This window comes from Marmota flaviventris (assembly GCF_047511675.1).
Source record: "Marmota flaviventris isolate mMarFla1 chromosome 5 unlocalized genomic scaffold, mMarFla1.hap1 SUPER_5_unloc_1, whole genome shotgun sequence".
NCBI classification, from domain to species: Eukaryota; Metazoa; Chordata; class Mammalia; order Rodentia; family Sciuridae; genus Marmota; species Marmota flaviventris.
The window spans coordinates 1,304,714-1,376,802 of NW_027287679.1; the positions used below are offsets into that span (position 1 = coordinate 1,304,714).

At 37.8% G+C, this 72,089-nt stretch overlaps 2 protein-coding genes and 1 pseudogene across 2 annotated transcripts; 2 read left to right on the plus strand and 1 right to left on the minus strand.

Annotated features, from left to right (window-relative positions):
- Window positions 1-19,614: 19,614 nt before the first annotated feature.
- On the minus strand, window positions 19,615-27,536 carry LOC139703646 (zinc finger protein 120-like). Its single transcript, XM_071607123.1, is given in 4 exon segments — window positions 19,615-20,721; window positions 21,687-21,715; window positions 21,882-22,008; window positions 27,249-27,536. Coding segments are annotated over 4 exon segments (1,551 nt in total).
- Window positions 27,537-33,193: 5,657 nt separating this feature from the next.
- Window positions 33,194-34,137, plus strand: LOC114078763 (olfactory receptor 2L13-like; annotated as a pseudogene).
- Window positions 34,138-37,143: 3,006 nt separating this feature from the next.
- LOC139703647 (serine protease inhibitor Kazal-type 5-like) lies at window positions 37,144-67,559 on the plus strand. The gene is given in 18 exon segments (XM_071607124.1): window positions 37,144-37,159; window positions 40,466-40,494; window positions 41,293-41,365; window positions 41,368-41,419; window positions 43,214-43,277; window positions 44,139-44,266; window positions 45,736-45,802; window positions 48,775-48,902; window positions 50,298-50,385; window positions 52,056-52,183; window positions 53,428-53,509; window positions 54,582-54,709; window positions 55,421-55,493; window positions 55,830-55,957; window positions 58,609-58,657; window positions 65,736-65,863; window positions 67,023-67,095; window positions 67,428-67,559. Coding segments are annotated over 18 exon segments (1,566 nt in total).
- The last annotated feature ends 4,530 nt before the right edge of the window (window positions 67,560-72,089 follow it).

Genomic DNA, 72,089 nt, shown 5'->3' on the forward strand with positions numbered 1-72,089 from the left:
GGAGAGTAAAAGGAGGCGTGAGGACCACAGAGCCACACAAGACGACTCACCCAGGAACAAGGAGCACGGCAGCTTCGGCAGCTTCGAGGCCTGGAAAGCAGAGCGGCACTGGCAGCCTGGCTCCTGAGCCTCTCAGGCCTGAGTGTTCTCAGGCGTGCTTCTCTGCTAGGGGTGTGCTTTGCAATTGCAGATAAGGGCTGGCTGGGGTGCCTGAAAGCCTGAAAGCTGTGAGTCTTTCTCATGGGAACTGGAATCATTGGAAGTCTCAGCTTCAGCCAAGACCCCCCACTGAGGCAGAGAGAGAAGGAAATGAGGATCTGTTTGACTGTTGCTTTGCAGATCTTCCAACCCATCACTGGGGCCAGCACCGGGATGTCATAAGGACAGACAACTGTCACGTGGTCATGGGTATCACATATCATCTGTCACCTGCTAGAAAGCACATCTGGAGGGGAGCAGTGGGCCCATCTGAAAACAGACGGACATGTGGACAGCTGGCAGACTGATAAGATAATTTAATATCTGGCAACGTGTGTGCTTTACAGTGCATTCTGCTTCATACATCTGAGGCTACGCAGTTAGCCACTGAGCTAGTGCCTGTGTGATGAGCCCATCTTACCTTTAATGTCCTGCGTCTGCATCCCCAATGGTTGTCTTTCTAAGTCCAGGCCCTTTGCTTTTCCTTGGGTCCTGGGGTGTGCTTACAGTCTCTGGAAGGAATGAAACCTGGCATGTCTGCTGTCTGCCCCTCTGGGCTTGGTGTACTCTGATTGCCTTCCTTCTCCACGGCCCCTCCATCTCCTTTCTTCCTCTGTTCACTGGCTGCTTCCCATATTTTCTGTTCCTTTCCACCACTTTAGACAATGTGCTTTCTCTGTCTGTATCTGAGACCTTTTCAACATTTGCTTTCTTTATCCAATACTAATTGTAATACAATCCTAGAATTCTCTCAATGAAAGAGATGCTATATAATTTTCTCAGAATATCTTCATTTGTGCTGCTTTGTAACAACCACCCTCCCCCTGTAGGTCTACGACAGTGATATGACCTTATTGTCTCCTTGAGGCTGCAGTCTTGCTGCGCTCAGAGGCATGCTTCTCTGCTAGGGGTGTGCTTTGAGATTGCAGGTAGGGGCTGGCTGGGGTGCCTGTAAGCCCTCCTGGCTTGGATGTCCATGAGGGTCACTCAGTCCTCTCTTTGGTATCTATCACCTCCATGGTGATCCTGCCACCTCTCCCTGGAGGAGATGAGCCTGTGTCTTCATGGGACTTAGTTATTCTCAGTCACATCCACAACCACATGTCTCATGCTATGGGTTGAGATAGACAGTTTCTCCAGCCTTCCTGGACCTGTTGGAGGGGATGCTTTACTTCCAACCATTTGCCCAGCACTGAGCCTGTAGTTCTTTAACCCCCCTCTGCTCAGGTGTCTTTTATCTGATTCTCTATTTTGGTGGACTTTACAGTTTTGTCTTCATTTTTCTGGGTCAAACAAGTACATTAAAATGGCCAGCATTTTTAACTTCTTTTGATTAATATTCTTGGTAACAAGAAGATTCTTCATGTATTATTTTTTCTAGGTTCCCACTGTGTTAACTTTGATTTTCACCTCCAATATTAGGTATATGTATATATGTATATGTGTGAGTATGTATTTTCATCATTGTATTTTTTTTCAATGACATTATTACAGGATTTTTCAGCAACAGTGGGAAAAAACTTAAAAGTCATATGGAATAATTAAATACCCAGAATTGCTAGAGCAATCCTGAACAAAAAAGAGCAATGCTGGCCACATCACAATATCTGATTTTGAATTACACTACAGAGCTATAGTAACCAAAACAGTATGGTACTACCATGAAAACAGGTACTGGACCACTAGAATAGAATAAAAGACACAGAGACAAAGCCACAGTTTGTCATCAAATTTGACAAAGTCCCCAAAATTATGTCAGAGGAAAGACAGCCTTGTTAGCAAATGGTGCCAGGAAACTGGATATCCAGACATAGGAGAATGAGAAGAGATCCCCATCTCTACCTCTGCACAAAAGTTAACTCAAAATGGATCAAAAATCTAGATATTACACCAAAAAAATTTGCAACTGCTACAGAAAAATATAGGACCAACATTTAAGTGCAGGCAAAGACTTCTTCAATGGATCTGCTAGAGCTCAGGAAATTTTACAAAGAATAAAATAAGGGAAATCAAATTAAGAACTTCTGCACAGCAAAGGAAACAATAAACAATGAGGAGAGAGAACCCACAGAATGAAAGAAAATCATTGCCAGCTGCTCCTCCAATAGGAGGTTAGTATGCAGAATATGTAAAGAAATTTAAAATTTTTTTAACACCAAAGACCAAATATCCCAATCAATAAAGGGGCAAATGAGCTAATCAGAATATTCTCAAGAGAAGTAAGAATGACCATTAGTCATATGAAAAAGATGTTCAATATATTGAACCCACAGGAAACTGTAAATGAAAACGATTCTGAGGTTCCTTCTCACTTGAGTTAGAATGACAGTCATCAAGTATCCAAGCAACAATGAATGCTGGTGAGGTTGGGGGAAAATTTCTTACACAATATGATGGGATATAAATTGGTGCAGCCACTGTGAAAATCAGAATGGAGGTTCCTAAAATACTGAAAATAGATTGTCCACATGATCCTGCTAGAACCCTCCGTGGTATTTAAAGAATTAAAGATATCACACTTTAGGAATACACAAATACCCACATTTATTACAGCACAATTTATAATAGCCAAGCTATGGAACCAGGCTAGATGTTTGTCAACAGATGAAGAGATTAAGAAGATGTGGAATATCTACACAATGGACTTTACCTACCCATAAAAAAAGAATAAAATTATGGAATTTGCAGGAAAATGGGTGGATCTGGAGACCATTGTGCTAAGTGAAATCATGCAGGCTCAGAAAGACAAGTGCCATGTTTTCTCATATGGAGAAGCTGGAGCGAGAAAGAGAAAAAAGAATGGAGAAAATAGAATGAAGACTAGTAGGGCAGAGAAAGGGCATCCAGGGGAGTGAGGGGGAGAGTACAGGGGTTAATTATTTTAAAATTAATAAAAATTATGTATATGTCTGAATATGCCACAATGAAACACACAACTCTGTGTGATTAATATTCACCAATAAAATGTTTTTGGAAAGAGATATTTGGAAATCAGACACAGAAAAATATTATTCAAATGGGACAAATTATTTGTTAGAGTCATTGGGGGGGGGGGGGAATGCAATCCCAGGCTTATTTTACTACTAAGTATATCTCATTGCAAAGATTAAACATGGAATACATATTTTAATGCATTCATAAATAAATGGAATATTGTATACACAAGGTGATTTTACCCACATGGATTTAACAAAGTGAAAATGAGAATTCCCAGTTCTGTCTACAGTTTAATCATGTAAACAAGTCTATTCGTGGATCCCTATGGCAATCACAGGTAGCATTTGAGAGCATGAGAGTGTGAGTTTGTGAGTTGCACAGAGCTCACCTCTAATCTACATTCCAACAATTACAAGACCAGTGGCATTAGACACAGTGCTTGGACCCCATGAACCTCAAGGTATTGTACTAAAATAGGCACAGTGATTACATTTAGGGTTGTTGAAGGAATGAAAATGGAGGTTTGTAAACAGTCTTTAATTAGATACTTATATTTAGAAAGTTATCAATAAACAGCAGCCACTATTCCTTTCATCTATTCAAAGCTATCACTTCTCTAAGAAAAAAAAGCAGAATAGTAGGGTCTACATGACAAAACTGAATGAATTCATCTAACATTGGGCTGGACCACAAACCAAATCTCTATAATCCTGAATAGCTTAATAATTTCCTTTGCATAATTGGGAAATGGAGAATACATATTTATGCCCTGTAAGCATTAAAATATGATTTACTGAAATTGAACAAATACACATTAAACAAATGAATTCTTGTTTTCATGCACTGAAACATGAGTTAATAATTTTGTTTTCTTTCTTCTTCTTTTTTTTTTTTTTTTTTTTGCTAGTGCTAAGGATGGAACCCAGGTCCTGGAGAATGCTAGGCGACTGCTCTGCCACTAGGCTACATTATCAGCCTCTGGAATTTTTCCTTATTATATGTATAACCAGCCAGAATAAAATGAAAACTAACTTCAGAGATATGTTTTAAAATATATTTCTATAATAAGTTTGGTACTTTTGAGTTTGAACTGTAAGCTGGCCTTTTCCACAGGCACAATTTTTATAGATCTGTTTTTCATTCCAAGATATAATACAAAAGGGATTAAATTATAGACACAACTCGTGACATTTCTTTCAAGTTTGTTTACAACAAGAAATACAGGTGCCTCACACCTGTAATCCCGACATCTTGGGAGGCTGAGGCAGGAGGAATGCAAGTTCCAAGACAGCCTTAGCAACATAGCAAGGCACTAAGCAACTCAGAGAAACCCTGCCTGTAAACAAAATATTTAAAAAGGGCTGGAGATATTGCTCAGTGGTTAAGTGCCTCTGGGTTCACTCCCCAGTACAAAAAAAAAAAAAAAAAAAATAATAAGAAGAATTAGAAGATAATTGTGGAAAATTAAATTGTTTCCATGGATCACAGCTGTGTTGCTATGGATATGAGTTTTCCCCAAAGCTCCTGCTTATGCAGGGATAGGCAGTGAAATGCCTGGATTGTGAGCGCTGTCACCTCACCAGCCCATCCTAGTTTGAATGGTAACTCTCAGTGGCAACACTGAGCAGGTGGCACATGCCTGGAGGAGGTGGGTGTCTTGGGACATGTCCTGGAAGGGCTGGTCTTCCTTGGGTCCCTGCTTCCTTCCCTTCTCTCTCCCCCTCCCCCTCCTTCCTTCCCTTCTCTCTCCCCCTCCCCCTCCTTCCTTCCCTTCCCTCTCCCTCTCCACCCTCCTTCCTTCCCTTCTCTCTCCCCCTCCCCACTCCTTCCTGGTTTCATGGGGTCAGCAGTGCTCCTCCTCTGCTCCCTTTCTCCCTTCAGCACTGATGCTCTGCCTCACCTCTTGTTTCACACCCACCATGACTGAGGCTCTGAAACCATAGGGCAAAACAAGCCTTTCTTCCTCTAGGTCGTTCTTATCATATAGTTTGGATACAGCAGGACAAGCTGACTAACACCATGACACAACCGTGGCACTCCCACATGGCAACACAGGAGCATAAAGTGTGTATGTCAGAGGGTCAAAGGGAAGAATTGTGAGCATGCTGGGTGAAATGTAGTTTATCAGTTTTCAAAATTATATGGATTATGAGAAAATACTTTCCATTTGGGAAGTAAAACAGCATGAAGGCTTGCAGAATGGGGTCCTGCATTGCCAGCCCCCAGTGTCCCAGGGGTGGTGCCAGCCTGCAGAGGCACCTGAAGTCCATGACTCTGGCCCTGGGTCACCAGGTGCAGCTCCCCACCGGCCCCAGCTGCTGGCAGAAAGGTCAGAGAGAATGCCCTCTGGAGCCCTGAGCTTCAGCTCTGGGGGTGCGGAAGGATCATGCTGAGGAGAATGTGGGTGGACACAGACTTTCTCCAGTTTCCAGTTTATATTAAGTTCATCTTAAGTGATATGTAAAACAAGTATGCATATGAATAGGTTCCACATGACGTCCTGATGCACAAATACTGTGTGACAGTCACTCAGGTAAAACCTGCCGACCTCCTCATATAGTCATCATGTCCTAATGGCCCAACCTTCATTATCCTCTTTTCTAGTTTTTGATGTAATCAGTCCATACTTTTCAAATCTCAAGATATTTGTCCCTGAGGGAAATGACCCATTTGGACAACTTACCAAGAATCTAAGATAGGGCTCACCTGCAAGTGAAGTTCCGGCCCCCAACATCTGTAAAGGATGGGAATAGTCCCTCCTGGAAAGCTCCCTCCTGACTACTCATGCTTCATCAGGGGCAGGTGTCAAGACCGTCCTGCTGTCCTTAGGGGACAGGGCTACAAGCACGTCCTGGCCAACAAGGCATTCTTCCTGCAGGAAGCTAAAGAAGGAAACAGGAATTTCTTTTCTGTTAACATATTAATTGTAAACTGGGTCACTGGCTTTATTAAAAGAAAGTTTAATTAATTAAAGAACACAAAGGGAAAGAAAAACAGGCAGAAGGGAAGAGGCGCTCAGATGCCACCTCACGGTGTGTAAGGGAGCCTTGGGGATATGTGTGTGTGCTGCTCTCTCTGGGACAACTGGAAAAGCTCCCTCAGTGGCATTGCTTCCTGGATGTGAGAAACAGGCCATCCTCCAGGGTCAGCTTGACAGAGACACAGATGACATGCACAGATGACATGACTGAGGTCCCCTCCTCACCCTCTAGAAGAGGAGCCAGTGCTCACAGCCACACAGCCTGCTTTCCCATGGGGTTCTTAGGAGATCTGCAGTTGTGTGCAGCTTGTGTCCGCCTTCATCTCCACCAGGGAGCCCTCCGGACAGCTGGCTGAGCCTAGTTTCCTACAGAACTTGTGCTGTGACACCTCAGCTCCATTGGCAGCCTTCACCAACCCAGGTGCCCTGTGCCAGCTCCCCCTGCCACAGCATCCCTGTTGACAGTCCCTTCAGGGGGCGGGGGGGGGGGGGGCTTGCTTTTGCCAGGGGAACATTTGAGGATTTCAACTCTTGTGGAGCCCAGGTCATGTACTAAATGCTTGGTCCTTCCAGCTGTCACCCATCACATTCTACCTTCCATTAGACCAAGCTTGTTGTGACATCACTGTAGTAGTGATTCTGCAGGGACTGGCCTCTGGCAGGAGATACTTAGCCCTCCTATGAATTTGATTCCTGCATTATGGTACTCACAAAGACTGAACTCCTACAGAGAATGTCCCCACCCCAGAACAGTTGCAATCACTCATGTGCTTCACACTGGCCAGTAGCAAGCCGTAACCCCTACCTTTGGCAAATGAATTTATCATAAAGAAACCCAAACTCTACATCAAGTGGTCACAGACCAATATGCAGTATTTCTACTGAATCAAAAATATTAAACTAGGAAATTGCCAAACTGCCTCATTAGGTAGAAAGGAAATTTTCAGTAGTCTTGGGGAGCTTCTGAAATTCCCTTTTAAGGACTAAATACCACTGGATATCTTAAACTATAATTATTATAAACAGAACCACCACATCACCATCTGTTGACCTACCTTTCCAAATGATCACTATTAGAGACACACCAAAGCCTGGTAATAGAGCTAGTAGAAACAATCACTCCATCTTTAGAATGTTTACTATCTTAAAAATTTGGACACACGTATGGAAGGGATTCTTATCAATGAGCACTGAAGATCTATGCCACTTGATTAGGTTGTGGGTGAGGTTTTGCTCAGGATGCTTTCAATCCTTAAGGACAGGTCAGTGAATCCCTGAGCCTAAGCAGAATTGCTCTCTCCACTGCATGTACTGTACGATGTAGCCCTGATTGGAGGCTTTAGCAGCACCTGAAGTAGAGCCACTGGCATCTGCTGACCCTTGTCAAAGGCTATTTGGTTCCACTATAGGGATTGGCAAATTCAGGAGACACTCTATAATTCTCATGCATATTTCAGGCACTTACCTAACCAAGCAATATGCTGTCAAGGAGCTTATTCTAAGTCAAAAAAAAAAAAAAAAAAAAAAAGGCCTTAATGTGGAACACTGAAAAGGCACTGTCCAAATAAAAATTTACTAAGAATTGGGGCTGGGGATGTGGCTCAAGCGGTAGCGCGCTGGCCTGGCATGCGTGCGGCCCGGGTTCGATCCTCAGCACCACATACAAACAAAGATGTTGTGTCCGCGGATAACTAAAAAATAAATATAAAAAAAAAAAATTTACTAAGAAAAACAAGATCATTCACTCCCCCACCCCTTTTCCCATTTGGGGGACCCAAGTTTGCCTAAGCATAATTTGTAGTTACCTCAGACTACAACTAAAAGCTTAAATTATAAATCACCGTTCCCAGATGACTTGAACACAGTTCTTCCTGGTGGCACGTCCCAGGAGCATAATACACGCAGGGCCCACTGCACCAGCATAGGTCAGTGGAGGCCACTTCAATCTTTACTCTCCCAGCAGATCAGATCCCAGGTGGCTGCCTTTCCGCAGGGTCTCTGATGGGAATTCACAGCACTGGTTTCAAGGTGGCTGCCAACACTTCAGAGCTGCCACCTTCTTCTCCAGCAGGCGTCACTCCCGTGATGTCCAAGGTATGTGCAGCCGCTCGGGGGTACTCAACCCTCCAGAAGCCACTCACGCTTTCCAGTGCTTGGTGTGGGCGGCCGGGGCAACCTGCTTGCCTTTGTATACTTCTGGGGAGTCCTTGGGTGCTCTCCTGGGGTCATCCTGCAAAGGAGGCCAGTACACCTGGGGTCTCTTAACAACTGTGGATCAGGATGCAGTTGAATTGGTGCCATTTTCCTGTGAGGGCCTGATGATTTTGCTGCAGCACCGCCAGGTCCATGCCCACCCAGTCGTGCCTGGATGTGCTCCTCATCCTCAGCTTCTTCCTCCTTACTTCCCTGGACTGCCTGAGTTTGGAGTTCACTCAGTCCTCCCCACCCACCTTCCTCCTTCCTCACAGCCTTGGGGACCACCCAGGCCCATGGCTCTGCCCCTGTGTCCCCTTTGGCTGCTCTACACCTGCTTCTCCCTCTTTTTCCTCTTGGCACAGATGGTGCCCATGCTCCGTGGCTCTGTCTCTGCCGTGGCCATGGCCTCCGAGGCCTGGATGGGTGGGGCCACCTGGAGCTTCGGGAGGCTGGCTCTGCCTGGGATCACCCAGGCTTGTGTGGCTGGGCAGGGGACTCCTCCTCCTACCCACTTGCTGTGGAGTGGTGGTAAACTCCGCTGGTGTCACTAGGAAAGAATGCTGCCTCCAGCAGAGAAGGGCAGTCAGCCCCTGCTGTATACTTTTAATACAAGAATTCCTGGCCACGTTTCTGGCTTCTTTTGCCACTGGAGGGTCCGTTTGTAATGTAGGACATATCAGGCTGGACACCTGAGGAATTTTCAGGGAGAAGGTTTATTGCCTGACGTTCCAGAGGGGATATCTCCTAAAATTCTCTGGACCTTGAGTTTGGAAATTCTTTGATCTTTATACCCAGTGGCGGGAGAAAGTCGTGGAGGTTTACTTTTTTGTTGGCATCTACAAAACAGTATTTTTCTTTTTTTAGTTCTCATAAAGTGCTTTTGTCCAATTTTTGTTAAATTAATTACCACTAAAACAGAAATAACATCATCCAGTCTGCGGCCAAACGTAGCTTGTGCAGGCAGAGCAACAGAGAATAGGAAGTTCTAACCCACACTGACTTCTTTGCAGAAACATGCTGACATTCTGTTAATAAGAACAATTATGAGAGAGGGAAGAAGATGGCAGGCCAGAGGGAAGCAGCATTCTGTGTTGCTCTGTGATTCAGATCTAACCTAGTAAGAATACTGCATCTCTGAGAGTGTTAAAGGACCCCTATACAGCTGCTCTCGGGAAGGACTCCTGACTCCCAGCACCTAACCCTTGGAGTTCTAGCAAAGGCGGGGCTGCAGGGCTCCAGAGCACCTTAGCAGAATCACCTATCAGCACAGCTTCAGAACTCCCAGACTTCACTCTGCTCCCACACAGGACACTCAGCTGCTACCTACCCTCAGCACAACGCCATCAGCTCCCCCCACTCCACCTGACACCCCAGCACTAGAAGCAGCCAGCCTCCATCTTGGCATAACTTCCTCCCCATATTTAGTGGGGGCAGCTCCCAGATCAGAACTCCAGCTGGCCAGGTACCAGGTTTCCAACTTTCCCCTCTCCCCAGGGGTGATAACCCAACACAGTAGCTGCCCAATACAAAACAGCTCTCAGTTGGACAGGTGTGCAGTGTGACCAGGGCACTGCCCACAAGAGCCCTGGTGTGAGGGTTTCCTCACTTGGGAACTGATAAGGGAGCAGGAAATGGGGGTAAAGTTTGGAGCCTAACAGAGAGAACTGGGAAATTTCCAGGCAAGATAGAGAGAGAGGACTGTGCGCTCAAGTCATCCGAGCGGTCTCAAAAGAGACCCTTGATGTGCCGTCTCCCTGCAGGGACTGGTGGATGCCACTCCCTGCTTCCAGGCGTCCACCATGAGGACTAGCCTTTCCACCCTGGTTACCTCCACCATCCTAAGGGCAGAGACATCAGCTTACAACAGACAACCTCACCTATTGAATGAGAAGGGAAGCAGGAAAGATATGGATCTGTAAAACTAGAAAAATCCTGGTTTCTTCCTTTGATTTTTTTTTCTTCTCCCCCCTATCCTCCCGCCCTCACATCCCCAACATAAGTGAAACCAAGCACATTGCATGAAATAAGGTTTGAGGACTGGAACATATGAATAATATAATGTAGAGGTGTTGTATATGCCTTTTATTTTTTCTTCTTTCATTTTTTCCTTCCTCTTCCAATTTATACTATTTTAACATCCTTTATTTTTCTAAATACATATGTGTGTTTGTTTTATGTACTCTACTGTCTTCCCATGTACTCATCTACCCTAAATTACTTCCTGTCTATTCTCCTCCTATAACCCTCTTCATTATTTCTCTTTCCCACTTCCTAAGATATATTAACCCTATATCCTCACATCCTACCTCTTCAGCATATCATCCTATACCCCACCCCCAGTTCATTGTCCACCGTCAGAAATGTAAACCGTTTTACAAAACTACTGATTATATCGTAGATAAAAATCAAATCCAACATTTCTGTACATTGAGACCAAACTGTAAATGTCTTAATAACAATGAATTGTTCATAGGTGATATATTGTCGATACTGGCATCTATTAACATTATCCTTCACAAAGAAGAGGTCTTGGAACCCTACAAGAGCACTACAAACCTATAGGGTAAAAAATAACACCCCGGACCCACAGAGCTAGAAGGGAAGACACATGAGCAACATGAAAAGACAAGGGAAGGAAGTGCCACAAACAAATCAAGATGCCACATTATTTGAATCCTTGGCAACCACAGTAGCATAAATGACAGAGAAAGAGTTCAGGATGTTCATGATAAAAATGTTCTGTGACTCAAGGAAGATATGAGAGAGCAAATACAGGCAATAAAGGATCATTTTGACAAGGAGCTACATAAATAAATACAGAAAGCAAAAGATGACCTCAAAAGGGAGATGGAAGTTCTAAAAAATAAAAAGAAAAAAAGAAATCTCTGAAATTAAAGAAACAATAAACCAAAATTAAAGGCTCAAATAAAAGCATCACAAACAAAGTAGATCACTTGGAAGACAGGACATCAGACAATAAAGACAAACTATATAATCTTAAAAAGAATATAGATCACACAGTGATAATGGTAAGAAACCATGACCAGAACATTCAAGAAATATGAGATAGCATAAAAAGAGCAAATTTAAGAGCTACTGGGATAGAGGAAGGCATAGAGGTCCAAACCAAAGGAATGGACAATCTATTCAGTGAAATAATTTCAGAAAACTTTCCAAACATGAAGAATGAATTAAAACTCCAAATTAAAGAAGCCTACAGGATGCTGAATTACAAAATCCCAATAGATCCACACCAAGGCACTTTATAATAAAACTGCCATACATACAGAATAAGGAGAGAATTTTAAAAGCCATGAGAGAAAGGAATCAGATTATATATAGGGGGAAACCAATTAGACTCGCAGAAGATTTTTCAAACCAGACCATGAAAGCTAGAAGATCCTGGAACAACGTATATCAAGCTCTGAAAGAAAATGGATGCCAACCAACAAAACCCCATATCCAGCAAAATTAAGCTTTAGATTTGATGATGAAATAAAAACCTTCCATGATAAACAAAATTTTAAAAAAATTACAGCTACAAAACTGGCACTACAAAACATCCTTGGAAAAATATTCCATAAAGAGGAAACAAAAAACAACAATAAAAATCAGCAGAGGGCTAGTATCCTAAAGGCAAAACTAATCAAAGAAGAAAATCAAGTAGAGTTAAATAACAGAAAAACAAATATGGCTGGGAATACAAACCATGTCTCAATAATAACCCTGAATGTTAATGTCTAAATCTCACCAGTCAAAAGACATAGACTGGCAGATTGGATTTAAAAAGAAGACCCAACAATATGCTGCCTCCAGGAGATTCATCTGATAGGAAAAGATATACACAGACTGAAGGTGGAAGGTTGGGAAAAATCATACCATTCACATGGACTGCAGAAGCAAGAGGGGTTTCCATTCTTGTATCAAATAGACTTCAAGCCAAAGTTAATCAAAAGGGATAAAGATGGACTTTATGTACTGCTCAAGGGAACAATACACCAACAAGCCATAACAATCATAAATATATATTCCCCAAACAATGGAGCAGCTATGTTCATCAAACAAATTCTTCTCAAGTTCAAGAGTCAAATTGACCACAACACAATAATCTTGGGTGACTTTAACACACCTCTCTCACCACTGGATAGATCTTCCAAACAAAGTTTATAGAAATATTTAAAAGTTTCTATAGGAATATAGAAACTATAAATCACAATAATACAATTAATAACTTTGAATTAACTGACATATATAGAATATTTCATCCTGCATCCTGAACAATATTTCATCATGTTCAAAACACCAGGAAAATTAGGGATAACAGAAACATATCTCAATACACTTTCTTCTCAGCACCACATGGAGCCTTCTCTAAAATAGACCATATAAAATGCCACAGAGCAACTCTTAGCAAATACAAAGGGTAGAGATACTGCCCTGCATTTTATCAGATTATAATGGAATGAAATTAGAAATCAATGACAAAATAAAAAATAAAAATTTCTCCAACACATGGAGACTAAACAATATGCTACTGAAAAAAAACTGGTGATATTTTGCAGAAAATATCAAGGAGGAGATTAAAAATTCCTAGAGGTAAATGAGAACATACATACAACATATCGAAATCTCTGGGACACTATGAAATTTCATTACATGGAGATCATTCCTTAAAAGAAGAAAAAGTCAACAAATAAATGACCTAACCTTACATCTGACAGCCTAGAAAAAGAAGAACAAATCAACACCAAAAGCAGTAAAAGGCAGGAAATAATTAAAATTAGAGCTGAAATCAATAAAATTGAAAAGAAACAATTGAAAAAAATTGACAAAACAAAAAGTTGGTTCTTTTAAAAAATAAATAAAATTGACAGACCTTTAGCTACACTAACAAAGAGGAGAGAGAAAACTCAAATTACCAGCATATGTGATGAAAAAGGTAATAATCACAAAACACCTCAGAAACAGAATAATTAGAAATTATTTTGAAAATTTATATTCCAATAAAATAGAAGATATAGAAGGCATAGACAAATTTCTTAAGTTATGTAATTTTCCCAAATTGAATCAGAATGATATACACAATTTAAACAGACCAATATCAAGTGATGAAATAGAAGACACCATCATAAGCCTACCAACCAAGAAAAGCCCAGGATGAGATGAATATACATCCGAGTTCTACAAGACCTTTAAAGAAGAACTCTTCAATTTACTTCAGGAAATAGAAAAAGAAGCAGCACTTCCAAACTCATTCTATGAGGCCAATATCACCCTGATTCCAAAACAAGGCAATGACACATAAAAAAAAAAAAAAAAGAAAGAAAGAAAAAGAAAACTTCAGACAAATATTGCTAATGAACATAGATGCAAACATCCTCAATAAAATTCTGGCAAATTGAATAAAAAACATGTTAAAAAGATCATGCACCATGCTCAGTGGGATCAATCCCAGTGGGATTCATCCCAGGAATGCAAGGTTAGTTCAACATATGAAAATCAATAAATGTAACTCATCACATCAATAGATTCAAAGATAAGAATCATATATCATCTCAATAGATGCAGAAAAAGCATTTGACAAAATATAGCACCCCTTCATGTTCAAAACACCAGGAAAATTAGGGATAACAGAAATATATCTCAACATCATAAAGGCTATCTATGCTAAGCCCCAGGCCAACATCATTCTAAATGGAGAAAAATTGAAGGCATTCCCTCTAAAAATTGGAACAAGACAGGGATGCCCTCTTTCACCACTTCTATTTAACATAGTTCTTGAAATGCTGCCCAGAGCAATTAGACAGATGAAAAAAAAAAAAAAATAAAGGGATACACATAGAAAAAGAACTCAAATTAGCACTATTTGCTGATGATATTATCTTTTTACCTAGAAGACCCAAAAGATTCCACCAGAAAACTTTTAGAACGAGTAAATGAATTCATCAAAGTAGCAGGTTATAAAATCAACACCCATAAATCAAAGGCATTTCTATATATCATTGACAAATCCTCTGAAAGGGAAATGAGGAAAACTACCCCATTTACAATAGCAAAACAAACAAACAAACAAACAAACAAAAAACCTTGAGAATCAACGAATGAGGTGAAAGATCTATACAGTGAAAACTACAGAATGCTAAAGAAAGAAATCAAAGAAGATATTAGAAGATGGAAAGATCTACCGTGCTCTTGGATAGGCAGAATTAATATTATCAAAATGACCATACTACCAAAAGCACTATACAGATGTAATGCAATTCTGATCAAAATCCCAATGGCATTCCTCATAGAAATAGAAAAAGCAATCATGAATTTCATCTGGAAAAATAAGAGACCCAGAATAACTAAAACAACCCTTAGCAGGAAGAGTGAAGTAGGTGGTATGTATAGTCTGGTATATCACTATACCAGACATTAAAGTATACTACAGAGCAATAGTAACTAAAAACAGTGTGGTATTGGCACCAAAACAGACTGGTAGGCCAAAGGTACAGAATAGAGGACACAGAGACTAACCCACAAAATTACAGTTATCTTATATTAGAAGAAGGTGTCAAAAACGTGCATTGGAGAAAAGATAGCCTCTTCAACAAATGGTGCTGGGAAAACTAGAAATCCATATGCAACAAAATGAAATTAAACCCCTATCTCTCACCATGCATAAAACTCAACTTAAAATGGATCAAGGACCCAGGAATTAAACAGAGACTCTTTTTCTAGTAGAAGAAAAAGTAGGCTCTAATCTTCATCATGTCAGATTAGGCCCCACTTCCTTAATAAGACTCCTATAGAGCAAGAACTAAAAGCAAGAATAAATAAATGGGATGGATGCAAACTAAAAACTTTCTTCTCAGTAAAAGAAACAATCTGTGATGTGAATAGAGAGCCAACATCTTTGGAGTAAATTTTTACCCCTCACACATCAGATGGTGTACTAATCTCTAGGATATATAAAGAACTAAAAAAATCTAAACACTAAAAAAATAAATAACCCAATCAATAAATGGTCCAAGAACCTAAACAGACACTTCTCAAAAGAGAATGTACAATCAATGAACAAATAAAAAAAATGCTCATCATCTCTAGCAATCAGAGAAATGCAAATCAAAACTACTCTAAGATTTCATCTCACTCCAGTCAGAATGGCAGCTATTATGAAGACAAATAACAATAATTGTTGGCAAGGATGTGGGGGAAAAGGTACACTCATACATTGCTGGTGGGACTGCAAATTGGTGCAGCCAATATGGAAAGCAGTGTGGAGATTCCTTGGAAATCTGGGAATGGAGCCACCATTTGACCCAGCTATCCAACTCCTCAGTCTACACCCAAAAGACTTAAAAACAGTATACTACAGGGACACAGCCACATCAATGTTTATAGCAGCACATTCACAATAGCTAAACTGGAATCAACCTAGATGCCCTTCAGTAGATGGATTAAAAAAATGTGGCATATATACACAATGGAATATTACTCAGCATTAAAAGAGAATAAAATCATGGCATTAGCAGGTAAATGGATGGAGTTGGAGAAGATAATGCTAAGTGAAGTTAGCCAATCCCCCCCAAAAAGAACAAATGTCAAGTTTTTTTTTTTTTTTTTTTTTTTTGATATAAGGTGACTGACTCATAGTGGGGTAGGGAGGGGAACATGGGAGGAATAGACAAACACAGAGCTAGGACAGAGGGGTGGGAGGGTAAGGGGTTTAGCAATGATGGTGGAATATTTTTAAAATTTGCTTTTATAAAAGACATTTAAAAGGGAGAGAAGCTGCAAATGTGCAGAAAACATGTGCAGAGCTGCATCTCCTGAAGTGGTGATCAGTGAGGTCCACAGACACAGCAGCAGCAAACTACAGCTTTAGCTAGGGGAAAGCACCTGCCTAACAAGTGCAGGCAGGATGGGGTCCCCGGCACCAGAAAAAGAGAAGAGAAAGAAACTCAAGTACAGGGCAAAATATATTTTGAGAAGATGCCTCAATCAAACAATAGATATAAATGACATTTTATATCACTCTTTAGCATGTGTAACTACAAGAAAACAGATGGGACTTAGAATAAGCATGAGTTACAGAGTGGTGGTCCCAGAATTTTTTTTTTTAAGTGGGAGAGACTAAACCCACTCTTTTTAAAAAATATTTATTTTTTAGGTGTAGATGGACACAACACAATGCCTTTATTTTTATGTGGTGCTGAGGATTGAACCCGGGTCCTGCCTGTGCTAGGTGAGTGCTGTACCACTGAGCCACAATTCCAGCCCTTCAGAATTTTTAATAGAACAATAATACATCAAGGAAAAGGAAGAGGCCAATTGCAGGGAACACAGGGTACCTGCCGCTGCTAGGAGGCCGAGGGAGGGTGACCACAAGTTTGAGGCCAGCCTCACCCTGTGTCAAAATAAAAATTCAAAGGGCTATGACAAAGCTCAGTGTGGAGAACACCTAGATGAAATATGGACAGGAAGGGAGCCAAGAAGAAAGGCAAGAGGCATTTCATCAATCTGTACATGAGGCTGAAGTGGTGAGGCCTACACTAACATACACAATGTGTAATGAAACTTCAGAAAGACAGCAAGAACTAAATTGTGAAGTCATGAAGTAACAATTGACTTAAAGAAGAAACAGTGGTAAGCAAAGTTGTGAGAAAAAAACAAAGAAATGGATGGTCACATTGCATAATGAGGACTAAAGAATTGCACTAGGGAGGGTATGTATAGGAAGGATAATGTGAGCCTGTACATGCATGTGCATGTACATATGAGATAGATGTATGCATGTGCATGTGTGCTGACAGGTCACACTTCACCCCTCCCTGGTGTTTTGTGTGTAATTTCACTTGGTGCTCTACAAAACACTCACATTAGCACCATGCCTTGTTCCATGGCCTCTGTGATCCTACTAAGCTGCTTAGCTGGTGCCTGGTTCACATAAGGGAATATTAAATTGTTTGTTGAAAAAAAATTGATGACTCATTGTGATTAATTAAAGTTAGTTATATCATGAGATTTTAATAGAAATGAATAGCTTGTTCCCTTAAATATTTAAATAGTTCTTCCACCTGTTTTCAATGGAAGTTATCTAAAATAACATTTTTCCAAGTAGACTTAGTTCAAGTGGATAAATAAAAATTTGGAATATAAGGTGTGAATTAATGTTCTTGTGAAAATCAGAATTATTCTAGAATATTAGAGCTTGAATATTTATTTTACATTTACACATTAGAAAGTAATTCTTGCTTCTGAATTGGTTAACATCTGGAATCTATACACAAAAAAGGGCACATTTTTACTTATATCAAGATTTCAAGGGGCTGAGGCTGTAGCTCAGTGGTAAAGTGCTTGCCTCGCATGAGTGAGGCACCGGGTTCAATCCTGAGCACCACATAACAATAAATAAAGATACTGTGTGTTCATCTACAACTAAATAAATATTTTTTAGAAGATTCCAAAAAACATGCAGGAACCAGATGTGGTTGCATGTCTGTAATCACAGTGGTTCAAGAGACTATATCATGAACATCACAAGTTCAAACCCAGCCTCAGCAACTTAGTAAGCTGCCTGGCAAATTAGCAAGACCCTGTCTAAGAATAAAAAATAAAAAGTGCTGGGGATGTGGATCAGTGCTTAAGTACTTCTAATATAATAATAATAATAATAATAATAATAATAATAATAATAATAATATTTTCTCTTCTCCCTCCATTATCTTATCTTTGTAATAAAATTTAGAATCTCTCAAAATTTATGTACAACATATATAAAGTTATAAGATATCTGAAGAGTCACAGAAAACAGAATCACACATGGGCATGAAAAACATTTTATAATTATCAGATAATTGTTTTAAAATATGATTTATTTGCTAAGGCCTTTATTAGAAAAAATGGACAACATGAAAGCAAATGTACTTAAAGCAAGTAGAAAGATGGAAACTCTAAAAAGAATTAAAGTGTTGCAAATAAGTGTTAATAAAACTTAACCACAAATCTCATAAACTACTCTGTACAATATATACTTCTATGTACAAAATTCTACTACATACTATATTTTACATACCTACATACACAGTATGTATAAGATTATGTCATAATATGTGAGAGTTGACTACCGATGCAAAAAACTTAAAATACAGGAAAATTGAATCTAATGATATGGAAAGGGAGATTTAACCCATAAAAGCATGTTGCTTTCACATCCTCATGCTGATGCAATGCTCATGTAAACACCAGGAAAGATTCCCATGACCTCTGAATAGACAAAGGACAAATGAAGGCACACACCTACAGTTCTTTTCTCAAGAAAGACATCCCTTGCTGAAGGAAGTGCACAACTAATTCCAATTGCCCAGGAGGCTGAGGCAGGAGCATGAAAAGTTCAAGCCAACCTCAGCAACTTAGTGAAGACCTAAGCAATTCAGTGAGACTATGTCTCAAAATTTGAAAATAATTTAAAAAGGGTTGGGATTGGCTCAGCTCATAGGGGCCTCTGGGTTCAATCCCTGGTTTAAAAATAAAATAACTCAAGTCTGAATAAGACTGAATGAAACTGAAACAACTGAAGGCCTTGCCACATTTCTACATAGAAGGCTTTTCTCCAGTATGAGTTCTTCCATGCGGTTTTAAGAGACCTGGAAAGTTGAATACTGCCTCACATTGCTTATGCACAGGGTTTTGATACTTGGTGAGTCCTTTCATACAACTGAACAAACTAGAATATCTAAAGCCTTTATATTTCTTACTTGCATGGGGTTTATTATTATTATTTCTTTGCATGAACCTTTCAACACAAATCTTCCTTGTCCTTAGAAAGAACTGAAAAAAAATGAAAGGCTTCCAACATTTCTTACAATCACAGACTTCTCTCCAAGAACACAGTCATATATGAGAAGGAAAATGAGATATCACACATTCTAGAGGACTGTTTTCCAGTGTGAATAAATGGCTTTGAAGGTAATGGGGAAAAATGAATGATTTGTCATATTTTGTACAGAGTTATTCACTCCAATGTGGTGGTGTACACCTGTAATCTCAGCAACTCTGGACACTGAGGCTGAAGGATCACAAGTTTAAGGCCAGCCTGCACAACTTAGCATGTCCCTAAGCAACTCAGCAAGTCCCTGATTCAAAATAAAAAATAAAAATGACTGGGGATGTAGCTTAGTGGTAGAGCACACCACTACCAAGATTTAAAAAAAAAAAAAAATTCTACTTTGTGAGTCCTTCAATGTCTTTGAAGGTGACAAGAAATATTGCCACATTTTTCATTCCAAGAATTTTTCTCCAGTAAACTTACTACATGTTTATGAGTGAAATGGTAATAACAGAAGACTTTTCCCATTGTTTTCATTAGTAGGATTTCTCTCCAGTATGAGTTTGTTCATGTGAGTGAAGCTGAGTGGATGAAGCAAAGTCTTTTCCACGTTGTTTATGTTTATAGGCTTTTCTCCAGTATGAGTTCTTCCATGTATGTGAAGATGACATGATGTAGTAAAGGCTTTTCCACATTGCTTCTCCCCAGTATGCATTCTTCCATGTCTGTGAAGTTGATGGGCTGTAGCAAAGGCTTTTTCACATTGTTGACATTCATAGGGCTTCTCTCCAGTATGAGTTCGTTCATGTGAGTGAAGGTTAGAGGAGTGAGTGAAGGCTTTGCCACACTGCTTACATTTATAGGGCTTCTCTCCAGTATGAATTCGTTCATGTACTTGGAGGTAAGAAGAGCAAGTGAATGCTTTGCCACACTGCTTACATTTATAGGGCTTCTCTCCAGTATGAATTCGTTCATGTACTTGGAGGTAAGAGGTAGTAGTGAAGGCTTTCCCACACTGCTTACATTCATAGGGCTTCTCTCCAGTATGAGTTCTTCCATGTACTTGAAGGTAAGAGGAACGAGTGAAGGCTTTGCCACACTGCTTACATTTATAGGGCTTCTCTCCAGTATAAGTTTGTTCATGTACTTGGAGGTAAGAGGGAATAGTGAAGGCTTTTCCACATTGTGGACATTCGTAGGGCTTCTCTCCAGTATGAATTTTTCCATGTTTGTGAAGGCCACTGGATGTAGCAAAGGCTTTTCCACATTGTTGACATTCATAGTGCTTCTCTTTAGTGTGAGATTATTCATGAGAGTGAAGGTGAGAGGACCGAGTAAAGGCTTTGCCACACTGCTTACATTCATAGGACTTCTCCCCAGCATGAGTTTGTTTATGTATGTGAAGGGAAGAGGAATTTGAGAAGGCTTTTCCACACTGTTTACATTCATAGTGCTTCTCTTCTGTATGAGTTATTTGATGTCTTTTACATGAACTGGGATTACTGAAGGCTTTCCCACATTGCTCACATTTATAGGGCTTCTCTTCAGTATGAGTAACTTCATGGCATTTAAAAGATCTGGAATATTTGAAGCCTTTCTCACAATGTATATATTCATGGCACTTCTCCCCAGTATGAGTTTGCTCATGTCTTCTAAGCAAATAGGGGAACCAAAAGTCTTTCCCAAATACTCTACACCTAAAATGTTTATCGCCACTGGGTGCTATCAGTTGTCTCTGAACATCTGTGAAAGAAGAAAAGGCTTCACCACATTGTGTACTTTCATAGGGTTTCTGCCCAGTATGGGTTTCTTCATGCATTTGAATGGAATTGGGACAACTGAAGACTTTCCCACATGCTGTATTTTTATAAGGTCCATTTACAGTTTGTATCAACCTTTGTGTTTGAGCACTTCTTAGAGAAACCAGAGATTTCTCATATTGTTTAAATTCACATGGCTTCTCTTCACATTCCACATGCATGTAGGGTTTCTGTCCAGAGTGAGATGTGATCTGCCTGTGAAAGAATAAAGGACATACGAAGTCTTTTGAATACATAATGCAGTAACATGGATTTACTCTATTAAATTTTTTCTTTGTCAGGTTAATTTAACCATGACTTCTATAAAAATGACCAGCACATTATCAATGCTTGATTAATTAATGATTTTCTATTCATTAATAGGCTTATATTACCACCAATGCAGTTAAACAGTAGGTTTTCTGACTTGTTCAAATTGCCTGAAAATAAACAGAGTGAAAGAAAACAATCCTTACCAACACAGTTTCCCTATAGCTTTTATCCAAACAGTGATATGCACATATGCAATTTCATAGTATTTTTTTTTCATGTTGACTACTTTGAAAAGACTGAATATCTATGTTACATGCAAATATATATATATCTGGTAAAAAAAAATTATAAGAATAAACACATTTCACATTGTACATATTTCTTTGGTTGGTTTTAAAAATCAGATGACATTGTAAGATTTCCTCAAGGACATTGCCCCCTCTGGTGAGTACAATTACCTTAGACTACTCCCAGAATTTTCAATCTGAACTTCAATGTTCTTGTCTTCCCATGTGTTTCCTAAAATGGCAACACAGAACAATCATTATGTATTACTTATAGAAAAACTTTGCCACAGTCTACATGCATTTTATGTTGCAATAATTCATCAAAGGATTCCCTTTTCACATTCTACATAAATGACACTGGTTCTCTATTTGACTAAACAAAGAAACATCACTAATACCTATAGAAATCAGGTTTCTGAGGACTTCCAGCATCACATCTCTGTAAAGATTCTTCTGGGATAGATCCAGCAAAGTCCATTCCTCCTGGGTGAAGTTCACAGCCACATCCTCAAAGGTCACTGAGATCTAAAATATCACACAAATCTGTAGTGGAGGCCAGAAGAGATGGATAACCTGGGGAATCTATAATCAACATGCATGATGTTCACATGATTCTCTGGCCCCAAATAAATTCCATGATTTGGTCCATCAAATCTTTAGTATACTCAATTCCTCATAGCCATTTCAACACTAAAATTGGGCTACTCACAGGCAAACAGTAGAGTATTTTACACCCTTAGTGGTGAGTTCACAGGAAGTAAGGCTGGCTCCGAGGTCACTCTTAACTTCTTTGTTGGTTGACCGCTATTGCATGTCCTAACAACGTCCTGTGCAGTACAGAGCTAATATTAGCATTTAGTATATTACTTACCTTTAGAAAAGAAAGGTGACTGAGTAGGAAATTGCTGGAATAAGAAAACTCAGCATTTGAGACAAATTCTGCAAACCATAGTCTAAACACCATGGTATTTACTAATCTTTTTTTTTTTTTTTTCTGAAAGTCTATTGTTCCTTCCTTACAGAAGTGCCTATAATCAGCCTTCACACACACCCTCTGGGCATGTGCTCACTACAGAGCTTCCCTCATAGACAACCTCTCAACCACTTAGTCTCAATGTGTTAAGTGGAGATTAAGCTCATCCAGTGTGATGATTAAACCAAGGGAACACGTATAAGTTTGCAGGTGCTTTACTCCAGACCAAATTCAGTAACAAACAAGTGCAATGATTAATAAACAGAACAATTTGATAATTTCTAATGATTAATGTCAAAGCAAAATGGGGTAGGTAGAACGATGGCATGTATCTTAGAAATAACTCAATGTCCTAAGATGTCACCTTCTCCCAATAGCCTTATAAAGTTTTATAAGACTCTTAAACAGTCTTCTTAATAGACAGCAGAAACTACTTTTCCAAATCTCATAGCAATAATGAACGTCCAACAATTAACAAACACTTCTGAACAGTAGATGGTTCACTAGCATAATATATACTCATGTGCCACATAGCCATGTTCTGCTCAAGGACATTCTGATCAAGGATGGCTCACATGTGCAATGGTCGTCTGTTGTGAAAGAGATTCCTCATGACCGTAGAGATGCTGGTGCAAACAAATCTAAGGCAGCAGCACTTCCAGGGTGTGGTAAAGCAGTAGGATTGCGGCCCAGAATCCTCACATATCCAACACAGTCTGGGTGTGAAATGGGCCACTCCATGTGTCTGTAAGCACGCTATGATGTCTACACAGTGATGGAGGAGCCAAAACAATCACCTACCAGAATGTGTCCCTGCAACTTACACACAACCACACTCAAGGACTTAAGACATGTGACATTTAGAGCAGCACAGTATCAGCAGAGGTTAGCAAGAGACCATGAGAAAGCCTTCAGTGGGTTGGCCTTCATGCTGTGGAAATGACAGCAGGTGTTGTGGAGACAGATCACAATGATGGTCCAGGCAAACTGGAATCTAAGGGGCAAAGGCATTGCATCTCTCTATTCTCTGGACAGAAGTATATTTATTATACATTCAAATGTGAAAAAATAAGATACTTTTTAGAAACCTGAAAGAAGATGCGACACGAGACAAATCACCGGAGAAGTTCCACTTCATTACAAAAGGCTGTGGGCTTATATAGATGTAAGGAGAGGTGGCAGGGCTTAGGTAAATGACGGGTCACCCGTTTATTGGTAAGTTCTTCCAGATGTCAGTTCCGGAGCCCACAAAATTAGTTCTTATTGGGGCTAAGGTTTCCCCCTGGCAGGAGTGAGTATTGGCGCTGGCGGGAGACAGAGAGGTAGGAAGAGAAGCACCTCAGGCGCCATGTTGGGTTTTTGGGGGTGTGGCTGCCATTATACCTTTTCCCAACAAAACCTACAGGAAATTTAATGTAATTTTATTTATGGTGGGGCAAATAAATAAATAAATAAATAAATACCACAGAAATTGAACCCAGGGCTGCTTAATCACTGAGTCACATCCTAAACACATTTGTTATTTTGAAACTGGGTCTCACTAAGTTCCTCAAAGCCTCATAAGCGGCTGAGGATACCTTTTAAACTTGCAATCTTTCTGCCTCAGACTCCCCAGTTCCTGGGATTACAGGCATGAACCACTGCTCCCAGTGCAAATTTACTATTATAGAATAAGCTAAAGAATTCTATAAAAATGATAAGCAGTAAAGAAAAAAGATCAACACCAACATGATACAACAGACAGCACGGAACCTTCACAGTCCTATCATAAAATAGAACAGGACAACCTGGAACCATCACGGTACTACCATAAAACAGAACAGAACAGAGAGCCTGGAACCATCATGGACTATAATAAAATAGAACAGAACAGAGAGCCTGGAACCATCATGGCACTGCCATAAAATAGAACAGAATAGAGCCCTGAAAGAAACTCACACAATATAGTCAATTGATCTTTGAAGAAGGAAAGTCATTTACATCCAAATGACAATGATTCCAGAGAAAGGAGTGCTCCATACCCATGCCTTCCGGAAACAGTGGAAACACAAGCAGGACCATCAGGATAAGAATGCCATCATGCCTGAAAACCCTGAGAAGTTCTCAACAGCTACATGAAGCAGTCACGAAGAACAGTGGAGAGCCTCAAGCATGGAGTGACCTTCACACACGCCCTTCAGATAGCTCCTCTCTGGGGCAGGTCAGTGGCCTGATCTCTCAGTGTGAGACCCAGGTCACTGGCTCAAGGGCACACAGCAGATCTTATCTGAGTTTCTGAGATTTTTTCTATTAAAATAATCACAGAAGTATCTTAATGTCTAACAGGAAAAAAAATAAATAAAAAAGCCTCTCACTCTTCTAAATCAGAAGCAATCACTGTGAAAATTTAGTAGGAATTCCTCAAAGTGTTTTAAGTAAACACACAGCCTGCATCTAGCAATAATAGTAAATCATTGTTTATCCACTCAAATGCCACATAAAATCGGGTGGGAGTGAGCCTAGGGAAAATTTCTAAATCACATTTCAAAAATACCCAGGTTCAATAAGCTGAGGCAGAAGGATTGCAATTTCAATGACAGCCTCAGCAACTTAGTGAGGCCCTAAGAAACTTGGCAAAACCTGGTCTCAAAATTAAAAATAAAAAATTAAACAAAGAGGGCTGGGGATGTGTACCATGGTTAAGCACCCATGGGTTTACTGCACAGTATCCACCCCCCAAAAAATAAAACCACCTAGGTATAGTGAAAAGGTAGGAAGTGCGTGTAGCCCAGGAGAAATCCTTTCAAAGAGGACCAAGACCCACATGCTCAGCACTGGTTGCTCTCTAGGCTGGGTTCTGCAGAGAGAAGGGAGAGCAGAGTTTTAAGCAGAAGCACCCTGTGTTAAGGCAGAGGCCCCAGCACAACTACCCACAGAAACCAGCACAACTACCCACCGAAACCAGAGGAGCTGAGCTCTTGCTGTTTCTACTGCTCTTTCCTAGCTTGCAGTAGAGGGGAAGAGGGGAAAACGAGAACAGTAGAGGGGAAAAATGTTTTCCCTTCTGTCAGCTCTTAAACTGTGAAAGTTTCCATCCTGTTCTATTATACGGGAATTCAGGGAAATCTGTCAAACTGGCTGAACACGAGATTATTCATTATACATAGCACATACAACACTCTAACAGAATGCATGAAGCCTTCAATAGGAATAGTGCCATGGAAGAAAGGGAGAAACACAATTCCATTCACTTTTCAACAACAAAATATACACAGAGTACTGAGAAACAGGAAAGCCCAACTCATCAACGGAAAATAAATGACTTGAAATTGACCATCCCTAAGAAAGATCAGATTCCAGTATTCCTACAATAAAGGTCTTTCTTTCTTTTTTAACCATGAATTGAACACAGGGGTGCTTTACCATTAAGTCACACCCCAAGCCCTTTTTATTTTATATATTTACTTTTATTTTGAAATAGGATCTAAGTTGTTCAGGGCCTCACTAAGATGCTGAGGCTGACTTTGAACCTCAAACCTTCTGCCTAAACCTCCTGAGCCACTGGAATTACAGGCTTGTGCCACCGGGCCAGTCCTAGGCTAAACATTCAACTAATTGTCTTGAATTTTTAATATGCATTGACCTGAAAGGAAGTCAAAATACACCAGGCAGAGACATACAGAACTGCCCAGGACAATAAAAACCCACTGTTACATTGGGAGACAACACCACAACTCTGTCAGGTCTGAGACCACGCAGCAGAGCAGCAGACAGGAGGGCTTCCCTGGCCATTAGCCAACAGCAAAGCTCAGGGTCACAGCAACACCCCCCAGGACAGGGCCCATTCTGAGCCATAAACCACATCCCTACAAGTGTGCAACACCAGTGAAATCCCAAGCATGCTCAAAGAACATGGGAGTTAAAGCTGAAATCAGATCAGAAGCAGCTGGAAAGCCTCCAGGAAATGGAATGGGAAACACAGGCTCTAAACAGACACAGGAGGAAGAGGTGACTCAAGGGAAAAGTTGACAATTTTGAGCGAAATGAAATGTAAAAGTGCACTGTAGGAAATCAGATGGTGCTTTGGTAGTATTTAAGGCATTTATTGCACATTTCAGAAACGAAGGGCTAAAAGCAATCATTTACCCTTCTACTTCAGGAAACCATAGAAAGAAGAGCAAGGTAAATGTAAATTAAGACAGGAAAGTAAAAAAGAGACTACTGATGAAACTGCAATCAGGGTCACTGTTAAAGCTTCCCTAGTTTTGACGGTAAATAAAAAATATGTCCTTTGCAATATTTCACTAGGGAAAAAATGAAAATTAATAGACTGTGTCCATTTGAAACATAGTAGGAAGAACGAATATTTGATAAAGCTGTAAAGTGCAGAGGAAGACGGCATTTTAGAATGAATGCAGGAGGCAACAGCAATTTTAAGGCCCTACAGAAATCTTCGGAGGAACTATAGTAGGGGAAAGAAGATGGATTTGTGATCCTACTTCCTCCACATTTGGAAGACTGCATGCAGGCAACCAGCAAGGAAGGGAGGGGACGCCAAGGACCTGAGCCCAGCCCAGCCCAGCCCACGGGTACAGAGGCCCTGGGCCATCCGCCAGCAGAGACTGGGCCGCACGCTCTGCAGCTGAGCTCTGCAGCTGACCTCGGGACCCAGCCCTCTGCCAAGCCGGGGGACCAGAGGACAGAGTCCAGGGTCAACCGCCAGCAGAGACTAGGCAGCATGCTCTGCAGCTGACCTCGGGACACAGCTCTCTGCCCACCGCCAGCCCTGACTCCTCCACGCTCCGCAGCTCACCCGCTGGTGCTGACCCGGTTCCGTCAGTCCCGGCTGCATACTCACCATTTTTGCTTCCGTGGTGACCCGCTGTCCTCTCCAGGCACCGGAGCTTGCCCGAGAACACAGGCTGCTCAGAGTCACAGAAACCTCAGAAGCAGAGGACTCGTTGCCTGGAAAAGCAGGAGCGGTGTTGCTGAGGAAGAAACTCCCGCCAGAACGCGGAAGCCCGCCCTCCCCCGCAGTCGGGCGCACCTGATTGGACAGTTCCACCCGGCGTCCCTGATGGACCGCCTCCAGGCGCGGCATCGTGAGTGACAGCTAATATCACCCAATCACTGGCAGACATAGGCGAGAGGGACAGATCCTTGGCCCCCGCCCTGTTTCAGGCGGGGCCTCTTTGCCGTTCTGGGAACCAATCGCGGAAGGAAGCTTTTGCTGGGAACCTGGCCCAGAAGGTGGCTCCGGGGAGAGGCTTTCCTAGCACGGGTGAGGTCCTGGGTTGTAACCTCACCACGGAAACGAACAGCAATGACAGCAACAGTTCCTGGGGAATCTGAGGCAGGAGGAGCCCAAGTTCACGTCAGCTTCTGCAAACAGTGAGACCCTCTCTTGAATAAAGTAAAAACGGCTGGGGACCCGGCTCAGAGGTCGAGCCCCACTGGGTTTGATCCCTAGGATGGCAAAGAAGAAGAACGAGGTGTTTACATGCTATCAGCTGGTGTGAGCTCAGGATTTACCAAGACAGTCTCAGAACTTGTGAAACATTGTTTAAAGATATCATATATATCACATGATATCAAAAAATGAGAGCAATTTGACAATTATTTTAATAATTGTCAGCCCCTCCTGGCCTCTGCTCTTTTGAAGAGGCAACCTGAGCTAAGAAAGGAAGCAATTGGGATTCCTGCCTTGGCTCCGTGTCCCATCCCCAGCAGTACGAGACAAAAAAATAAAAATTAAATTAAAAAGGAAGGAAGGAGGCAATCCTCTAGGACAGCAAGTGTGCGGGGGATATAAAATGGGCACCTTGTGCTTAATGTAGATGTTGTACATTCTACTATTAGGGAGTCCTAGGCAGAGACCTGACTCTGGTGATCCCACAGGTCAGGTCAGCTGTTTACTCCAAAACCAAGCAGAAAAGGTCATGATGAAAAGCAGGAAAGGGACGGTGATCAGTGCAGCTACAACAGAAAGACAAGGGAACCATGTCCTTAGACCTGGCTTCAGGGGTGACAAGGACTTTGAGGTTTTATACAAAGGGTGATCATAGGCATGTATGTGTACATGGGGTTTGGTATTATCTGTGGTGTCAGGCATTGATGGGTCTCATAACATGTCTGTGAGCTCATGCTCACTTGCCCCCTTCACACACATTACTCCATTGCACAGGTCGATTTCACCCAGGCAGACCTTGTCTCAAAATAAAAAATAAAAAGGCCTGGGGATGTACTTAATGTTTTATCACCTCTGGGTTCAATCCCCAGAGTTTAATGAATTGATGTAAACTTTAAAATCCCTCAGTGTGCTGATTTCCAGGGTTATGACCTTAATTGGGATAATGCTTTTCTGTGGGTCTGAGTCTCCTCCATGTTTGAGGTATGGAAGGAAGCGGGGAGACACACACCTTCAGACCTCTCTATGTGCTGGACACCAGAGCTTTCTTGTTCCATCTCCAAAATTATCACCTGAGGTTGTTAGGACTGAGCAGAGGGTCAAACTGTTTGCTCATTGTTCTTGGGGTGACTGTGTGTAATGTTTTAAAAGTATGTTACTTATAAACTTTACAAGAAACACTCAGGATTCTACACTTGCTTCGCTTACCTGTGTTAGGATCTGTCAAATGAGGATTTTTTTTTTTAACTACATAATTGAGCAACGTGCCTTGAAGGATGATTAAGAGACACACTGATTTAGACATACCTTGTAGCCACAGAATCAATATTCTGCAAGTTATAATGTAACTAAAGGGTGGTGTTTCATGTAATTCTGGGGCATGAAAATAAACCCAATCTACAATGAAGAAACTTGTTGGTCATCAATGAAAAACAGACCATCAGGGCAAACTCCAATGTCTCAGATTATAAAATCTTCAAATCCAAGATGCAGGAAACTGAAAGTAAATATTCTTATCAATTACCAGACAACAGAAGAGTTTTCAGTTTTGCAAAAAAGGTAATAATTATTTCAATAATTATCATCAAAAACATTATGACACTGAATCATAATTACATGGCAGTGAATGTAACTGTCAACACAGGTCTCCCTTCAAAATGACTGGCCAGTGGAATCATAAACTTACAGCAGACAGTGTGTCTAGCACTTGGCACTGCCAGGACTGCTGGCTCCTGTCCTCTGAAATTTAACCTGGACTAAACAAAGGAGAAAGTACCCTAGTTTCTGGGGTATGCATGGTAAATACTAATGTATATAGTGATCTAGTCAGATTTTATTAGTTTGGTCTATATTATTAATTTATTCCTAAGGCTATTATTTTGTTCAATTAATCAGAATATCTTCTTAGAGCCTACTATGCAATAGACCTTTAGCCAAAAAAAGGGCAGAGACACAGGATTCAATGGGTCCCACCCTGTTCCTCAGGAGCACCTTACTCTGCTTATGTACCCAGGCCTCAGGGGTACCCCTAGAGTGCTTGGGATCCTTTAATAAACCCAGGGTCGCCCCAGCTGTCCTTATTGCCCACTGCCCAGTCTCTGCCCTGGGGTCCTCCTCTCAGCTCTCTGCTCAACCAGAGCCTCCCATGTGAGCTCCAGAAGGGGACCTGACCCCATGCCACACCCACTGGCCTCTCACCTGGTCCAGAGCAGAGTCTGAGTCCTCCCCTCCCTACACACTTGCCCTGTGGCCTGAGCTTCCAGAGCCCTCTTGTCTCTGCTGCTGCCCTGATGACCCAGGCAGGCTCCCTCCAGGGCTGATCCTACTCCTCAGTCTGTGCAGAGTGGTCCAGAGCCTGAGGGTTCCCACAGCAGCACCTCCTTGGAGTGGTGCTCAGTGCTGCTGCCCTCTGTCCTTCCTCCCTGCTTTATTTCTCTTTCCCATATAATGGCTGTGTAACCACAGAACATGTTTGAGCTGCTGCTGTATTTTCTGTGTCACCCACTAAATATTAACTCCAAACTGTGGAATCTTGTGTATTTTAACCACTAAAGCAAGTCGATACCCAGCAGCACTGCCACAAAATGGAACGAGTGAGCACAAGACTTGGGGCTGAATGTATCACAAAGATGGTGGTCTAGTGTTTTCTCATTTCCTTTGTGGTTATGGGTTTTTGTCTCCAAGTTTTTAGAAGCAGAGTTGCCTGTGGTCCCATCTGTCCCCATGCACCTGTTCAGTTCCCAAAAACATGTTTTCACTCCTAATATTTGTCAATTAGAATGTTGTATGAATGTTTTCCATTTTTTATTAGATGTATTTTCAAAATATTATTTGTTCACCACAGTTATATGTAGCAACAGTTGTTTTGTTACTAAGTGTAAATGTGACAAAAAGCTATTAATTATTGTTCTTTCCTCTTCAAAAATCTATAATTCAAAATGACCCAAATTCATAGCTGAGATACAATGCAGTCTCGCTGTTTCTTTAGATGGATGAGTACAAATCTGTAAAGCAGAATATCTCACAGCAAGGCTAGATATGGGAATAAGTCAAATATAAAAATATTACAATGGGCTGGGGATGTGGCTCAAGCGGTAGCGCGCTCGCCTGGAAAGCATGTGCGGCCCGGGTTCGATCCTCAGCACCACATACAAACAAAGATGTTGTGTCCGCTGATAACTAAAAAATAAATAAATAAATAAATATATATATATATATATATATATATATATATATATAATAATCAGAGTTTATACAAATTTGGGAAAATAGATGAAAGGAAAAGCTTATTTCCAGAAGTGAGATGACCTAAAGAGATAAAGGAGGGGTATTATGAATTGAGTTACAAATATAAATACCATATTTGAGTTGTATTACAAAAATTAAACTAATAAAAACTTGAAACTTTTATCAGCTTAGAAATGTGTGTATCAAAATATTAACAGTGGGAATCAATTTTAAAATATTGGGGTTAACTATAAATAACATTTCCTTAACATTAGACAAAGTAGGATATAGGAGAATTTAGACTACCTGACCCTAGACTACCTGGTTAGCATCTGGGATCTGTTGATTTTAACTAATATGACCTTGAGAAAATAAATCTTTCTGTGCCTCTGTTGTTTTGTCTACAAAATAGTGATATATTGACACTTACCTCTTAAGGTTGCTGTCAGAATTAAATGAATTAATAAGTACAAAGTACTTACATAAAAGTACATAAATACCAATGTCAATGAGAACAAATAGTAAAAAATAAAATTATCTAGAAGGGTAAAGTTACTCATTTTATCTCGTCTTTTTGGTTTCTTAATTTTTTTCTCTTTTTTGGTGATGAACATCTAATTTTTGTTACTTTCAATCAGACTTTAAATCAGTCAGATTTTAAATTTCTTAATTAGATTAAATTTTTAAATTCAATCAGATTTAAAATCAATTTAACAATAGCTATAATTTTGAAGGAAAAAGAATTTATTATGCTTTACTTATATAATTAATTCTGAAGAGAATAATTAAAAATACAGATAAGCTAAAAATCGTGAATGTACGACAGTAAAGATTCTTTCCTAGTTGAACTGCAAGGTAGCAGTTGATTCACCCTCAGCCTTCACCTTATGGAAACTGAAATACAGGACAAGAAGAGGAAACAAACATGCTTTCTAAGGTCCTTGGGCTTTGACCTGCCTGAAATATGGAATTAGGCATGGTCACATGGAGAAGTGTTAGGAGGATACTATAGAACACACAATACCTTCACAGTGTTAGAACAATGCTTTGGATGGTGACCCACTTCTAAGACCAGCTGAGCAGCTTCTGTTTAGAAGGTGAGCAGCACAGCTCTGGGAGAAGACCCTGGCTTACTCAGCTGCAGCAGTGCCAGTGGGGAGGGGAGAGCAGGCACTAAAGGTGTGGAGGAGGCGAGGTCACTGAGGATGCAGACTCAAGCACACAGGGCACTTCTGCGCCCCACAGGCCATGTCTGTGGTGAACCTGAGTGCTGAGTTGGGGAGCTGGGAAAGCAGGATCCTGGCTTCCTCCGGGGCTGAGCCTGGTGCATAGTCCTAGGAATGTTCCTGCTGGGAGTCGGCAGGCAGGAAGGCTCCAGCTACCTCACTGGGTTTCCTGTGCCTGGTATAGGCTTTGTATTCCAAGACCATGTATGTGTCCAGGATGTGCTGAGATGGTTACCAGAGAGAACTGGGGCAGAATATACTATCAGATTTTAAAATTCAATTTAACAAAAGCTATGATTTTGAAGGAAAAAGAATTTATTAAAAAAGGCTAATAGAGTCAATTCATTCTTATCCTTCTTTTCTGTTTCTTTTCCTATTTATTACTTGGCTTTAGTTTTTTCAAGGAAATTAAGGCAGAAGGGAATTATGTCAACCCTATTGTGTTGCTATATTGTGGGCATGTACAACTATGTAACAACAAATGTGATTGTTCTCTGTATCACACCAATTAAAAATGGAGAAAGAGGGCTGGGGATGTGGCTCAAGTGGTAGCGCGCTCGCCTGGCATGCATGCGGCCCGGGTTCGATCCTCAGCACCACATACAAACAAAGATGTTGTGTCCGCCAATAACTAAAAAATAAATATTAAAAAATTCTCTCTCTAAAAAAAATGGAGAAAGAGATAGAAACATATAAGCTACTATTACCAATTTGTTTTCTGAATCATACAGATACTTGTATAAAAATTCATTTAACAAAAGCTGTGTAGGATTAACAACTCATTCTAATCAAATAGTAATAAGCTTAATTTATTTTATTCTCCTCTTGTTTTGTCATGATTATTACTTAGTTTTTGTATTTATTTTTATTTAAAAAAAATTAAAAGAGTGTACTTTCATGGAGAAAATGAACCAAACTTCAAATGATTCATTTTGTTGGGGTTGCCTCCCCAAAATCAAGCTGGACTACTTCTCTTGCTCCTGATCATCTTTGTGTTTGTTCTCGCCTGTTTGGGGAACTCAGGAATGACTGCCCTCATTTTCTTGGACCCCGGCTCCACACCCCCATGTACTTTCTCCTCAGCCAGCTCTCCCTCATGGACCTGATGTACATCTACACCACTGTCCCCAAGATGACATACAACTTCCTGTCTGGCCAGAAGAGCATCTCCTTCCTGGGCTGTGGTGTGCAAAGCTTCTTCTTCCTGTCCATGGCCGGCTCAGAAGGTTTAATCCTGGCCTGCGTGGTCTGACTGCTTTGTGGCCATCTGATGCCCCTCCACTATCCTACACATATGAGTAAAATGAAGTGTGTGAAGTGTGTGAAGATGATGCTGGGGTCCTGGACACTGGGCTCCATCAACTCCTTGGCACACACTGTCTATGCCCTTCATCTTCCTTACTGCAGGTCCAGGGCCATCAATCACATCATCATTCTTCTCTGATGTTCCCACCATGTTGCCCCTGGCTTGTGGGGACACCTGGGTCTATGACACATGGCGTTTGTGAGCACAAGCCTGTTTCTCCTTGTTCCTTTCCTTGGCATCACTGTGTCCTATGGAGGGGTCTTTTTCCTGGCTTCCATATGTGCTCAAAAGAGGGAAGGAGAAAAGCCTTCACTGTGTGCCACACATTTACCTGTAGTGACATTGTACTGCACACGGTTTGTCTACACTTATCTCTGGCCCAGGAGTCTCTGCTCCCCAGCAGAGGATGAGTTTGGCTGTCTTCTACACCATCCTCACCCCCATGCTCAATCCCATCATCTACAGCCTGAGGAACAAGGAGGTGCTGGGGGCCACGGGAAGAGTGTGTGGGATGTTCTCCCCCAGGAAGAAGTGACCATGGCCGTCCCTGCTCCTCTGCATCACTTCAGAGTAGTGCTGACAAACAGAAGGATAATGCTAGCCACCTGTGCAAATTAAATATTCTAGGATGCATTTAAAAGTAAAATTAATGTAAATCTTATGTTGGTTATTATATATATCCACAATCATTATGAATATGTTTATGTTAAAAAATATTATAATGTTAATTTTAGCAATGTTGAAATTAATCATACATTATTTTATATTTTATACAATATGTTACACATGTTACTATAATGCATATAATAATATCTGTAATAATATCGACATGTTATCATTTTGAAATATTTGAGAAGATATTATGACTGTTCTTGTCAAGTTTGTTTTCATTTTAATTTCTCAAGGTCTTGTATAAATTCTGACCTTAGAACACATGACAATTTCCACCCTACACTTGTCAAGTGTCCCAGAGAATTGTGGGGCCTTTGTTCATAGAAGCAAAGGGACAGTGAGTGACTTATAGTACTTTCCTTCAGGGCCACATGAAGCTTGTCTTTCAGACAGTTATTTTTGGCCTTTTGGGATAAAGATTTGCATTCTCAACCCTTATAAACAACTGTCTATTTTCTTTTAAATTTTGGGTTTATTTCTTGTAGCGAAATTGAATTTTAAGTATCTTCTAGCAACCACTATTATTTATAAATAATTATTAATCCAATAAATATTTGGGGATGTAATATGTAAAACAGCTCTTTCTTGCAATGGGGACAGCTGTGACATGTTTCTTTCATTGCCATTTTCAAATTCCTTAATCCATTGCTGTCCACTGTCCTGGGGTTTATATTTTTTAATTTATTTTTTTATCAGTTCTTTTTAGTTCCACATAATATCAGGCTTCATTTTGACATAATTATACAATCATGAACTATAACTGACTATGGATCAGTCCCCAGTGCTTCCTCTTCCCTTTCCCCTCCCTCCCTTATTCTCTTTCCTCTAGTCTCCTCATCTTTCTTGTATTTATTTATTTTTTAAATTAGTGCCTTGTGGATATATATATAAAGGTGACATTCACTGTAGTGTAGTCATGTGTGTAGATAGGAAGGTGTGATCAGATTCATTCCCCCTTTCTTCCTGTACTTCCTCCCTCCCCTACAATACCCTTTCTCTACCCTCCTGATCTCTATCTTCATCAAATTACTCCCCCTTTTCTCTTTCTCTTTTTCCCTTCTGTGGCCTAGCTTCTGCATATCAGGGTATATATCCAATCTTTTGTATTCTGGATCTGGCTTGTTTCATTTAGCATGATCTTCTCCAGTTCCATACCTTTACTGGCAAATGCCGTATTTTCATTCACATTTATGGTTGAATAATATTTCATTGTGCACATATATCACATTTTCTTTATCCATTCATCTGTTGATTGCAATTTAGATTGGTTCCTCAATCAGAATATTGTAAATTATGCTGCTAAAAACATTGATGTGGCTAAATCCTTACAGTGTGCTGATTTGAGATCTTTTGGATACTGAGGGCTGGGAAAGCAGGAGTGATATGGTTTTTCCATTCCTAGTTTTTTGAGGAATCTCCATACTGCTTTCCAGAATGTTGCACTAATATGAAGTCCCACCAAAAATGTATAAGTGTACCTCTTTTCTCACATCCTCACCAATATTTATCATTATGATTTGTATTCTTGATAATTGCCATTGTGACTAAAATAAGATGAAATCTCAAGGTGGGTTTTGGTTTGTATTTCCCTGATATCTAGAAATGTTGAACTTTTTTCATATATTTATTGGCCATTTGTATTTCTTCTTTTAAAAAATGTCTGTTCAGGTCTTTTCCCCATTTCTTAATTAGATTAATTGTTGTTGGTGGTGGTATTTGGTGTTAAGTTTTTTGAATTCTTCATACTTTCTGGATATTAATCCTTTTTCTGAGGAGCAGGTAGCTAAGATCACCTATTGTGCACTCCCTCTTCATGCACTTAATTGTTTCCTTTGCTGTTCAGAACCTTTAAATTTGATGTCATCTCACTTTACTGATTCTTGGTTTTATTTCTTGTACTTACAAGTTTTGTTAGGGAACATAATGCCTGTGGCAGTATGTTGGAGACCTGAGCCTATACAATTTTCTTCCAGTAGCAGCGTTTCTGATCTAATTCCTTAGTCCTGGATCCACTTTGAGTTGACTTTTGTGCAAGGTGAAATATAGGGCTCAAATTTCATTCTTCTATATATGGACATCCTGGTTTTTTAAAACCTTTTTTTTAAAAGGGTTTCTTTTCTCCAGTATATATTTTTGACACTTTTGCTGAGTATCAGATGACTGTATCTATGTGGGTTGGTCTGTGTGACATCTATTCTATTCAATTGGTCTTCATGTCTGCTTCAAGGCTAATACCATGCTGGTTTTATTAATAGAGCTCTGCAGTATAATTTAAGGTCTGGAATTGTGATGTCTCCATTATAGCTGTTCTTGCTTAGGATTGCTTTGTGTGTTATGGGTCACTTATCCTTCCAAAGGAATTTTAGAACTCTCATTCTAGTTGTGTGAATAATGTCATTGCTATTATGATGGGGATTGCATTGAATCTGTATGACACTTTTGTATGGCCATATTGACAATATTAATACCGCCTATTCAGATCCTGAGAGGTCTTTTTATATGCTAAGGTCTTCTTTATTTAGTGAAATATAGATCATTTTTTATTATAGAGGTCTTTCACATTCTTCATTTGATTAACTTTCAATTGTTTTTGAGGTTATTGTGAATGGAATCGTTTTACCAATTTTCTTTTTCAGTAGCGTTATTAATGGAGTACAAGAAAGTGATTGATTTATGGATATTAATCTTGTATCCTGCACTTTACTAAAATTGATTAGCAGCTCTAGCAGTCTTCTGCTGGATTTTTTTAATGTTCTAATTATAGGACCATGCTGTTAACTAGATTTAGAGTTAACTAGATTTCTTCTTTTCCTATTTCTCTTTCCTTTCCTTCTCTTACCTGATGGCTCTGGCTAGAGTTTCAAGAACTATGTTGAATATGAGCGGTGAGTGTGAACTCTCTTGCCTTGTTCCTGTTTTTAGGGGAAATGCTCTCAGTGTTCTCCATTCAGTGTGGAATTGCTCTTGGGTTTGCCATAGATAGCCTTCACAATGCTGAAGCAAGTGCCTTGTATCCCTACGTTCTCCAGGGTTTTAAACATGAATGGCTGTTGGACGTTGTCATAGGCTTTCTCTGCAGCTATTGGGTAGTCATATGATTCTTGTCCTTAACTTTATTTATGTGGCAAATTACATTTTTTGATGTGTGTATGTTGAACTAATTTTGCATCCTTGGAATAAAACACACTTGGGCTGGGGATGTGGCTCAAGCGGTAGCGCGCTCACCTGGCATGCGTGCGGCCTGGGTTGGATCCTCAGCACCACATACAAATAAAGATGTTGTGTCCGCCAAAAACTAAAAAATAAATATTAAAACACACTCTCTCTCTCTAAAAAAAATAAAATAAAATAAAACACACTTGTTCACAGTACACTATCTTGTCATAGTGTATTTGAATACAATTTGTCAATATTCCATTAAGAAAGTTTACACCTATATTCATCAATGATATTCGCCTGATTTATTTTTTCCTTGGTGTGGCCTTGGTTTGATATCTGGGTGACGTGACTTTGTATGTGGTGCTGAGGATCGAACCCGGGCCGCACGCATGCCAGGCGAGCGCGCTACCGCTTGAGCCACATCCCCAGCCCCGGCGACGTGACTTTATGGAATAAATTTTGCAGTCTTCCCTCCCTTTCTATTTCATGGAATAATTTGAGGAGGATTGGTATTATTTTTTCTTTAAAGGTCTAGTAGAACTTGGTTCTGAGTTTTTGTTAGAAAATCTTTTAATAGTTGCTTCTATTTCATTTCTTTATATGAAGTTTAAGTTTTCTACATCCTCATGTCTTGATCTGGGTAGGTTATATATCTCGAGGAATTTCTCAGAATCTTTGAGATTTTCTAATCTATTGGAGTATAAAATTCCAAATAGTTTCTCACAATAGTCTGGATTTCAGTAGTATCTGTGATGATATTTATTTTTCTATCTCTAATGTTGTTAATTTGTTTCTTCTCTTCCTTTCTTTAGGTTTGTTTGAACATTTATCAATCTTCTTTCTGTTTTTAAAGAACTAACTCTTGTGTCTTGTTGACTCTTCGTATTGATTTTCTTAGTCTCAATTTAATTGATTTTGTCTATGATTTTAATTATTTCATGACTCCTCTTGATTTTGGTGTTATTTTTTTTCTTTTTCTAGGCTTTGAGGTGTAATATTAGATTATTTATTTTTTTAATGTAGGAACTCAGTACTGTAAACTTTCTTCTTAGAACTGCCTTTATATGGTCCCAGACAATTTTATATGTCTCTATTCTTATTTGTTTTTATTTTTTTATTTCTACCCTGATTTCTTCTGTGATCTATTCCTTAAGCTAAAGTATATTATACAAACTTCAGGTGTTAGAATGGTTTGTTTTTTCATATCATTTTAAAATTATATTCCATTTTGAATATAATTCTTTAAAGGTCTGGCAGAATGCTAGGACTTATCTCTTTTTTAATTGTATTTGCTAAAGTTTGCTTTGTGCCTTAAAATATGATTTGTTTGAGAGAATGTTCCATGTACTGCTGAGAAGTAAGTGATTTTAGTTGTCAATGAATGAAATATTATATAGATGTCTGTTAGGTTCATTTGATTAATAGTATTTTTTTTTAGTTCTAAAGAATCTTTGCTCAGTTCATGTCTGAATAACCTGTGTAGTGGTGAGAGGGGGTGTTTTCAAATCACCAAGTATTGCTTTATCATAGTCTACTTGTTTATATTGAGAAGCATTTGTTTTATGTAAGTAGATGAACCACTGTTTGTGTCATAGTGTGTTCAATCACTATATCTTTTTGAATGATTCCTATAACCATTATAAAGTGACTTCTTTGTGTCTCATAATTAATTTGACCTGAGGTCTACTTTGTCTGAGATGAGAGTAGGTACCTCTGCTTGTTTTCAGCTATCATTTCCATGTTATATGTTTTCTCATTTTTTTCACCTGAATTTGTTGATGTGTTTGTAACCGTGAGTCTCTTGCAAAAAACCATATTGTTAGATCTTGTTTTGTTTTTAATATAATCTGCCAGTGTAGGTCTTTTCATTGAAGAGTTTAGACCATTTACCTTCAGTGTTATTATAGAGAGATGTTTTTTTTTTAGTTCTAATGCATAATTCAAACTTTATTCTTCTTTAATTGACTATTCTTTTGCTACAATTTATTCCCATGCTGGTTTTCATTTTCCACTTTAAAAAATATTTTTATTTGTTGTAATTAGTTATACATGACAGTAGAATGCATTTATGCACTTTGATATATGTAGTCACATATATACATCCAATAATAATGTCGTTTTCATTCTACTATCTTTCCTAACCCCACATCCCCTCCCCTTCCCTCCCATCACTTCCCTCTACCTAATCTAGGGTAATGCTATTCTTCCCTAGTGCCTCCCCACCCCCACCTTATTGTAAATTAGCGTCCACATATTAGAGAAAATATTTGACCTTTGGTTTTGTGGGATTGGCTTATTTTGCTTAGCATGATATTCTCCAATTCCATCCATTTACTGGCAAATGCCATAATTTTACTCTTCTTTAAAACTGAATAATATTCCATTGAATATATATATATATATATATATATATATATATATATATATATATATATATATATTATATATATATATATCTGGGGCAGATTCACAGTCTAGTAGAGTACTTAAAGTCTTATATAAGTGTAATAAACTTTATGAAATAAGTGAGCAAATAAATGAATGAAATAAAATTATTTATCTTATTTTCACCCTACTAGTGACTTCTTCCTGAATATAGGAAGTGGATAGTGAAATAGTGTTTTATGTTTTCCTCTTTATATTAAAATCTTCTTGTTTTATAGCCTTCTAGGAGAGTTCTTCAAGCATATATTCTGGTTGATAAATTTACTATATATTTGTATATATCCCCTTACTTGCTTTATTTGTGGCAAACTAGATCATCATAGGAATATGTTCTAAGTGTTCCATATCTACCATTAAAATATGTTGACAGTTATGACATCAAAAAATATTTTTCAATGTGAGGTCCAAAGCATGGGGTACTTCCATTTTATTCAACTGATTTTAGATAGAAGTTAAATTTAAGATAACACTCTTCTTTAGTTAGCATATGTCACAATAATTGTTGCCAAATAATATTTTGTGAGTATCTGTATGATCTTTACCACAGACCTGGAATGTGGGTAGGGTGTGAATTCTCATTTTTTCAGGTGAGGAGAATGAGGTTCAAAGAGGTGAGGTAAGTGGGTGGCACGTCTGAGATATAAACACCAGCCTTCAGTTATTGCCAGATGCAATTGTTTTCTCACTATACAGGTGTCCTTAAGTCTATGCCATATTATTAGAGCAGAGTTTTGGGATTTCTCTGATTATCCCTAAAAGATGTTTCAGCTTTCTTGGCTTGATTGTCAGTAGAGAAAACATTTAAAATAACAACAGGTGATTAGAATGTGTTAGGACTATTTCAACTGCTGTACATGTAGTAACATGCTTACATATCCTTGTAGTCCTGAGAGGTTGGTGAAATTATGTTCTGTTAGCAAATGAGGACGATTAAGTGCCATGAGGTTAAGCTACTTGCCCAACCCATACAGCTAGCAAGTGGTAGAGTTAGAACTATGAACACAGAAATGTGGCTTTTAATAATCATTCCAATCTATGATTGCAGAAACTTTATAATTTATAGCTTACAGACTTTTCATATACATTACCTGTGGAGCCTCACTAACACTCTATGGAGAAGGAGGGCAGGATTTGACAGTGTACCAAGTTTCAGAGAAGTGATTTGACCAACTCCACCCAGATTGCATGTGGTCGAAATCATACTGATATCCTTTCTTTTGAAAGGTAATTATATCTCTATTCTTAGATATGTTCCATTACCCATGATTTTATTAGCTTACTAATCTTAATGTTTTTTTTTTTTTTCTTTCTGATGGCGAGTTATGTGATTCTGGGCTTAAACTTTTAACCTATTTATATCTAATGAATATTTTATTTCTTGTATTTTAATGCTCCTTGATAATGTCTCTTTCAGCTGAATTGCAGTGATTTCCAGAAAGGAGAAAAAGATGGGGATTTTATCTGTACTGCTGATGATGCTGCAGTTTGTGCACAGATGGGAAAACATACCGCAACAGATGTGAACTGTGTGCTGAGAATCAGTGAGTGGTCTGCCTGTTCTCTGCACAGTCATAGGACGGCTTCCCCCCATCTTTAAGATAATTCATTTTGTAGAAGTTAGCCACCCATAAGCTATTAGTACCACTTTTTTTTTTTTTACCACTTTTAAGAAAGGAGTATGTAGAGTTATGTATGTAGCATAATTTTATATTTTACTTTTGTGTGCACTGTCATCACTGCCTTTATTAAGTAAACAGGATAGGGAGATTTTATATATGTGTGTGAATATGTATAATATCTGTACACATGTATGTATGTACATATATAGACATATACCTGTATGCAACATGGACGTTATATGTATACAGGTGTGTCCTTACACACTTCTATCAATCTATTTATCTAACATGCCATTTTAAACAGAATGATTTCATCTCAAATGATATATATGTTCATTAATTAAAGTAGTATTCATTAATTAATTAGAGTAAGAAATTGGACCTTTAAATAATGAATTTCTTCTCATCTATTTAATCTTTACCCAATAAATAAAGCATCTCACTGCCCTATATTTTGCCCCCCTTTTATTCCTTCTCCACCCTGGAGGCTAGGCTTGGTTATTGATTGTTTTCCATCAACAAGATGCAGACCTGCTGTGCAGGTTCTGAATTGTGACCTCAATCTTGAGTTGTCTGCTCTTGAGTTTTTGCAAATATAATACCTAATGTATGAAAAGAGTAGTCGGGTCATACTCATTCTTTGATATTCTTTAAGTTTTATCTTTTCTTACAATAAGAATCTCCCACCAAAATAAAACTCTGATCCTTCAAATGTTCAAATTTTTAGAAAACATTCTAAAATTAGGCTCTGAACTCCCACCAAGGGCCAATATAAAGAAACAGAAAGGAAAATATACATGTGAAGAACATGCAGGTTGTTATGAGATATATTTATTTTGTAACACAATTGCAAACAAAAGAAACACTTGTTTTTTACTGTCTTGAGTGAGGAATCCTGTCTAACATCTTCAAATCTCTAATCCAGGTGAAAATTCCTCTCCTTAGATTTCTAGAATACTCCTTGTTATTATACACTGAGAAACATACTGCCCGTTAGGTTTCTTTCTTAATATTTTAAGAATTTAAAATTTAAATTTTAAGAATTTAATTTTAATAATTTTCCTCAGCCAATATCATTGGAAAACAAACTTCTTATCAGTCTTACATATTTTATTTTTATTTGTGTTATTTTTGTTGTTATACAGATCTTAAACTGCAAGCTGCCTTTTTAGAAATTAGGAAGTGTCTTACCTTTATGGTTCTATATTACCAGATATTTTTTAAAGGTCTACTAGACTGAAAAGAGTAAATTATCAGAATTTTAAGTACTTTTCTTGAAAAAAATAGATTACTACTCAGTGTAACCCAAATGAAGAGAACTATAGTGGGATGCTGGATAATAAAAGCTTGAATTTGTTTCCTTAAAATAACAAGAGCAACAACAGCAAAGTTCCAGGAAGCATCTCACATCTAATTACAAGTCTTCCTTTGGCCATCTTCTCATGTGAATTCCCACCCCAGACACAGGAAACAAAAGGTCTCTGGAAATTACATTCACAACTCTATAAACGTTATCAGCCTTCCAACAGGGCCATTTCTTTGACTTCAAGTTCTAAATGAATAGGCTGTCATTAGACAACTGAAGTAAAGAATGAAATGTAGCACTGTTCTCAGGAGGAAAAAAGAATTAAAATACAATGAAGAGAAGCAAGGTGGGAATGGTGGGGAGTTAGTTCTGTGATATTAACTGGTAAATCTGCTAACTTGTGATTTCAGGAAGACCAGCTCCCAAGTTGGCATAAAAAGCGAGGGAAAATGTGAAAGCAGTAATCCAGAACAGGTGAGGGCAGGAGTCAGGGTTGGGGAAAGCCATGGGTGGTGGTGGGTGACCTTATAGAGAAAATGAGTGCTCTCCTCTTCCTCTTTGGTGCATGCCTGCAAGGAAGTAGTTCTTGTTTTGCTTGAAATGGAATAGTGAATACACCAGCTAATATGGAAAAGTAGTTGATAGTTCCTGAAAAGAATCACTTTACTTAGGTGGTTAGACCTTCCAACTCTATTTCTGCTTTTATTTTTAAAAAAGAAATCAATCCATCAATCTAAAGGAAACTGCATGTGTGGTGAAAAGGGCCCTAAAGTTCAGTCATTTAACCTGATTTGAAACTCCAGAGTTGTCATTTGCTGACAGAAGACCTTGTAAATTACTTCACTAAAATGATATTTAGTATAAATAGCTCCTTTCAATGCTGATTCTGTGAGTCTGCAATGATAGGGGAAAAAAGAAAGTGTCAAATGCATGTGGGGCTTGACATTTTCTAGCTGAAGAACATTCCTGCTCTTCAGAGTTCAGTTCCCTTGCTTTAGGCCTCTGAGGTACTTGAGATTACCTCCCTGAAGGATTTTACTACATACTATTTTAAATGTTTCTTTATCTGAATCTCCTAGGAGATAGTGAGCTACCTGAATTCTAGCACAATCATCAAGGCTTATTGCATTAATGAACTAATAAGCAAATGAGTTCTATACTTAAGTATATGAATTACAACTACTCATTGTGCTGCCTCTACACAGTTGGCACTGCTTTAGATGGCTAGGGCCATCATGATGCAAGAGGTGCTGGCTTCTGTAAAATTTATGAAAGCAGTGTTGTAAGTACTGCAGTCATTCTAACAAATGCCAAGTTCCTTTCCCTGTTCTTCAGGATGTATGCAGTGCTTTTCGGGCCTATGTGAAAGATGGAAGACTTGGATGCACAAGAGAAAACGATCCAGTTCTTGGTCCTGATGGGCGAACACATGGCAATAAGTGTGCGATGTGTGCCGAGCTCTTGTAAGTATCCTCATACCCAGGTAGTCCTCTGAGCATGCACAGGGTTTCTCCCCAGGTACCCCTCCATGGAGCAAACATTCTTTTTAGGAAGCATGCAATCCTTTGTCTTTATAATGTGAAACAGGCTTTGCTTTCAGAATGGCTTGTTTTTTTTCTTTTTCTTCATATAATCAATTGTAGTTTCTAAAAAGGAGAGAATAAAGTGGTTATGCTCATTATTAATTTGAGACCCTGCATTTTTGGAAATACCCAGTGTTTTATAAGGCATAATGTTTTAATATTCAAAAACAATTTTATATAGAATGATCTAGGTCAATAATTTGGCATGCATTGCTTCATTTGGGCATGTGGAGAGACTCTTGTTGAATAATGACAGTTTAACTTTGATAAAAATAATGATGATGATAATAATAATAATAATAATAATAATAATAATAATAGTGCCATGTGTCTAAATTCATTGTTAGTGTAAGTGAATGTAATAAAAGAAAAAGAACAATTGGGTGAACCTTTCTCTGAATGCCTGGCACTGTTTTAGACACTGGAGACTCAGATATGTATATGAGGCAATTAGTCTTTTATATTCTGTTAAACTAGGAATAGACTCTAATCCTTGCAGCAGCAAGCCTTAAAATGCTATATTTACATTACTGAATCTTTAAAATCAGGGCAAAAGAAGATTTAACAGATTAATAAACTTCACACTTGCTTTTGAAAATGACCTTCAGCAGTTGTAAATTCCAAGGGCATGTTCCATCAGGTTCAGGAGACAGTGATTATTATTGGTTTCCAGACAGGAAAGAAGTGGATTTCCACTTTCTTACCTAGGAGGCATGTGCTTTTGGTGTTCAAACCTGCCCTAAATTCTGTGGTTTTCTGTTTCTTTTCAAGCACCAGCTGAAAAAAGAGTATTTGAGCTTTCTAAGCTGGTTCTTCCACTGTAGAAGTGATATTGCAATGCCTGTCTCCAGGATGAGACTATAATTAGGTAATAGATGTGAAAGGGTTTAGGAGCTCAATTCAAATTCAGCTTTTACTAACAACCATTCCTTTACATGAAGGCAAACAAATGCTTTAAGGTTTAAGAAGCTAAACACAAGGGCGTGGATAGCAATGCCTCAGATGTGCAGTTTGGTTTCACCCCTGTCACAGCATTGTTCTAAAGACCTTGGTTCTGCCTATTAGAGGGAATTTTCCTGACAGCCTCCTGTTTGTCAATCAAGGTGGCACACCCATCCACTGGTACAGAACAAAGCTTCTAATTGACTGGCAGTGAGTCAGTTTCACACCCTTCCTTATCTTTGGTAATTTCTCTGGCTCAAGCATTCAAGACAGGGAAATGCTTGTCTCCTGCAAATGGATCAGTTTCAACAGGTTATGGCAGAGGACACAAAAGTGCTTAGAGTAAGGCTGGATTCTGAAAATAGGATTGAGCCATAAACTAACCAGCTGTTTACTTTCTGTAACAGTTTGAAAGAAGCTGCAGAAAATGACAAGCGAGAAGGTGAAAATAGAATTCGAAGAAATGCTGAAAAGGTAAATGATTCACCAATATAATTTGGCTCATGTGGTCATGAACATTAACCAAATTATGCTTGAAAGTTTAAAATAATGCAATAATGTCATTGTCTTTTATTACCATGTGGCTTCTTCTGAATGTTAAAATTCCTTAAATTTATTTATTTTTTAACTCAGGGGCACTTGACCACTGAGCCACATCCCCAAACCTAATTTGTATTTTATTTAGAGACAGGGTCTCACTGAATTGCTTAGCATTTCACCATTGCTGAGGCTGGCTTTAAACTAGAGATCCTCTAGTCTCAGCCTCCAGAGCCACTGGAATTACAGGTGTGAGCCACTGCACCTGGCTGAAATTCCTCAAATTGACTATTACATTGCTTTGTTTTAATGTTAAAAAATCCCCAAATTGATTATTCCTACTATATTATCATTAGGTTCAGATTTAAACCAACATTTCCCATTCAAACCTCAAAACATGAATCTCCACCTTTGTTTCCTAGTCCCCCCAAAAGGATCAAGTTTGAGTATACTAAATCTTGCTAATTTTTATCATCCTTCTCCCTGGCATGGCTTAAACCACTTTAACTTGAATAATATTTTAAACAATTGCAACATAATATAAATGAGGAATGACTTTAAAATAAAGTCTTCAAACAATGTACTCCCTGATGTATTTTATAACAAATTCCTCTGACAGAGTTTAGAGTTATTCACTTTTCCATATGGTTATTACCTTATTGAGATCTGCATTTATAAAGGTATTGCTTTTGCTTAAATGAAGATCTCTAAAATTGAGATGGTGGTTCAAAAAATACTCTTAAAATGAAGGGGTTTTCCCAAAAAAAAATTATTTTGATAATTTAATTATTTTTCAATCTAATACAAAAAGTTATTCCTTTTGTTAACTAAAGAATCACTGTAGCTAATGCAGTCTGGATTTTAAGTCACATCAAACCAACTTTAAATAAGAAGTACAGCAATTGCTTTGCTAAGTGACTGGCCTTTGTGAAGTTAGGACACCTGGGTTTTAGCTTTGTTTTGTCATGCTGTGGGTGTGTGAGACAAAGCAAATCTTCTCCTCTCTGAGTCTCAATTTTCTTCTCAGCAAAATAAGGAGGTTGGATAAATGACCTCAATTTCTTCTCTTCTTCCTGTTGGACTGTGATTCTACATCCTGCATTCTTTGTACTAACACAAACATTATTTTTGTGGATTGTAGGGTTTGTGTTTTTCTATGGAAAATACAGGCACAGTGTTTGGAAATCAAGAGCGGACCCTCCTTCCACGTCACAGTGTTAGATAATGAAACAAAATTCCAAATTCAGTGGGGTATTCTGAGTTTAAATTTGAGGAAAAGGCTATGGAGAACCCTTCACAATGTGCTGGACACTCTTCAAGGATTGAAAGTAGTCCTTCCATGGTGGTTGGTAAATTTTGGTCTAAGGGTCCTGTGATAGGTAGCATTTATTACTCCCGAATACAGAAAGTTGTTCTCCCCTGGTTTTCTCCATGTCTGGGCTACTCTGGCTTCTTCTTTATGTGGCTGGGGTCATTAGGTGTAACTGAATAGGACTACCTAACACTGATGGCTCAATATGGCTCTGTAATTAACCTGTCAGTGGGTTGCTCACAAAAGTGTTTCTTCAGAATCTCCTTGGATGAATCACAACTTATAAACTGAAATTATCATTGTTTCCCTTATGGGAATCATTAGGCATTGATTTTATTACCGTGCCATGATTATCAGCATCTGTTTTCCTAGATTGTTACAACCAGGAAGTTTGGCACATACACTTTACTCCTCCATAAACAGATACCAAGATTTGTTTTTCTTATTATAAGGAGGCAATTAGGATTCTCCTTTAAAGCACCCTATTGAAATTTGAATCATAAGGAAAAATCAGAAAATGCTTGATCTAAAACAGATCCTTAAAATCTTCTATTCCAAAAACCTCACTGTGTGGGTGGCAATGTTGAGTTCCCAAAGGTGATGGGACTTTGTTAAGGTCTCCCAGTGGGTCGAGCCACAGTCTGACTGCCCAGGTTCTCTGACTCCCAGTCATCCTCTTTATGCTCATGTTTCCTTGGTTGAAATGGAAGGATGAGGGTCACACAGTTGAAAAGTTTATATAGCAAATTTTCTAATAGTTTACATATTATAGTAATATATGCCATCACAACATATGACGTGGAGATCTCAAACCCAGAGGAATTTGGGGTATGTTTTTTTGTTTAAGTGTAGCCCTCACCAAATAGAGCTTTCAAAACACAGCGGGGAAACCTGAAAGTTCTTTCCAAAGCTTCAGGAAATCTGAGAAGGAATCTCTCTTTGGTTATTTTGATAATTCACAGTCTTTTTAGGTTATCTAAGTAGATATTAGTCTTGATGGTCTGTCAATCTCTCAAAGGTGGAGGAGAAAAAAATTAGATTCACTCTTTCATAGATTTTCACCTATCATGTCAGAAACTCAATAAACAATGATAAAGGAAGCAGAGTACACATAACACTGGACACCATCTTGTTCTCTTTCCCTTGCAAACGAGGAGTGGATTATTTTTTACTTGATCCTAGTAAACTTTAAACATCTAATTTCTTGAATTCTATCTTTTGTCCATTGGAATTTTTTTTTTTTTTTTTTTGTCTTGGCTAGTATTTTGTTGGGTTCATGTGGGAAAAATCTTGTTTTTTTTTTTTGTTTGTTTGTTTTGTTTTGTTTTTGTTCCTATGGATTAGGAATTAGCAAGATCTAGTTTTAGTTTTAGGAAACACTCTTTCTTTTTTCTTAGGCTGTTTTTGCCTTTTAATAACAGATAAAAGTGCCAAATAACTCCACAAATTGATTATTATTCCTCATTAATTCTCCTTAATATGTTGTTTGTGTTTACCAATACTTCCAGACCTGACATCCTGTGATTATAAATCTATCATGTAAAACGTCAAGATTAAAGAGTGAAAAATGGTGACTATAATGCCTTGTCTTTTTAAGGACCTCTGCAAGGAATTTGAGAACCAAGTGAGGAATGGGAGACTCTTTTGTACACGAGAGAGTGACCCCATCCGTGGCCCTGACGGCAGGATGCACGGCAACAAATGTGCGCTGTGTGCTGAAGTTTTGTGAGTACAGAACAGGAACACTTCCCAATCTCTGGAAAGGAGGAGTGAAGGCTCACCAGGACCGATCAAACATCCATTTGATGTTATTCAGAATAATATCGAGTGGAAGTTTTTGTCCGTGAGAATTGTGTGAGCAGTTTATGTCCTCCACAAATCACAATACCATCAGTAAGTTTAGCACTAATTTTTTAGAATATTTTTTTAGTTGTCAATGGACTTCATTTTATTTATTTATATGCAGTGCTGAGAATCGAAACCAGTGCCTTACACATGTTAGGCAAGTGCTGTACCACTGAGTCACAACCTCAGCCCTAAAGTTTTGTTTCTTTTTCTGAGTGCAAACTGACTCCCTTTTCCAGTTAGAGGGCTGATTTAGAAAACACTTCTTCACATTTCCCCGGGGACCTTTGTGAGCCACTTCAGTACCCAGTCGTAGCACAGAATGGGTTAAAAGCAGATACCAAGATTTGTTTTTCTTTAGTAATTACATCATTGTGACAAAGTTGATGAAACAGCCTCAAAAAAAATGTTTACACATTTTAATTGTATTACAATTACCTTTTTATCTGGGATATGTGGCCTTGGGAAAAGGACAAATCCCACTATGTATCAATTATGGCATTTATGAAGATGTCCCAGACAAGTCTCATTACACTTTCCTTCAGATCGCTGAGTTCTATAAGCTCTTACCCACTTGCTGTGTATTGCCAGTGTCTCTCAATCTTGGCATTTTAAGATTCTCTTACTTGGATAAGAACTCTTGAAGTCCTTAATCAAAAATCAATCCTCAAATCCTTGGTAATGTTTTTTAATAACAATCATCACAGATGGTAATTGTATAACTGTTTCTATGACTCTTTGTTGATTATCACCCTATTGGACTATATGTGTCAAGAGAATAGGGGACAGATTCATATATACATGATCGTATACCCAGGTCGAGGCCAAGAATTACCAAAAAATAGTTGCTAACTAAATGATGGGTGAAGGAATGAATGAGTAGATATATAAATGATGATCCCTGCTGTGAAGAAGCTTATGGTTAATAGCAGAAATAAGCCATGGACATGAACGCACATGCACATACATGTTTACATGTTGTAAGACAGAATGAAAACTATTCTATAAGAGAAGAATTTTGAGGTATAACAACACAATGATTTACAGAGAGCTCATGTCTCTATAGGGTCTAGAATGACCTCTTCACAAATTTAAGCTGGGAATATTTAAAAGGAGAGATGAGAAAGAAGATCTTTTTAGTGGAGCTTAAGACGATTTAGATGTGCTTGTGCCAGAATCCAGGAAAACTTGGCTGCTTTTCTATCTATACCTAAGACTATTTTTCAGCATGAAGTTTTAAAGCACCTCTACTCATTTATTTATTTATTTTTCCAGCTTGAGGAACTTTTCTGAAGAAAAAAATAAATCAGATCAAAATCTGATGGAGAATGAAGAAAATGTTAAAGTTAAAAGAGAAATTGAGGTGAGGAAGAGTCTGATCCATCTGGTCATGACCTTTTGTGTGAGAGGTTTGGATGTGTGGGCATATTACTCTAATATGCACTTTCAATTTTGTTTAATAATTTCCCTACTACTAACAAGTTTTCTGGAAATTAATTTATAGTTATTGTTTTAAACTTATAAAAATGATTATGTCATTACCATTTCTTGATCCATGTGGAGGAAAATAATCAAGGCTCATTAGTAAAATAATTCCACATTCCAAATGAAAGTGGTACATCCAAACATTGTCTGAACTCAAAGTGTGTTGTGTCTCTTCCATAGTGTGGTAGCTGCTGTGAAGATATTCATTTTAAAAGCAATAACCACGTACAAATTCAATATGCTTCCTTTAAAATCATGCTGCATTCATTTTCTAAATGTCTCTTAACTTACCATCTGCCTGTTTTTCTATTGCTGTTATCTTAGCTCAGACACCTCATAGTTTCCCTTTGCACAGGTGCATTGTCTGGTTTATAAACTTGTAATACACTGAGTCTCCATCTTCCTCAGTCCTCATGATCCATTCACCCTCCCTGTTGTCTTCATAGAACAGGAGATGTTTCATGAGTCCTTGGCATTATGAAATTCCAATGTTTAAAAATATCCTAGAGTATATTTGAGTCATTTATTGAAATGCTAGAAATCTGTTGTGCAGAAACCCTATTTAGATTTATTCTTACTGTTACCAGCCTTCTCAGATACATAGCTTAGTTTGGCAGAGTGACCTGCCCCATTAAAGCTGCCTCTGTGTAACTCCATCTTGTTGCCTAGGCTTTAATTTTAACTTCTTTCTTCCTCTTAATCTTAGTTTACCAAGTTCCTCTAATTTTAGTGCTCAAATATGCCTCGACTATTCGATTATCTCTCACTTCCAATTCCTCCCTTCCCCATCTCTCCCCACCTTGGTTCGTTCCTTCCCATCCTCCTTTCTTTCTGTTTCTAGAATCTGGTTAGTTTCTTTAATTTCAATCTCTATTCCCTCAATTCCTTCACAAATTTCTTTGACAATCTTTCTAAAACAAATATGATTCTGCCATTCTCTGCTCTATGTATTTATCATGTTTTTATTGCCTATGGATAAAATCCAAATTCCTTTAGAAGTTTAGAGGTCTGGTTTTGATCATATTCAAGGTCTCCTTTTTGACCACTTCCCAAAACTTTCTTTTTTTACACAACTAATTGTTTAGCTACTATACTCAAGGAAATGTTAAATTATCTCTAGAGAACATGTAGTATAATACTGCCAGGATTTTGCATATCATAATTCCTCTTGAAGGACTTTTGTTCCATGGTGATCCTGTGTACATCCTCAAGACAGAACTTAGTCAAAAGTTCTTAGAACTTCCATTACACAATTAATCTAGACCTGAGTTATATTTCTTAGCCATGTATATTGAAATTACTTATTCTATTTGGCTAATAGAGGACCTAAATCACATTCATATTTGTATGCTCTTCATGTATTTGTTGAATCCTTAAATGGATGAATATTGCAAGAAGGGAAGTGTTACAAAATTTTTGGTAGTCCTAAATCCTAAGTTTTATTTTTTTTTCATCTGAAATTTCTCTTTTCCAATTTCTTTGAATAAACAGCATACAAAATTTACAAATAGAGACCTATGTCTAAAGTATCTCATTTTCATTATTCAGAAACAATGCAGTGAATATCGAGATCATGCAAAGAAGGGGATACTTTTCTGTACCAGAGAAAATGACCCTGTCCATGGTCTAGATGGAAAAATGCACGGCAACCTGTGCTCCATGTGCCAAGCCTTCTTGTGAGTATCGAGTTTTAGAATGTCACATGGTGCCCTAGTATAGCCAGTTTGTTGCATAGATAGGAAACCATGGTGCAAGATTGGAGAGTTGGAAGGGTCACAAGCACAATGCTGCAGTAGAGCTGAAAGTAAGTGCTCAGAGTCATTTTTAAGTTGCCTTGTTTTCTCTGACGTTCACTCTCTTAGCACTGGAACCTCCTGACAAATGTAAACTTATAAAAATCTTAGTTGCTGCTTTGTTACTGAAGCTTCATAGGTGAACCTATTTGACAAAATAGGCACCTCATTTTCCATGGGGGTTGGAGTCAAAAGTTAGCACTGATAGAAATTGAATGGAATTGCCAAACTTCTCTAAAATTATCTTAAACATTACTTTATATACTCTGACATTTTTAGTAAGTGAGAACTAGCAGTTTCCTTTTACTATTTAGAATAGTTCTTACTTTATTTGGTTATGCTCAGACTAAGTATTAGACTATATCTAGATTATAAAAAAGCTATATTTAACTTTTTGTTCTGGTTAATAGCCATGTACAGCTGAAATACCATCAGGTAACTGTGCATACCATACAATTGCATTGTACAAAACAAATTTAGGGTCATTTGGTTTATCAATGTGTGGAAATCATGATTTTTTTTTTACCGGTTGGTATCATCTTTTGGCTTTTACATAAAATAGCTATGAATAAACACTGCATTTAAGTTTAACTGAAACCCACTGTCTACATGATGTGTAGATGGACCATGGTCTTGAGGGAGGATACTTTGGTTGCAGTCACATCCTGAAAATAGAGATAGCCAAGGCCTTTCTGCCTCTCATCCTTTCTGAGAAACAAGAAACAAGAGAATGAATCAGTGAACTTGGTTAAAGCTGCTTTCCACCTCCAGATGTTATATCGCCATTATTCTAATTCTGATATCTATCTTCTTTGTGAACCTTGATGATCTTTTTCTCACCATATGCAAGAAGGATAATTTACAGAAAACAAGTTTTCCAGATACACTATTTCCATCTTTCTTTTAATGTTAAGTAGCAACTATGAAGAAGTCATTATACCAAACTGGAGGTATTATACCAAACCTGAGGCTGCTTTGTTGCTTCTTTTTGATATGTCATGATAGAGGGAAAGGGATGCTCCTCCTTAAGAGGGAGGAAAGATCAGTGGTGCAGGCATGCAAAAAAAAAAAAAAAATCAGCACGTGTTTGCTCTTAATGGATCTCTTCTATTTTCTTTTTCATTCAGCCAACAAGAAGCTGAAGAAAAGAAAAAGGCTGAAGCCCAAGCAAGAAACAAAAGAGGATCTGAAAAAGCACCTTCATATGAAGTGAGTGGGATCCATCTAACAAATCCTCCTCTAACTGAACACCTCAAAGAAACTATCAGAAAATCCCAACCCTTCAATCCCAGATAGCATTGAGTTGAATGCAGTGGGATATTGTGCTGTTCTTGGATCTTCAGAGACTAACTTGTCAACTATAAAGAACTTCTTGGAGTCAATAATTGAGTTCCAGTTCTAGTTTCAACCTTTCCAGATAGAGGCTTTTAGCTATTGCTAAGTACTGTCCAGAAAAACTGTACATGTGCAATTTCTCCAGATGAATACCTGAAATTTCATATCTGAGTCGAAATAAAAGTTCCCTGATTCTATAAAAGACATGGATTTTACCTCTGAAATATTACAGTATTCATTAGATGAATGATCAGCACAACCTGTTGTAATGATGAGTGTTGCTTAATTCTCTCTCTAGATTCTGTCCTTTCTCTTATCCTCCTCTTATCCAAACATTAACTTAATACAGTAAAAGTAATATTGCAAAATGTAAATCAGGTCATAATACTGCTCTACTTAACCCACAGACACTCCTTATCAGCTACAGGGTACAGTTTAGTCTCATGCCTCTCTCTTAATTTGCTTTTTTACCTCCATTCAGAAATCCACTTTCCACTATGTGCTATATAATTTTGCATGTGTGTCTCTTGGCTTCTTTTATTTTCACAATGTAGTGCACATATTCTAAAGTTCATTTTTTTAACCTAGGAAAATGCTACTTTTGACAGACTTACTTAAATTTTTCTTGACATCTTTCCTGGTTTCCACCATCAAATTCCATGATCCCAGACATTTAGTTGTCAGATATATTGTACCTGTATATTTTCATTTATTTTATTCTGTTCAGTTTATGGTAGGGTTTGCTTGGGTACCTCTTATATCATATTGTGATGTTCTATTATTTCTTATGTGTGGCCATTTCTTAGAAAATGATATTTTGTTATTGTTGTTGACTTAAATTTTACATTTATGAGAAATATAATTAAACTCCTGGGCTTATCAAAATATAACACTAATTTAGGCCAATGTAGATGTTTGAATTAACTTCCTTCCCATACCATGGCAGGATCTTTGCAGTGAATATCGACAGTTGGTGAGGGATGGGAGACTCCCCTGCACCAGAGAGAATGACCCCATTCAGGGCCCAGATGGGAAAATGCATGGCAACACCTGCTCCATGTGTCAGGCCTTCTTGTAAGTAGAGTCACAGCCTAGTTGCCCTCTCTGCTTCCTTTTATGTTCAATTTGGAGAGGAACTACTTCTGTAGGGAACTATAAGAATTAAAACATATTTGAAGAAACTGCCTCATTGGAGAAACATATAAAAACCATGTCCTTACACTTAGACCAGGGAAGAGTCACAGTTTTGAAAGATCCAAGAAGTGAAACAGGACTTTTCTAGGTTGCCTCCACGGATGCAATTGAGGCCAGTGAGCCAGTGGGTGAAAGCTCTGGAAGACAGGGTCCAGCTCAATGCCAGGAAGAACTTCCCAACAGTTTGATGATTCCAAAAATGGAATGACTTACCATTGAGTGTCAAGGATGATATAGGTAAAGGCATTAAATGACAGATTAAAGCAAATGACGGTCATCATAGATATAGTCCTAAGCACTGGAAGTTTAGAAAACCCTCTCTGAACCAGGGTCTAAATTCTTCACTTGCACTTACAATTCTGTCCTTGGACAAATTAGGCACTCTGTCTGTTTTCTTATTAGAAAAAAATGGGTTAAAGTAATAGTTTTAATACCTAAAGTCATGCCTATTTCATAGTATGAGCACAGACTTAGGCACACAGTAAGAATTTAATACATGTTAATTAACTGTCAAATTTTGTCTGAGATTATTTTCAATCTGAAAGTTCTCTGATTCTTTCTCATATCTTTTCTTCAACCATTCTCATTTAGCCAAGCAGAAGAAGAGGAAAAGAAAAAGAGGGAAAGTACGTCAAGAAATAAAAGACAAACTGCTTCCTTTGAGGTGAGCTACCCTTTCCAATAAGTCAGAGGCATATGGACCTGGGGATGCACACGTGGCATTAGAGAACACATGAATTCCCTGAAACCCTATGAAACCTTTGTACAGCTGTTGTTTTCATGTATTTGCATCTGTGCATGTACAGATGTGATTTTCTTGCTTGAGGATCCATTGATAGTATCGCTTAAAAATATCCATGCCTTCAAATTGAGAAGTATTCTAAAATAGGCCAACAGTTGACCTCCAGTTTAAAAAAATAAAAGGCTAAATTTCACTCAATCTTGAAATCAGATCTAAATTTTGTTTAACACCTCCAACTTTCCTCCTTGATTTCTTTAGAAGTTATGTAGTGAGTACCGCAAATCCTGGAAGAATGGACAACTTATTTGCACCAGAGAGAATGACCCCATTCAGGGCCCAGATGGGAAAATGCATGGCAACACCTGCTCCATGTGTCAGGCCTTCTTGTGAGTAGAGCATTGCCAGGGAGCTTGGGAAATGCTTTGGGAAAACTGTTTTAATGGAAATAATGCACTTTCTTCTTCAATGTAGAATTCAGTTTGAATGTCATATTTAAAAGTACCAAAAAATCGTAACAGCAAATGGAGAACTTTCAGACTATAAGTGCATAAGAGATACAGCATAAGCAAGATGTAAAAGTGAACTAGTGTGTGATCTTATTTATATAAGACATCTCAAATATCAAACTTACAGAAGTAGACAAGCCCGGGGTGGGGAAGAATGGGGGTTGGGAATGAGGAAATCTCAACTAAAAGGTCTGATTTCAATTAAGAGGCATACTTTTTGAGAACTTTTGCACAATATGGAGTGTAGTTAATATGTATTTCAAAAGAGCTAAAAGAGTACATTTTAAATATTCTAATCACAGAGAAATAAATATATGAGGTGATTATGTTTCTTAGACTGATTTAATCATTCCACATGTATATCTATATAAAAATATCACATTATCTTCATAAATAGAAATTATTTGTCAATTAAAATAATTTTTCAAAAAAGAGATGCAGAATGGTATTTTATAAGGCATTTCAGAAGTAATCTATAATTTCCTATCCAGATTAGAGAGTATATATGACAATCATACTAATTATTTTCAGCTCTCTGAAATATTATTAGTCAAACTAAGAAAATACATGATATTACAGGTAAAGTATCATTGTAATATATAGAAATTTTATGAGATTTTTTTCTTTTGCTCACTATTTTTCTTCCCACTCATTCTGTGTGAATTTAGGGAATAGAACTAAAATGGATAAGAGGTATAGAGAGGAAGATTTGAGTTTAACATGAATAATAACATAAAGATAATGACTTAAGGATTATGATTTCCATGTGTAAAGTCAGTTACCTATTTTATGGAACCTGAAGTTTGACTGTGAAATAAGTGAAATGATATGAACCCTTAAGCAAGAATCTATAATTTCCGAAACTCATTTTTTGACAAAAAGTGTTTAACAATTTAATTTCTCGGCAGATATTTGGTTATTCAGTCTTCTCTGTTGGGGCCAGTATAATTCATCAGATTTCTCCCATAATGTTAGAGCCATTGAACTCTAAAAATCTTTTCGATTTGAAAAGTCAATACGATGATGACTTAGGTATCATAATAAGCATTTATTGAATAGATGAAATTGGCTGGTATGTGATAATATTTGCCATGTAGTCTCATAATATCTTCATCATAATCATATGAAATAGGTTCTATATTGTCACAAGTTACAGATGAAAAGACGAAGGCCCAGTGAAGTTGAGAATGGCAGAAAATCAGCTGAGGTTATGTTCCATGTTGGTAAAGAAAATTATAACATGCTTCTCACTGTAGTGTAGACAGGACATAATCTCTTATCAAGGCTTTACCAACTACTGGTGATATATTTGCCTATTCATAGGTTTATTTCAATCTATTTTTCTTTTCCTCTACAATCACTTTTCAAAGACAAGGAAATAATTCTGCCACCTAGTGGTCAGTTCAGTGGCCTTTTCTGATCATTCCTCATTAAAATATTTAGTCAACTTGGATATGTTTAGATCAGTTTTCACATAAAGAAGTATGAAAATCTCACATTTTAAACCTATTTTAATAAATACAATAAATACAAAAATTCTCCAATAAATACTAAAATCTCTATTCAAAAACACTTTTATCACCCATATTTTGTCAATATGCTAACAAAGGTTACTGAGTTTCTTGATCTTTTTTCCTCCATTGTCATTTTTTGCACTTTTTCATACCATGTGAAAATAATCTTTTCATCTTTTAAAAATGTTTTAATTTGATGGATGGTCAAATTTTGTATTGATCAGAATACATTAAAACATTTTAACAAATTATGCATTTTTTTTCTCTATACAGCAGGATTTGTTTGTGTCATATACCAGCTATGCTATAGGTCCAACAACTAAATTCAGTTTGCAACACTAGTAATTGTCTAACATAGAAAGATGTATTGTTCTCACTTAATTTTATCATATGCTTATTTTTGGAATGTTTACTTACAATGATGACATTGCTGATGATATCAGTCCCTTATATCATTTATGCTAATCACTGCATAAATCACTGCATATGATGTAAGAGTTACTATTCTAGTGACTTTATATGTACCAACTCATTTAATACTCCAAACATTCCTATGAGAAAGGTATTCTTATTACCTGTCCTATACATCTATTGCCTCTTCATTTAAAAACAAGGAAGGCATAGGGAGACTAAGGTGCATCTCATTCTCCTTGGATGATCTCATTCCAGAGTATTTCCCCTTTAGCCACTCTGCTCTACTGCTGCCCAAACCAAATATTACCGCTTTATAAAAGTGACCACAGAAGCAAATCAGAGAGTATTATTGCAGTGCACATGCTGGGAAGTTAAATGGATTACTCATTGATAAAGGGACTTCCTCTTGCACACTATTGCCTTGAGGTGTGGTGAACATTTCTAGTTCATTATAAATAAAAGGACAAAGTACTATGGGTGGATCTTGAGAATAGACAAAGCAATGGATTATCAGTCTATGAATCAGTCTATGAATGTGAAAGGTCTGCTCTCCTGGAATAAGATCCATTTCTTCTCTCTCTCTTTTTTTCCCATCCCTTGTAGTAAACAAGAAGAAAAAGGAAAAGCAAAAGATAAAAGGGAAGCTGCAAAGGTAATTTTCTCAGAAATGCTGATTCTGTGCCTTGGCAATTTTTCTTTACAGTAACATTCTAGTTATCTCATTATCATAAATTGTTTCTGTTTGTTTCATGTCTGAAATAAACTAAGAAAACTCTTATCCTTTAAAAAAAGAAAGATAAGTCTTTATGAAATTTTTCTAATACCAATTTTCCTTCATAATTATTCAAATTTTGAGGTTCATTTTTATAAAAAAAATGAGTATTCAAAGGTTAGAGGGAGACCTAAACCCCAAACTGATAACAATGTCCTAAGTAAGAATGGTGAAGTGACCTTAAAACCATTCACAGACATTGACTCCTATAGCAGCAACAGAGAGAATAACACAGAGACTGTAGACAGCACACCTATCAGGGTCCTCAATATAGATCATGTCCATACCTTCACAGAATTGTGAAGCCTAGAAGAGCAATAACAGAGAATGTACTCCATATACACTGCTGCATACAACATATCTGACCCACTGGACGGACCCCACTATTGTGAGATCTACAGAGAAAGTGGGATCCTCAAGCACTAACACAATAAAGTGTCAAGATACACTATCACCACAGAAACAATAAGGAATCTATGCTACAAAACCCCCTTGGAAATATATTCATAATAACATGATGCTCTGGAACATTTCATCAAGAGAGAGCGATGCCCTAAAGGGGCCTTCACATAATAGTGGAAGAGAAATCCATCCCAACAGATGCACAAATACCAACTTAGGAATATAAGAATTATGGAAATGAAACAAAACAAGAGAATGTGTCGCCATAAGGCTCACAATTCACCAGTAACTTATTCCAAAGATTGAGTGGATGAAACAGAAGATAAAGAATTTAAAGAATGATTATAAAAGTGACCAATGAAACAGAGAACACAGAAAATTGTGTGAAAAAAAATAAGGAAACAAATATAGGATATAAATGAGAAATTCAGTTAAGAAATAGAAATATTGACAAAGACCCGAATAGATATCTTAGAAATGAAAGGCACAATCAATGAAATAAAAAAAAATCAGTTGAAAGTCTCTTCAACAGATTAGACCAGGTAGAAGACAGAATCTCAGTTTGAAGACAAGTTGGCTGACTTTGAATATACAGATAAAATTACAAAAACAGGATGGTGGGAAGATGGCAGAATAGATGAAGTCCTGTTTCTGGCTGTTCTGTGGCATGAAATGAAGAAAGCAGACAGGCAGCTTCTCCACAAGGTCTCTCCTAGACGGAATACAACATCTCAGAGAGTATGAGAAGACCCCTATACAGTGGATTCTCACAGAAATCACCAGTGCTGGGACCACCAGTGCAGAAATCAGAGCCTCTGCGCTCAAGTAAGTCTCTGGACTCTGGATCCAAAGCCTGCAGTTCTAGCAGCACGACTCACCAGCAGCTTAGCAGAACCAACTATCACCACCTCTGCAGAACTCCAGACTGCACTCTGCTCCCATGCAGGTCACTCTGCTGCTACCTATCCAAGCACAAGGCCATCGCCCAGCTCCCCCCACATCACCAGACACCCTTGCACTGGAAGCAGTCCAACTCCATGTTGGAAAACCTTCCTCAGCATTTTGTAATGGGTGTGGGTATCAGATTGGTTCGCCATTTGAGCAGGTACCTGATTTCCAATCCACGCCCCTCCCCAGTGCTGATAACTCAGCACAGTGGCCACCTAATACAAACACAGCTCTCAGTTGGACAGGAGTGCAGTGTGACCAGGGCGCCGCCCACCTGGTGTGAGCTTGGGGGTGAGAGGTCCTATCTATTCTCCTGCTACTAACCCTCTTCACTAGATTTCTCCTTCACATTTCCTAAGATATATTAACTGTCTACCCTCACATCTTTTCCCCTCAGCATATCGTCCTATGCCTGACCCTCAGTTCATTTTCCACTAGCAGAAACTGTAAACCATTTTATGAAACTACTGATGATATTTTAAATAATAATTGAATCCAACATTTCTGGACATTGAGACTAAACTGTAAATGTCTTAATAACAACAATTTGTTCATAGGTGATGTACTGTTGATATTGAAATCAGTTAACATTGTTCTTCCCCACAAAGGAGAGATCTTGGAATCCTACAAGAGCACTACAAATCTCCCACAATAAACAAAAGTTAAAACAATAACACACCAGATCCACAGAGCTGCAAAGAAAGACACATGAGCAACATAAAAAGGGAAGAAAGTACCACAAACAAATCAAAACAACATATCATTAGAAGCATTGGCAACTACAGCATAAAAATTGACAGAGAAAGATTTCAGGATATACATGGTTAAAATGTTTTGGGATTTCAAAGAAGACATAAGAAAACAAATACAGGCAGTGAAAGCTACATAAACAATTGCAAGAAGCAAAAGATCACCTCAAATGGGAGAGGTTAAAAAAAACAGAAATACTTGAAATGAAAGAAATAATAAACCAAATAAAAACCTCAAATTAAAGCATTATCAACAGAGTAGACCACTTAGAAGACCATATACTATGTCACAAAGCAACTCTTAGCAAATACACAAAAGTAGAAATACTACCATGCATTTTATCAGATCATAATGGAATGAAATTGGAAATCAACGACAAAATAAAAAATAAAAATTTCTCCATTACCTTGAGACTAAACAATGTGCTACTGAATCAACAATGGGTCACAGAAGACATCAAGGAGGAGATTTAAAAATTCTTAGAGGTAAATGAGAACATAGACACAACATATCGAAATCTCTGGGACACAATGAAAGCAGTGCTAAGAGGAAAATTCATTGCATGGAGTTTATTCCTTAAAAGAAGAAAAAGTCAACAAATAAATGACCTTACACTACATCTCAAAGCCCTAGAAAAAGAAGAAAAAATCAGCAAAAGCAGTAGAAAGCAAGAAATAATTAAAATTAGAGCCAAAATCAATAAAAATGAAACAATAAATAATTGAAAAAATTGATAAAACTATTTATTGAAAAAATAAATAAAATTGACAGACCCTTAGCCATGCAAATGAAGAGAAGGATCGAGAGAACTCAAATTACCAGCATACGTGATGAAAAAGGTAATATCACAACAGACACTACAGAAATACAGAGGATAATTAGAAATTATTTTGAAATCTTATTCTCCAATAAAATAGAAGATATTGAAGGCATTGATAAAATTCTTAAGTCATACGATTTGCCCAGATTGAGTCAGGAAGATATACACAATTTAAACAGACCAATTTCAAGTGAGGAAATAGAAGAAGCCATCAGAAGCTTACCAACCAAGAAAATCCCAGGACTGGATGGATACACAGCTGAGTTCTACAAGACCTTTAAAGAAGAACCAATACTTTTCAATTTATTTCAGGAAATAGAAAAAGAGGCAGTAATTCCAAACTCATTCTATGAGGCCAATATCACCCCATCCCAAAACCAGGCAAAGACACATCAAAGAAAGAAAACTTCAGACCAATATCTCTAATTAACATAGATGCAAATTTCTCAATAAAATTCTGGCAAATAGAATTAAAAAGCATATCAAAGGATTGTGCATTATGATCAAGTGGGATTCATCCCAGGGATGCAAGGTTGGTTCAACATACGGAAATCAATAAATGTATTTCATCATGTCAATAGACTTAAAGATAAGAATCATATGATCATCTCAATAGATGCAGAAAAAAGCATTTGACAAAATAAAGCATGGCTTTATGTTCAAAACACTAGAAAAACTAGGAATAACAGAAACATATCTCAACATTGTAAAGGCTATCTACGCTAAGCCTCAGGCCAGCATCATTCTAAACAGAGAAAAATTGAAAGCGTTCCCTCTAAAAACTTGAACAAGACAGGGATGCCCTCTTTCACCACTTCTATTCAACATAGTTCTTGAAACACTGGCCAGAGCAATTAGACAGACTAAAGAAATAAAAGGGATATGTATAGGAAAAGAAGAACTTAAATTAGTACTATTTGCTGATGATATGATTCTATACCTAGAAGACCCAAAAAAATTTTCACCAGAAAACTTCTAGAACTAATAAATGAATTCAGCAAAGTAGCAGGATATAAAATCAACACCCATAAATCAAAGGCATTTCTGTGTATCAGTGACAAATCCTCTGAGAAGGAAATGAGGAAAACTGCCCCATTCACAATAAGATTTAAAAAAAAAAAGATACTTGGGAATTGACTTAACGAAGGAAGAGAAAGATCTATACAATGAAAACTACAGAATCCTAAAGAGAGAAATCAAAGAAGACTTTAGAAGATGGAAAGATCTACCTTACTCTTGGATAGGCAGAATTGATATTATCAAAATAACCATAGGACCAAAAGCACTATACAGATTTAATGCAATTCTGATCAAAATACCAATGACATTCCTCATAGAAATAGAAAAGGCAATCTTGGAATTCATCTGGAAAAATAAGAGACCCAGAATAGCTAAAGCAATCCTTTTTAGGAAGAATGAAGCAGGTGGCATCACTACACCAGAACTTAAACTATACTCACAGCAATAGTAACAAAAATAGCATGATACTGGCACCAAAACAGGTTTGTAGACCAATGGTACAGAATAGAGGACACAGAGACTAACCCACAAAATTACAACTATCTTATATTACACAAAGGTGCCAAAATATGCACTGAAGAAAAGATAGCATCTTTGACAAATGGTGCTAGGAAAACTAGAAATCCATATGAAACAAAATTAAATTAAACCCATATCTCTCACTATGCACAAAACTGAACTCAAAATGGATCAAGGACCTAGAAATTAAACCAGAGACTCTGCTTCTAATAGAAGAAAAAGTGGGCCCTAATCTTCATCATGTGGGATTAGGCCACAACTTTGTTAATAAGACTCTTATAGCACAAGAATTTAAACCAAGAATCAATAAATAGGATGGAATCAAACTAAAAAGTTTCTTCTCAGCAAAAGAAACAATCTGTGAGGTGAATAGAGTGCCTACATCCTGGGAGCAAATTTTTACCCCTCACACATCAGATAGAGCACTAATCTCTAGGGTATATAAAGAACTCAAAAAGTTAAGTACTGAAAAAATAAATAACCCAATCAACAAATGGGCCAAGGACCAGAACAGACACTTCTCAGAAGTGGATATACAATCAATCAACAAATATATGAAAAAATGTTCATCATGTCTAAGAATCAGAGAAATGCAAATCAAAACTAGTCTAAGATATCTCACTCCAGTCAGAATGGCAGCTATTATGAAGACAAACAACAATAAGTGTTGGCAAGGATATGGGGAAAAAGGCACACTCATACATTTCTGGTGGGACTGCAAATTGGTGCAGCCAATATAGAAAGCAGTATGAAGATTCCTTGGAAATCTGGGAATGGAACCACCATTTGACCCCAGCTATTCCTCTCCTCAGACTATATCCAAAGGACTTAAAAACAGCATACTATAGGGACATAGCCACATCAATGTTTATAGCAGCACGATTCACAATAGCTAAACTGTGGAGCCAACCTATATGCCCTTCAGTGGATGAATGGATAAAAAAAATGTGGCATATATACACAATGGAATTTTACTCAGCAATAAAAGACAATAAAATCATGGCATTTTCAGGTAAATGTATGGTATTGGAGAAGATAATGCTAAGTGAAGTTAGCCAAGCCCCCCAAAACAAATGCCGAATGTTTTCTCTGATATAAGGAGGCTAACTCATAGTGGGGTAGTAAGGGAGAGCATGGGAGGAATAGACGGATTTCAGATAGGGAAGAGGGGTGGGAGGGAAAAGGAGGAGGCAAGGGATTAGCAAGGGCGATGGAATGTGATGGACAGCATTATCCAAACTACATGTATGAAGACATGAATTGGGTGTCAACTTACAAACCGAGATATGAAAATTGTGGTATATATGTGTAATAAGAATTATAATGCAAAAAAGTACATGTATAAAGACATGAATTGCAGTGAACGTACTTGATATACAAAGATATGAAAAGTTGTGCTCTATATGTGTAATAAGAATTGTGATGCATTCCACTGTCGTGTATTTAAAAAAAAATCAATTAAGTAAGAAAAATTAAAACAATAGATAAGAAGCTGTGATTAGGTACATAACTCTGGGACAATATTAAGAAACCAAACTTAAGAATAATTGGCATTCAAGAAGGAGTGGAAATTCAGACAATTGGCATTAATTACCTTTCCAGTGAAATAATAGCAGAAAACTTTTCTGAATCTTGGGAATGAGACGGACATCTATATACGGGAAGCACTTAGAACCCAAAATAAACAAGCTTGTTGGTTTCATACAGTAACCTTATATGCAATTTGCCTTTAATTGTATTTTTAAAGAACAACTACAAAAGTTGAACCTAACCATTAGTTAGGAAAAGTTGATACCAACTCTTTTTTAATAACTATGTTTTTGTTAGCTACAAGTGTTTCTTATCAGTAATTTAAAACTAAAAATCTGTTTCATCTATTATATCTGATCATTTTCCAAGGCCTCTTTGATATTCCCAATGTTCCTCACCCTTTTTCTCCTTCTCTCCTCTCCTATTGTACTCTCCTGATTTAAATCCTCATTCCCCATCCCTGGACAGGGATTCACTCTAGGAAAGATGTTGCTTTCTCCAGGGATCATACTTTTTCTGCTCACATCTATAAAGATGAGCATGCTTGTTTTTCCTCTTCTTGGCTTGCTAAAGACAAATCTTGACTCAGCAATTCTCTCTCACCTCTAGGAAGGCTTCCCTGTAGGCCTATTGACTCTCCTCACCATGTTTTTTTATAACTCTTACAGATAGATTGAAATATACGTCATGACACAAACATGCATGTTTTCTGTTGAACTCTGCCCAACTCATCAGCCTGATTCTGCACCATAATTACAGGCATCCTCAGGAGGATGATGGTTATGGTTACAGATCTGATGTAACACCAGGGCAATTTTGAGTGTATGACTGGATCTTTGTACTTCTTTACTGATTTATTGCTATATGTCATAACTTTTCCTGACTTTGTCTATACTGCCATGCATGGCTTGTTCCTCATAGGTAGAAAGGATAGAAAACTGACCTGAGAAAATATTTTCTTCATTCTAGGAAATCTGCAGCGAATTCCGGAACTACGTGAGAAATGGACTGCTCATATGCACCAGGGAGCATAACCCCGTTTTTGGCCCAGATGGCCAAATTCATGGAAACAAGTGTTCCATGTGTTCTAGTGTGTTGTAGGTATCCACCCCAGCTCTCCCTCTGACTCTCTTCATCACTGTTCACTTTGAGCCTCAGATTCCTCCTATATCTGTAGTATATCTACCGTGGACTGTCAACTAGAAAATCTTACAAACACATGGAAAAGAAATTAAGTACTACTGAAGCACACAGTGACAGTGTTATTCTCAAACCAGTCTTCCTTCTATCTTCTAATTAAGTCAAAGGAAAAGACTCCCTTTAGTGTTGATATGTTTTTAACACTTGACACTCTTTATTTATGACAAAAAGTGGGCAGAAGTTTCATGGTCTGGATTGCATGTTCTCTTTGGTCTCTCTTCCTCCTCTGGTGTATTACCACTCTGTGAGTATATTCAGATGTGGGTTAAGGTAATCCAGTTGAATAGACATGTGTGGGGCTGAGACATAAAGACTATTATAATAACCTGAATAAGACAGAGAAGTGGAATAGAGAGGACACATCTAGCCTTTCAGGGAAAGTGCTAGACACAGGTGAAATGCACACTTTGAAAAGTGTATTAGTGTGGCAGGAAACCCCTAAGAGTCAGGTTCATGTGCCAGATTTGTACTGAAATGTTAAGTCAGGTCAGAGCTTGCTAGGCCTTTCTGTTGCTTCGTGCTATGGATAAATCTGAGGGCTGGAGCTCCACTGTGTGGGGCATTAGAGAAGCTGAGTTTTATCAATTCTAATTCCTTCCTTGTTAGACTGCCAATTCCCTCTTGAACATCACTCTAAAATAAATGTGGAGAAAAATATTTAAATGTATGTTTAAAGAAACAACAACAACAACAAAAAATAGTCTCCATTTACAGAGGTCTTACCTTAAGTGTATGCAGGTAATTTCTTAAAAGGACAGATTGACAGCATGAAGCATTAGATTAAATAGTGACTGGGAGGAAGATAAATCAGGATTTTTTCCTCTCATCTATTCCATTTGGTTATGCTGTGGTAATAACCAGAGGTGGTAAATACTTTCAATGTCTAGCATGACATGCTAAATGATGTCGTGCCTATTTCATAGTTTGAACACCGGCTTAGGCACACAGTAAGAATTTAATCCATGTTAATTAACTTCAAATTTTGTCTGAGATTACTTCCAATCTGAAAATTCTCTGATTCTTTCTCATATCTTTTCTTCAACCACTCTCATTTAGCCAAGCAGAAGAAGAGGAAAAGAAAAAGAAGGAAATTATTTCAAGAAATAAAAGACAATCTGCTTCCTTTGAGGTGAGCTGCCCTTTCTAATAAGTCAGAGGTATATGGACCTGGGGATGTACATGTCACATTCAGGGAACACGTGAATTCCCTGAAACTCTATGAAACATTTGTACAGCTGTTGTTTTGATGTGTTTGCATCTGTGCATGTACAGATGTGATTTTCTTGCTTGAGGATCCATTGACACTTAAAAATATCCATGCCTTCAAAGTTGAGAAGTATCCTAAAATAGGCCAAGAGTTGACCTCCAGTTTAAAAAATAAAAGGCTAAATTTCACTCATTCTTGCAAATCAGATCTAAACTTTGTTTAACACCTCCAACTTTCCTCCTTGATTTCTTTAGAAGTTATGTAGTGAATACCGCAAATCCTGGAAGAATGGACAACTTATTTGCACCAGAGAGAATGACCCCATTCGAGGCCCAGGTGGGAAAATGCATGGCAACACCTGCTCCATGTGTCAGGCCTTCTTGTGAGTAGAGCATTGCCAGGGAGCATAGGAAATGCTCTGGGAAATTCTTTTTAATGAAAATAATGCATTTTCTTCTTCAATGTAGAATTCAGTTTGAATGTCATATTTAAAAGTACCAAAAAATCATAAAAGCAAATGGAAAACTTTCAGACTATAAGTGCATAAGAGATACAGCATAAGCAAGATGTAAAAGTGAACTAGTGTGTGATCTGATACATACATATATATATATATATATATATATATATATATATTTATGTGTGTGTATATGTATATATATGTATAATATTGTTATAAGGAGCTTACCTTCTGATAGAAAAAAATACATACAACAATTTTACATGATAGTGCTATAAAAACCAAACTAAACAATATGATAGTGCCTAGAATAGTGATGGTTTTAACTTTCAACATGCAAGAAATATATTAGAATATCATTTACCAAAATGAGTAATCTACAAGAATGAAAACACAGGGCTGGGATTGTGGCTTAGTGGTATAGTGCTTGCCTGGCATGTGTGAGGCACTGGGTTCAATTCTCAGCACCACATATAAATAAATTAATAAAATAAAGATCCATCAACATCTAAAAAATATTTTAAAAAAAGAATGAAAGCACAGTTCTTTCAGAAAAATCACACTCTCATGTGTAGGCACATTGCACACACACCTGCAAGACCTTTTGTAACCATGATGTTGAGACTCCTAAAGAAGGGAAAGGAGGTTATCTAAAGTCAGAATGATGATGAAAGCACTGAGTGCTAACTATATGTCAGGCACTGTGCTAAATGGATTATTTCATTTAATCCTCACAACAATGGCCTATGAAACATACCATTATTATCCCCCTTTATAGATAAACTATCTCAGAATGAAACTTGTAAAAGTTCACTTTGGCAGAGATGGGATCCAAACCCTGGATGTACTTGTGTTCATGTGCTGTAGTGTCCATCCACTACTCACATGTTTTGTGAGCTTCCATTGGTACATTGAGAAATATTGTGTATCAATGACAAAATTAACCTAGAAATGTAAACTAAATTGTTGTACATCAAGATCATTTAATACTCAAATCTATATTCTGATTTCCCAGCTTGTCCATCAATATTTTTGTTATACCAATGCTTCTATGCTATTAATAGATCTATACTAACCATCTATTATCTCTCTCTCTTTCTTTCTTTGTCTTGCTTTCCAATGCTGGGGACAGAACCCAGGTACTTGTGCATACTAGGCAAGTGTTCTACTACTGAGCTACAACCCCAACCTTATTCTTTATTTTTAAATATATTTTCTATGACTATCTCATTATTCTTATTAGGCATTCATTTGTTGTGAGTATAAACTATTTTGAGATTTGTTTCGTTGCTGGTTTTGTGTGTGTGTGTGTGTGTTTGTTCGCGCGCATTGGACGGTACAGGGTGTGTGTGTTTGCTGGGGATGGAACAAAGGTCATTGTCTGTGCAAGCTAAGTACACATTCTACCACGGAGCTATGTCCCCAGTCCCATTTTGAGATTTTTTAATATTTCATTTCAGCCTCAAGAAGGATTTTTACAATTTGGAATTTAATTTTAAAGCTTACATTTGCCATTATTCTTAAGAAAAAAAAAAAAAGAAGATCCTAATATTGAACTTTCTAACTGATATGGTGTTAAGTCAGTTTGAGGTGGCTAAGGGAACAAAGCACCATGCAACCTGCTCGCAGACGAAAGAACAACCAATCAGGTGCCCACAAACAAGCAGTGATGGTGTCTCAACCACCTGTCAATCAGCGGGGTCTCCTGATGAATCCTGGAAGGACATGGATCTCAGCAAGATCCCCCGACCAACCCCAGGAGGACAAAGGACTCTAAAAATCTCCATTTCCTGTCCCAAGCCCTCCCTTCCTGCTCTAAGCCCAGTAAAATTCCAATCCAGCTGAGCCTGGCCACGATTCCCTGGTACCCACTGTGTTGGGCTGGAGCACCTTGCCCAGAAGCGAATCTCAATAAAGCCTTTTTCAGCAGCTTTAAAAGAAAAAAAGAAAGGTCTTTCTTCAAAGGTGACATTTGAGGGAAGATGAGATTAATGAGAAGTCAACCGTCAGAGGACTAAAGGAAGAACATTCTAGGTACAGAAAACATGGACAAGAATTCATAGAGATGACTGGATTATTTTGCTTAAGGGGCAGAAATAACTGTGGGTAGAGCATAAAAGAGCAATCCAGACAGATCAAAGTAATTAACTTGGGACAATTAGTGCTCTTTCCCTTCACCAAAAAATTAATGGCAATACTAGATCTCAGGTGTTGCGGGGGGCGGGGGGGGGGGGTGCAAATCAAAAGTCCAGCTGGGCGGCCATGAGAACAGGTGCAAGCATTTAATACTCCACGTCCTTCCTCTCCATAGTCCACGGGTTGGTGAATCACAGACTACAGAAAACACCACTTCCTAATGCTGACAACTTCTGGGAGCTCGCAGATGCATCCTGACCCAGAAGAGCAAACTGGAGTGGGAGGCAGTGGTTCCAGAATCTTCAGTTTAGGCCTTATCCCTTGTCTTATGCTTACACGCACCAGGAACTTGACATTGAACATTGTCTAACTCACTTTAGCAGGAAAAGGTAGCTAAACTCATTATGAAAACTTAACAGTAAAAATGTATGTAAAATAATGAATTGGATTTTTTTTTACCCAATACATATATGATTACACAACTGGTGTAATTCTACATCATGTACAACCAGAAAAATGAGAAGTTATACTCCATTTATGTATAATGTGTCAAAATGCATTCTTTTGTCATGTATAACTAATTAGAACAAATTTTAAAAATATATGTATATCTCAGTAAAACAACATAAAAGAAATTCAGTACATTAAACAGCATGTATCAACTAAAGCAAAATTGTTGGAATGGATAGAAAAATAATGCATCAAAAGCATTACTATGATTTAGAGAGATAAAAAAATATAACAGCAATATGAAACAAGAGAATAGAAGTTATAAAGGAAGAAAAAAGTGGCATATTTTCAATTAGAAAATATTTTAAATAATATATAATATAAGGAATAAAAATTATATAGCTAAAATAGATGAATTTGCAAACCAGAGGAATGGATCAAGGTACTCTACTAAAAGGCAATGGAAGTAGAAAACTAATTTAAAATAGAAGAGAAAATCTAAAGAACATAAGGAATTAAATTAGAAGTCCTGCAGGTAAAAGCATCTCAACAAATAGAAAAAAAATTTTAGAGGTAATGACAAAAATAAAAGATAAAGAGAACTAAATAGCCATAGCAACTAATCACTAAACTCTTGTTAAAAACAAAATTGTGGAGGTTTACAGGGTGTTTTCAGAAACTAAACTGAGAAAAGGTAACATATTAGGAGAGAAAGTAAAGATAGCAGTAACAACAGACACAGATATAAGCAATAGTAAATAACTGAAAATATGGATTTTGGTTCAAGGTAGTTATAACAAGAATAAAACTAAATAGTTACATTCAAATCAGAACCAAAGAAAACTAAGAAAGAGTAATCTACTTTAAAAATAAGTTTTAGAAATTAGTGCAGTAACTGGGGGTGGGATGTAGTTCAGTGGCAAAGTGACTTGCTGGCACTTGAGAAGCCCTGGGTTGGAATCCCAGTACCAATAAATTTTTAAAAATAATAATAAGAAGAAGAAGAATTAGTGCAGTAACTGAAAATATGAAAAACTGTGGGACACAAGACCTACTATAACAGAGTGACAATAAATGTAAATGGGTTAAGCCCACAAAATAAAAGACAATTAGAGCTTTGGGGATGTGGCTCAGCGGTAGAGTGTTTGTCTAGCATGCATGAGGCCCTGAGTTTGATCCTAAGCACCAAAAAAGTGGTGCTTAGGATCAAATAATATAAAATTAAATAAAAGGCTATTCATAGTGGATTTTTAAAAATAGAATCAAATCATGTTTGATCACAAGAGAAAAAGTTTAAAAGCTCACAAATATTAAAAAAAAAATAAGAAAAATAATGACAGATACAGCAATATTAAAACTTAAAAATAGACTTCAGTCAAAATGTATCATAAGTGACAAAGAACAGTACATGAAGTAAAAGAGAACAAGAAGGTATATCACAATAATGACTCTAATCCATCTAGATTAAAGGAATCAATAATACAGGCAAGTAATAGCAGTGGAGAAACAACCAATTAGAGATTTTAAAATATACTTCTCAGATGCTGATACATTAAAGAAAACAATTATTAAAGTTTATTCCATTTTTATAGAAAATAATACTCAAGAAGCAGAAAATAATTTTTTTCTAGAATAACATTTTTTCTGAAACATTTATAAAATAATAGTTGTTAGGCAACAAAGAAAATCTTAAGAAATCCCAAGTGATCAATATCAGAGTCTCTATTCTCTTACCAAATTTTCCTAATATTAAAAGCTGGTGAAAAGTTTAAAAAGTGCTACATATGTTAAAATTAAATAATGTATTAATAAATTTGAGGGAGAGAGGATTAAGAAATGTTTGTTAAATAATGATGAATGGAAACATTCT